Source organism: Pelophylax lessonae (genome assembly GCF_965119305.1).
Source record: "Pelophylax lessonae genome assembly, chromosome: 8".
Lineage (NCBI taxonomy): Eukaryota > Metazoa > Chordata > Amphibia > Anura > Ranidae > Pelophylax > Pelophylax lessonae.
This window is the reverse complement of record NC_138775.1, coordinates 61,943,134-62,013,883: the sequence shown is the minus strand read 5'-3', so window position 1 is coordinate 62,013,883 and position 70,750 is coordinate 61,943,134. Positions and strand designations below refer to the sequence as shown.

The 70,750-nt window shown below is 46.0% G+C and overlaps 2 protein-coding genes across 2 annotated transcripts in view; one reads left to right on the top strand and one right to left on the bottom strand.

The window, feature by feature from the left end:
• PDE12 (phosphodiesterase 12) overlaps positions 1-2,320 on the top strand; it is an 11,267-nt gene extending 8,947 nt beyond the window's left edge. The window contains exon 3 of the mRNA XM_082265956.1: positions 1,809-2,320. Within this exon, the coding sequence (XP_082122082.1) occupies positions 1,809-2,251 (443 nt within the window). The 3' untranslated portion in view covers positions 2,252-2,320. The remainder of the gene's footprint in view (positions 1-1,808) is intronic.
• Positions 2,321-31,346: 29,026 nt separating this feature from the next.
• ARF4 (ARF GTPase 4) lies at positions 31,347-70,186 on the bottom strand. The gene is made up of 6 exons (XM_082266154.1): positions 69,957-70,186; positions 41,158-41,238; positions 38,371-38,480; positions 37,445-37,516; positions 34,651-34,776; positions 31,347-31,513 (listed from the first exon to the last, which is right to left on the bottom strand). Exons 1-6 carry the CDS (start codon positions 70,021-70,023, stop codon positions 31,427-31,429), a joined length of 543 nt encoding a protein of 180 aa, XP_082122280.1. The 5' UTR covers positions 70,024-70,186; the 3' UTR covers positions 31,347-31,426.
• Positions 70,187-70,750: the final 564 nt, after the last annotated feature.

Genomic DNA, 70,750 nt, shown 5'->3' with positions numbered 1-70,750 from the left:
GGCTCTGGTGACTGCAGTGGCAGGCTTTGGTGACAAGCTTCATCTGGGGGTTGCGGTGGCAGGCACCAGTAACGAGCCTCATCTGGTGGTTGCTGCGGCAGGCTCCTACAGTAACGAGCCTCATCTGGTGGTTACTGCGGCAGGCTCCTCCAGTGACAAGCTTCATCTGGTGGTTGCGGCGGCAGGCTCCTCCAGTGACAAGCTTCATCTGGTGGTTGCGGCGGCAGGCTCCTCCAGTGACAAGCTTCATCTGGTGGTTGTGGCGACAGGCTCCTCCAGTGACAAGCTTCATCTGGTGGTTGCGGCGGCAGGCTCCTCCAGTGACAAGCTTCATCTGGTGGTTGCGGCGGCAGGCTCCTCCAGTGACAAGCTTCATCTGGTGCTTGCGGTGGCAGACTCCAGCGACAAGCTTTATCTGGTGGTTGCGGCAGCAGGCTCCTTCAGTGACCAGCTTCATCTGGTGGTTTGCGGTGGCAGGTTTCAGTGACAAGCTTCATCTGGTGGTTTGCGGCGGCAGGCTCCAGTGACAAGCTTAATCTGGTGGTTGCGGCGGCAGGTTCCAGTGACAAGCTTAATCTGGTGATTGCGGCGGCAGGTTCCAGTGACAAGCTTAATCTGGTGGTTTGCGGCGGCAGGCTCCAGTGACAAGCTTAATCTGGTGGTTGCGGCGGCAGGTTCCAGTGACAAGCTTAATCTGGTGGTTGCGGCGGCAGGTTCCAGTGACAAGCTTAATCTGGTGGTTGCGGCGGCAGGTTTCAGTGACAAGCTTCATCTGGTGGTTGCGGCGGCAGGCTGCTCCAGTGACAAGCTTCATCTGGTGGTTGCGGCGGCAGGCTGCTCCAGTGACAAGCTTCATCTGGTGGTTGTGGCGGCAGGCTGCTCCAGTGACGAGCTTCATCTGGTGGTTGTGGCGGCAGGCTGCTCCAGTTACGAGCTTCATCTGGTGGTTGCGGTGGCAGGCTTCAGCGACAAGCTATAGAAATAATGCGTTTTCACTCATCCTGACACCATATCAACCATGGGGTCGGGATGATTGAGGCACGAACACCTTCCCAACCGTGGCAACCACCTCCCTCTCGCTCTCCTCACTAGCCCTTTGCAAAGTTTTCTTCCATGACAGCAACCCCTGATGCCAATAGGATAAAAAGATAAGAATGTTGGGTTGATAACGCCACAAAGTTGCGGGTGTGTTGCAGTGTACTTATTGGTTTGGCGGTGTACATGTCCCCTGCTGCCATGTGCAATGATTGGAACACAGCATAGGGTTGACAGCCAATGATTATGTCTGTGGCCAATCGCAGCACAGAGTTCTGTATTGACAAACAGAGGTCAATCTGGCTGTTTATCCTCCCTGAAAAGCGGGGAGAGAAAGCAGCACACATCACTAAGCAACTTTATTGTCAGTTAGTGACCCTCCAAGCCAGTATCTGTTAGCACCAAATTGCCTGCCACACTATCACACTATGCGTTGCAGTGGTGTGAACCGTGCACATAGGAGACAAGGCATTGTGCCTTGTCCATGCAGTGTCACTGCACTGGAATAGCTGCCCATCGCATTCCCACCACATCTGGTGTGAACTAGCCCTCCATGCAAATGTTGTTCAATAACACCGTGACCTGGGGATTCATTTTGGCTTGGAATATCTATATGATAGATTATATCTTGGCAAAATCAAACACATTTTGCAGAGTATGTCTCTCATACAAGTTTGCAATATTGCAAGAAAGAACCATTTTGAAAAAGCATATCCAGCTGAAGCAAAAAAAAAAAAAAAACCTAACAATTTTATTTCTTTATCCCCTTTTAGGAGGCAACATTCGTCTGATACAAATAGCAGTGGCTCTAGCCCATGTTAGACATGTGGCCTATGAACTTTACCCCGGCATTCCTGTCATATTCTGTGGGGATTTTAATAGCACACCTTCTACCGGTATGTACAGCTACATGAAAGATGGGACCATCTCTGAAGATCACCCTGACTGGATGTCCAATGGGGAGGAGGAACGCTGTAACATGTCTCTTAGCCACCCTCTAAAACTGAAGAGTGCTTGTGGGGAGCCCGCTTACACCAATTACGTAGGGGGCTTTCATGGCTGTCTAGATTATATATTTATTGACTCGGACAGTTTAGAAGTAGAACAAATCATTCCAATGCCAAGTCATGAAGAGATCACCAGCCATCAGGCCTTACCCAGTGTTTCACACCCCTCTGATCATATAGCACTTGTATGTGATATCAAATGGAAATAGACCAGTTTGATAGAGGTAACATAGAATATTTTTATGCTGCATTAACGATCATAAAATATCTTCAGCACAGCTTGTTTCGTTTTTTTTTTTTTTTCTTCCATGCTATTGCATGCTTTACTTTCAAAGGAAAGAAGGAAAACACAGGTAAGACGGCAGAAGAAATGGAGTTTGATATTAAAGTGGAATGGTAGGCAAACCTCCCAAGGTTTTTATGGTTTGTCCTTATCCCTAATCAGAATATTTTCCTATGCCAGTGATTTTTTTATTTTTTTTTTTAATTTTTTTATAAAGCTAACTTTTTATAGTAAAAAAAATAGTGCTAATCACTAATGCAACTGCGCATAGGAAAAATGTTTTGACTTAAGTGTAAAGTGTGAACACAATAAATAAATAATTTATGCTTTCCTAACCTATAAAATAGGTGTGAAGTAAAAGTAAATAATTGTTGTGTATAAATTAGTGTTGATTAAATAATCGCATAGATAAATGAGACGCACATCAAAAAAAGCAATAAATCGCTCAGTGATAACAAAAAGGGGTTATAGACCGCGCTTATATGCATACATAATGCATAACAATAGTGATCAAATTAGTCCATAAACAATTTGTGAATCTCCTTCAGTGTCCAAAAACAAATCTTGACTAAAAAGTGAAATCAGCGTGAAAACTATGTATAAATAAAGTCCAGTTCATATGTAATGGGAAACGCTTCTGTTTCCCTTTGTGCTGAATCACCTGTGCTAGCGGAGATAGGTGTAGCCTTCATCAGAGTCCTTAGTACACACGCAACGATTATGGGCCGACAGATCGTCCATCTTTTGTCCAGAGTGGTGTTTTGTTGGTTGGAATGTGCCTAGACTGCACACGAATTTTCTCGCCCAACAAAATTCTACTTCAGAAGTGATGTCATGTGTTGGTTTGCTTTCTTTGTGTTCTTTCTTCACTGAGCATGCCCAGTCTTGCTCATTAGATTTTTCCATGTCGAAATCTGTACTGACTGCACGAAAATCAGCCGTGTTTTGACGGCAGACAAAAATTTCATAGCCTGCACACCAGATTTTTTTCGGCCGAAAAGTCAGAGTCGGTTGTCGGAAGCATCATACTAACAAGCCGAAAATCTGCAGATCGGTCGTCGGACGGAAATTCCCTGCTGATTTTCGACGCGTGTGTACGAGGCTTAACTGATTACCGGATGGATTTGACCCCCATTACAGGCAGTCAAATCAGGCACCGATTGAACAAAGATCGATTCCCCTCAGTAGGTCCATATAATTATGCCAGCATTCAGACAGTCATTAGCAGATGGGATAGTCAAAACAACTTCTCATGGTGTAGTATATCACAGTACCAATTTTATTATAGCATGTGTAGACTTACGGTTGAAGTTTTTCACATTCACCCGGTTACTAAACTGGAACAATATCCGAGCAGGGGACACCGTTCTGCATTCCAAGTACCGGAAATGACGTATGGCATTCCCTTTTCACGACGCGTTTTGTCAGCGCGTACCTGACGTCTTCAGATGGTGAAGGTTTCTGGCGGAGGGAAAGAGAAGTGTTTCCTATTTACATATGAACTGGACTTTATTTATACATAGTTTTCACGCTAATTTCACTTTTTGGTCAAGATTTGTTTTTGGTCACTGAAGGAGATTCTCAAATCGTTTATGGACTATTGTTATGCATTATGTATGAGCGCAGTCTATAGCCCCTTTTTTTGTTAATTCCACTGTTTGCAACATTATACACCTGTATTTAGGGTGTAACCTGTTGCCAAATAAACCCCATGAAAGCGTGAAAGGGTTATTTCAGTTGCTTTCACTTTTTAAAATGGCGGGACTGTGCAGGGCTTCCCCCACAGAGCTGCTCATTTATTCAGTGATCTGTGCATAATTGTACTACAAGCCGCAGCAGCTGGACTTGGAGTCCTCAATGGAATACAAGCACAGTGATCACTGTACCTGTAGTACATAGATCCCTTCTCCTGGTGAAGGGGGAGTCTACAGGAACCTGGCATTAGACCTGTAATCTACTGATCAAAGGTAGAAAGCTTTGCAATCTCCAGTAAAAAAAAAAATATTTTTTTCCCTACAAAAATGGGTGCACTTATTTATTAACGGTGAATTTATTCTTTAAAGTAGTATTAAAGTACAGTTAAAAAAAAAAAAAAAAAGCGCCTGGGTGGTTTTGGTCATAGTGTGCTGGAATACCCTGTATACTAGCACATTATGGCAGACTTGTCTGTCAAAGGAGGCTCTCCGCATTTCCATCTTCACCTGGTTTCCTGGTCTTCTTTCCAGATTCCATCTGTTCAGGTGCGTCAGTGCAGGGATGATGTCACATTACCACGGCACAGATGGGTGCCATTACATAAGTTGAGTAGCACAGTATAAATGACAGCAGTCTAATCCTTCATATAAACCCTGCCTGTTGGCAGTTTTTTTTTTTTAACAAGGTTTTAATATCAGTTTAAGTGAATCTAAACGCAAGAACAATAATGTAATACTTCAGCTCACCAGTCTTGAAATATGGTGGTTGCATTATTTTTTTTTTTTTTTTCCCCTTTGCAACGATACTGCCTGTAACACATTTACTGTCTTAGAACAATGTTTCTCAACTCCAGTCTTCAAGTACCCCCAACAGGTCATGTTTTAAGACTTTCCATTATTTTGCACAGGTGATTTGATCAGTTTCACTGCCTAAAGCCCCGTACACACGCTACGAATTTCCGCCGACCGGTCGTCCTTTTTTTGTGGCATGCTAGTCTTATGTGGAAAGTGAAGAGGTTTTTTTCATACGAATTTTCCCGTACGACAGAATTCTACTTCAGAAGTGATGTCATGTGTTGGATTGTTTCGTATGTGTTCTTTCGTCTCTGAGCATGCCTAGTCTTGCTCTTAAGATTTTTTTTCCGTCGACATCTGTACTAATGAGACGAAAATTGGACGTTGTATTACGACAAAAATGTTATAGCCTGCACATCAGGATTTTGTCAGCCAAAAAGTCGGAGTCAGCTGTCGAAAGCACCATACTAACAATCCGAAAATCGGCAGATCGGTCGTCGGATGAATTTTCCCTTCCGAATTTCTTATCGTGTGTACGGGCCTTTAGTATTCACAGCCGTTTCATCTGAGTGAAATCCTGAAAACTGGAGTTGAGAAACAGTCACATGTTGCATTGTAGGTAAATGCAGCATTGTTACCCTTGGGCAGAAAGTGATAAGCCTACTTAACAGCTCCTCACCATAACCTAGAGGGGAAGTGTTCTGGAGGATCACACTAATATCAAGCTGAAGTTGTGCAATTTTAAAGCCGCACCAGTGTCAACCAGGGCTGAATGTTCCGATGTGTAAAAATTCAACTGAACTAAATTCTGAAATTGACCCACAGGAAGGACACCAGAAATGGCCATCAATGTTTTGATTTTGGTAACAGCCTGGAGATTTCCCATAGTCCTCAGTAAGATATTGTATTGTGGGTCCTGTTTTTGACTAATTTAAAAAGACAGACATAAATCCAATTTCAGGCTGCTCATACATATAAAATGTGTACAGATGTTGCCATTGCATAACAATTTATTATGCCCTTTGTCATTAACAGATCAAACCTAAAAATATGTTGCGCTGAAATAGTCCATATAGTGAAATATGATTCAAGCAAACAGAAACATAGTGATAAATGTTTAGTCCCAAAAATGTGGTGTTGCAAAACTAGGGATGAAGTGTTAACAAGGGGCCACTGAAAATGTACCAATTTGTCAAAGAATTTTCATAAGTGGTTAAAGTGATGATCCATAAATGGTGACAACCACCAATGTACCAATATCCACCACCATAGATAGTGAGGGTACTCTTAGCATGTGTGGACCCAAGTACCATAAGTCACACAAGCAGGGGGTTATGCAAGGAACCAGGTATTCCATGTGTTCTCTATGGATGACTTACTCCAGTTCCCCAAGTTCTGGTATGCGTGGACTCCATTCACATTAGCTCTCTCTCTCGAATCGTGCAGGTATATGGAAACACAACAAACAATCATACGTAGTTTAAAACTATCATAAAATCAATTTATTAAAAAGTACAGAGCACTTACAAGAATAAGTAAATAGTGCTGTTTGTTTGAATAAAATTTTCTATATGGATCATTTCTGTGCAGCACCTTTTTTGTTTTATCTATTACACAATATTTGTCAATTGTGGTGCTAGCAGCTCTTTTATAGTTTATTAGCTTGGTAATACCTTTTTATATATCTTTGTCAGCAGTAGCCTTGTATTTTTTATTCACGCTCTGATGCCTCACTGTTCCCTCCCTCTTGGCCCAACATCGTGTTCAGCTGTTGCATATGATGCCTCCAGCACTTGACAGTGAAGGACAGGTTGAGTTTTAAGGGTATACTTTACAAAAAAAAAAAAGTGCATATATTTTGCTGGTTAAAAAAAAAAAAAAAATGGATTTTTGTCTTACAGTAAAATCCTTTTCTCTGAGGTTCACTGACAGACAGCTTAAATTCTTCAGACCATTGGGCTTTATGCTGTCCCTCTTCAGGAGTAGGACTAGGCAGAAACCTTTTTGGTTAGGTCCCAGAGGATATAATATCACTGTTGTAAGACTCCAGTTTGTACCAAGCAGTGTCAGAAGAACAAATAGTTATATAACCCAAGCGCTCACGCCATCGGGAATGGTAGGCGTACTGCTCTCCTCAGATGGGGAAACTCCAAAATTAAAAACACAAAAGATAGGAGGCGCTCTGAGGAAGGGAGTTTGCCTCCCGAAACATGTGAGTGGTCCTAAAACACAGGGACATGTCCTTCCACATGAGGTGGATTGGTTTTATGCGATTTAATCTTCAGGTTTGTGAGTATGTTTTTTGGCATTCAATAAATTAACAGAAGGTGTCAAAGTGTAATGCACTAGGTGCTTGCGCCTCCTTTCTTTTGTTTTAGAAGAACAAATAACTCAACCCCAATGGTGGGGCAGGTGCTGTGTTTGTCAGTGAACCACAGAGAAAAGGATTTTACGGTAAGACAAAAATCCAGTTTTCTTTTTCGTTTCGTTCACTGACAGACACAGCTTCAATTCTTCAGAACATTGGGATGTCCCAAAAGCAGTGTCAACATGAGGGGTAGGAAAAAACACAGCAAACACAGAAATTCCCAACAAGGCTAAACATAGCCAACTAGGAACAATTGTAGCTCACCACCAGAAAAAATATTCACCCTCAGAAAGCGGAAACCTCTGCAACCGCAGCCTGCAAAACTTTGCTACCAAACACCGCATCCGAAGATGCAAGTACACCCACCTTATAAAATTTTGTGAATGAGTGTACAGACGACCACGTAGCCACTTTGCACACCTGCACCTGATGCCCGATGACGGAAGGCCCAGGAGGCACTAAGCGCCCTCATAGAATGCGCTTTAACAGGGAAAGGAGGAACCTGACACCTAATGGAGTAGGCTTGCACCACCGCCTGCCTGATCCACTTGGAAATGGTCACAGCAGATGCGGCCTGCCCCTTACGAGGTCCATCAGTAAGAACAAAGAATCCAATTTTCTAATTGTTTCAGTCACCGTCAGGTACACCCGAATCGCCCTTACCACATCTAAGAAACGTAAGGCAATTTCCTTAGGATATTTCGGCTTAGGACATAGGGACGGAAACACAATGTCTTCATTCCAATTAAATCCCAAGACAACCTTAGGAAGAAACGCCTGACAGGGTCGCAACACCACTTTGTCCCTATGAATCACCAAGTAGGGTGACCGACAGGACAACGCAGCCAACTCCGACATGCCACATGTGGAAATAATAGCTACTAGGAAAGCCACCTTCTGCGAAAGAGTGAGCAGAGGAATTTCTCGATAGTCACGTGTTAAATGATGCAACGCGTCGGAAGTAGCCGGGTAACGCGACTTCCGTTCTACAGCCGAGACCGGAAGTTTTGACCGCATCGGCCGCACACTTATCCTTACCTTATTGTAAGTGTTACTATTTGTTTTTATCTAAACAAAACCCTTAAAATACTACACCATGAGATCCTGTTTATTTCGCTGATATGAAAGGGAGCCATCGGAGGAATATCTGGCCACCACTATAGAAAGTGGCGGCTGATTGTACCTATGATACTGGCTATAGTCCAGAAGAAGCAAGGGATATATTAGTGGCCCCACTAGAACCCCATCTGTGGAGGAAAATCCGATTGCCCTAATCTGGTGATTTATATCACAAAATGCCTTTAAAGGTGTTTTTGGAGGTGTGCGGCCATTACACCTATTTGTGGATTAGCTCACGCTGGTGACACTCCTGGAGATTCACGAGAGTCACTTTAATATTGTGAAGAGTCACGAGAGTCACTTTTTTGAAGCACCTTTTGCACCTTGTTTTGCACATGGACATTTTTATATTGATTATCATACTCACCCACATTTGAGTGCTGTCATTTATGTATTCATCTGCACGTATTTAAGCACTTTATTGCTTGTTTGGCATTATAGACGCATGAATTACCCATTTATTGTCTTTGATATTATTGTATATTTTTGATTTACTTCCCAGCACTCATCAATATTTGCACTTTATATTATCTATTCCACCTCTTGTCATTTAATATTTTGCACATTTCTAGAATATTGTTTTTATATATATGATGATGCTTTAAGAACCTGTCCACTTCATATTTACCAGTTTACCTTTGCCACCTTTCATTTATTTTGGGATATATATACCACACATCTACTATTCATTTTGGTATTTTATACAATTCCAACACATTGTAAACATATATACCTATTAGGTATTTTTTATATTGAGTCTTCACTCATTGAGAAAGTAGCGTTGACTTTTTATATTTAAAGAATGCATAGTTTATAACATTTAGTATTAGAAAAAGGGCACCTACGTCCGAAATAACGTAGAAAGAAACAAACAAGAGAATTCTACAGGGCAACCCTGGGAAACCATCAACATGCCAAATGGAGAATGGCGCATGAAAAACTCCTTAGCAAGTTGGGCTCACACAGGTGCTCTGCTGAATCTCCAAACATGGGGCAATTGGGACTTAATTGGTGCTATACTACTATGCATACCCAAATAGGAGAAATAGTATAGACACATATAATATTAAAAGGTAATTTTATTACAAAAGAGCAAACAATTTCCATCCATTGTATGTCCATGACATGTAAGCATGTACAACATCCACCAATTACAGTATCAATAATATCACACGGGCTACGGACTGGTAAGTAATACTCAAGAAGAGCTGCCTGACTGGATTCGTTTGCAGCTATAAAGGTGCATGATTTGCACCCATCCGTTACAACTTGACATGTTTCGCGGAAATATTCCGCTTCTTCAGAAGTGTGTGTGTTTATAATGTATACTGTAGTGGATAGAATATGAAATATAAATTATCTGAACAAACATTTTTAACAATTCTACGCCAGTGATCAAAATTCCCAGCTGTGATCTTCCCATGCAGTGCTACCACCACCAGATGGAAAATGAAGAGGGAAAGGATCCAGGCCACATAAAATTCCCCCCAGGTGGATGTGGTGTCATCTGAGAAGACAACCACCCGAACCAAAGGTAGAATAAACCAGAAAAAAAGATTAGAAAAACATAAAATAAGAAGACATCAAAAGTGTGTATTCCAACCTGTAACATTGATGTCTGGAGCAAACTCAGAAATAGAATAAAGCTCTTAACCAGTTAATCAATATAACCATGATAAAAAAAAAAAAAAGAGCTACACGTATCTGCTTCCTGGATCTACAAGGTTCAGCTCCTATGGTCAAAAATAGAGGATTATAACTGAATGTGTCACCATAGCCATATATCCCAATTCCTAATTCAAATAAATATTTCCTACCCTTGCAGAGTTCCAAAAATGGATAAATGATGCTGGCGGTCAGGTACGATACATAACCACACTATCCCAAAACCAAATTTTGTAGGGATGGGGCAATAAAGCGGTATCAGATCGATATACTGTTTAACAGGAGGATCCTCAAGCTGTATACCACTCACAGAGGGCAAAAATCCATAAATCCCATCATCTTCAAAGGACCCACCACAGGAAGGTTAGAGAAATAAATAGAACCAGTTAGCAAGGAAGAGAAGACCAAGCCCCCAAATTACAACCATGGATATCCCTCATTGTCTCCCGATGAGTATCGCCTTCATGACCGCCAATAGCTGGATCAGTATCAGTCTTAAGAGGCCTCACAATCCGGACAGCAACCAATTCCGACTCGCGGAAATGGCGTGCCATACCCGCTGTCAAACTGCGCATGCGCAATGCCCGCGCAGTGCCGATCATCCGGACTACGAAGGAACAAGTTCCCCACTCCAGAATTGACAAGCCAAGGGAGGCAGCGGAAAGGGAGCGGGTTACCCCGCTCCAACCATCCGGCACCACCCCTTGTTATACCTGAAGGGTTTCACATGTACTGTCACTTTAAGGCTGGCTCCACCCAGGAGTGATGACAAGGGTCAAGGGGCAGAGTGGCCATCTTTAGAGACATGTAGAGATGTATTGATATGCAGAGCTGTCCTGTAATGCTGTACAGTGAGTCCTGAATAAACAACCGTTGTTCCAGACCAGAGTCCTGTGTCTCTCACAACACGGAGAATATAACAGTGGCGACGAGGATGGGATTTTCAAGGTTACTATCCGTGTGAGAAAGGAAAGGAAGAAAAAAAAACTCTGGATTGTCAGGAATACAAAACCCACAGAGCCCAGCAGGAAAATGTCATTGATCGGGACATTAAGTGAATTTGATGGCGAACAGACAACGTGGATTTCTTGGATTGAAAGATTAGAACAATATTTCTGTGCAAATGCCATCCCAGGCGACAGGCAAGTAGCAGTGTTTCTGACAGTGGTTGGTGCTAGGACATATGACACTCTTAGGGATCTCCTTTTCCCTGAAAAACCAGCAACTAAGACTTTGGCAGAGCTCCTGACACTGTTAGGAAATCACTTCCAGCCTAAACCACTAGAGATTGCAGAAAGATTCCGGTTCTATCAGCGGCAGCAGCAGCCAGGTGAAGATATTAAGGCTTATGTGCTCGCCCTTCGCAGACTAGCCTCAACTTGTTCTTTTGGGGAGTATTTACCAACTGCACTGAGGGATAAGTTTGTCATGGGACTGAATAGTGAGTCTAGCCAAAAGAGACTGTTAACAGAGAAAGACCTTACCCTTACAAAGGCAATTGAGATAGCTTCAGTGATGGAAATGGCTGTGAAAGATACAGAGGCATTGAACCCCCAGAGCAGAAGGGGAGAGGTTAAAGAGGAAGTTTTCAGCATTCAGAACAGCAGTCAAGCAAACTGCAGCTAACTGTAAATATAGAACCTCACCAACCAGGACGTCAGCTTGCTACCGTTGTGGGAATACAGACCATGATCACAAAGTCTGCCGGTTTAAGGATCAGCTCTGTCATAATTGTGGAAAGGCAGGCCATCTGAAACGAGTCTGCCGTAGTAAGAAGGTGCGAAATAAACAACCTCTGAACCCCAGGACAAAGGCATATATGGTGGGAAGATATACATCGTCATCTGAATCAGAGGATGAGGAATTGCTCCACAGATTGGACATACATCATATGCATTCAGCACCCTCAGCAATGACTGTAGAGGTAACCGTGGAAGGAAAGAAACTCAAGATGGATGTAGACACAGGAGCAGCAGTTTCAGTTATCACCCAGAAACAATGGAGAAAACTTCTGATCCGAACAACTGTCCGTCCAACACCAATCAAACTGCAGACATATTCAAAGCAGATACTCCACCCACTGGGGTACGTGAAAGTACAGGTATCCTACAAGGGTCAGACAAAGAGAATGCCATTATATATCCTAGAACATGGGGGACCCCCTCTTTTTGGGAGAGACTGGATTGCTCACTTTGGCATGCCAGACATCGCCATTAACCCCTGCAACACCGTGACCATCCCATCAGGGGATGAAGAGGGATGGGTGAAGTCCCTGAAACAGCGATTCCCGCAAGTCTTTGATAACCATTTGGGAAAAATAAAGCATGACTGTGTGAGACTCAGGCTGAAACCCAATGCCCAGCCTAGGTTCTTCAAAGCTCGGACGGTACCTTTCGCACTCCGAGCAGGTGTGGAAGCTGAACTAAGCCGGCTGGAGGAACAAGGTGTCATCTCAAAGGTAGAGCACAGCGAGTGGGCATCACCAGTTGTACCAGTAAAGAAAGCGAATGGGGACTTACGCATTTGTGGCGATTTCCGCATGGCACTAAATTCTCAACTGGAGATAGACCAGTATCCCCTACCCAGAGTAGATGACATTTTTGCCTCTCTTGCAGGAGGTCAAAAGTTCATCAAGCTTGATCTCAGGCAAGCTTATTTACAGTTTGAGGTCCACCCTTCGTCCCGCAAGTTTCTAACAATCAACACTCACAAGGGACTGTATGAATACAATCGGATGGTGTTTGGGGTAGCCTCCGCCCCAGCCATTTGGCAACGCAAAATGGATGAGATTTTGGCGGACATTCCTTTCACACAGTGCCTGTTAGATGACATGCTCATCACGGGCCTGACGGACCAGGAACACAAGCGTAACGTGGAGCTTGTGTTGGCCAGACTCCAAGAGCAGGGTCTAAAAGTGAACTTAGCGAAATGCCAATTCATGGTACCTAAATTGGAGTTTTGTGGCCACCTTGTGGATGCAGAGGGTATACACACCACGGAAGCCAAAGTTGATGCTTTAGTAAAAGCTCCAGCCCCGACCAACGTCCAGCAGCTGCGATCATACCTGGGCTTGCTGAACTATTACCACAAATTCCTGCCGGATCTAGCACACACTTTGTTTCCATTAAACAAGCTTTTGGAGAAACACTCCAGATGGAACTGGTCGGCTGCATGCCAACGTGCTTTTGAAGTTTCTAAGCGAAAGCTGTTGGCGTCACGCATGCTCGTGCACTATGACCTCCAAAGGCCTCTCACCTTGGCTTGTGATGCCTCACCCTATGGTCTAGGGGCTGTACTATCTCACGTTTTACCAGATGGGTCAGAGAAACCTGTGGCATTCGCCTCCAGGTCCTTGACAAAAGCAGAAAGCAATTACTCTCACATTGACAAAGAGGCTCTGGCGCTCATATGGGCAATTAAGAAGTTTCATCTTTACCTGTATGGTAGGGAATTCACCATACTGACTGATCATAAACCACTCCTTCAGATCTTTAGCCCTGACAAAGGCATCTCCCAGACGACTGCAGCCCGTCTTCAACGCTATGCCCTATTCTTGGGAGCATATAGCTACAAAATCCAGTATCGCAGCCATGATGCCAACGCTAATGCAGACGCCATGTCCCGTCTGACAAGGACATTAACAGACTCTTCTCCACCTGTCAAGAGTTGTCGTTACACTAGCCTGTCCTTTCTGTCTTCCGGGGAAGTAGCAGCCCATACAGCCAAGGATACCTTCCTTAAGACAATACTCTCCTGGGTACGGTACGGTTGGCCTGCAACTGTCACACAGGATTATGAGCCTTACTTCCGTAGGCGTCTGGAATTAACTGTGTCTGGCAACTGTGTTTTATGGGGAGACCGAGTGATCGTTCCACAGACCCTCCGGAGACACATTCTGGAATTGCTACATACTGGTCATCCCGGGGGCACACGTATGAAACAAAAGGCCCGAGGCTATGTGTGGTGGCCAAACCTCGACTCCGATATCACGACATATGTGAATGCGTGTGCTGGATGTGCACAAACTGCGAGAGACCCTCCTCGAGGGTGCGTCCAGCCCTGGACTTGGCCCACGGTTCCCTGGTTTCGCCTACACTTGGACTTTGCAGGCCCGATCAGAGGACACACCTTTTTGATCATTATTGATGCCCATTCAAAGTGGCCTGAGGTCGTTCCTGTTACTCAGCCAACGACTAAGGCGACGATTTCCATACTGTTACATCTCGCTGCTACGTTTGGATACCCCAGAGAAATTGTCACAGACAACGGTGCACAATTCACAAGCCAGGAGTTTCAGGGTTTCCTGACTGCCCACAACATCAAACACAAGTTGACCGCACCTTACCACCCGGCTACAAATGGTCAAGCAGAAAGGTTTGTACAGACCTTCAAACGCTATTTCAAAGCTACTGTGGCTACAAGTAAACAACAGTCCCTGTCACCCCAGCAGCTGGACTCCTTCCTTTCTGCTTACAGAACCACACCACATGCAACCACTGGGAAAACTCCAGCTGAACTTCTTTTGGGTCGGCAGCCATGGACTGTTTTGGATATGCTCCGCCCTCAAACGGTCCAGGAACATGTACGGCAGTCCCAAGACAAGAGGGTCGAACACGACGAGATTCCCCGGTTTACAGCCCAGCAAAAGGTATGGGCCCGATCTTATGGCGCTTCCAACACTCGTTGGCTTCCTGCTATCGTCGCAGAGACTTTGGGACCCAAAATGTATAGGGTCTGCCTGGAAGATGGTTCCATTTGCAGAAGGCATGTGGACCAATTGCGTTCTCGTTCTCAGCTGCCCGAATCCCTGACATCGGCTGCACCTCCAGTGTCTCAAGGATCTGCTCCTACCGGATCAGGAGGCATTGAGACTGATGCTTGGGGAGACTCTGAACTTTTGAACTCAGCTCCAACAGAGCCCTCCAGCCCTGGTCCAGAGGTCTGCTCACCCTCTGAGCTAGGGAATCCCCTCTTGGCCCCGCCGGTGTCCATTCCGGCCAGCCCTGCTTCCTCCAGCCCCGAGTCGCTGGGTGCCCGTCCTCAACGACACTGTCGCCCTCCTGACCGGTTTCAAATGCAAGACCGGTTACGAGACTTTCGACGGGCCCGCCGAAAGTGATCCGCTGCCATTTTCCCCCCGGAGCTTCCCTGGAAGTTGTTCTCACATCCGGACGCGGAAGAAACCATGTAAATCTCCTGAGTTGGAGGACTGTATTGGACAATTATGAGTTACTGTTTTATGCCTGTTCTCGTTTTGTTGTTTTTTTTTTTTGTTTTTTGTTTTTTTTTTTTTTTTTAGGTATGGATGGAAGGTGTTATACCTGAAGGGTTTCACATGTACTGTCACTTTAAGGCTGGCTCCACCCAGGAGTGATGACAAGGGTCAAGGGGCAGAGTGGCCATCTTTAGAGACATGTAGAGATGTATTGATATGCAGAGCTGTCCTGTAATGCTGTACAGTGAGTCCTGAATAAACAACCGTTGTTCCAGACCAGAGTCCTGTGTCTCTCACAACACGGAGAATATAACACCCCTCCAGACAGCGCATGTGATATTATTGATACTGTAATTTTATGATGTTGTACATGCTTACATGTCATGGACATACAATGTATGGAAATTGCCATTTTAAATAAATTGTTTGCTCTTTTGTAATAAAATTACCTTTTAATATTATATGTGTCTATACTTTTTCTCCTATTTGGGTATGCATAGTCCTATGGCACCAATAAAGTCCAAATTGCCCCATGTTTGGAGATTCAGCAGAGCACCTGTGTGAGCCCAACTTGCTAAGGAGTTTTCTCTTACGTCCTCCGACAGTCGCCGCCTCTTCATATTCGTCACATATGGGGTATTAGACTTTGCTCCGAAGGAGTAGCTAGGCAACAGAATATGTTAACAATAAAGCTTTAACATATCCCACCCTCAAGGGGTGGTCCCCTCAGTCAATACCCTCCTACTTCCTGCAACCATATCTCAGTTTTAATGTCTAGCTTGTCAGGAGTGGCTGGCTCTCTCTGTGCTGGGACTTTTTGTCCCAGACTCTTTCTTCTTTTTGATATTTTGTTTGAGTTTTCTCTCTACCTTTACTTAGCTGTTATTTTTGTCAGCATTAGTTAGTTCTTCGGACGAAGAGGATCATGCGGACTGGGTCTCGGGCTGATCCCCCTGGTCGCAGGTCGTGGGTCAGTGGCTTCCCAGTCTGCCATCGAGCGTTCAGCCAGGTAACGCTCCTGGCACAGTGAACGACCCATCCCTGTTCGGTGCAGGGATGATTGGTGAGGTGGCTACCTCACCGGACGCTGTGCGGTTTCTGAACCGCCTTTGTGTGCGTCTTGAATTGCGACTCTCCCTGCCTCATGTGCAGCGGCTTGTTCGCCTGTGCGGGTTCCCCACGCCATGTGAGGTAAGTGTATCTATGTGGGGACCTGTCTGTCTGGGGGGGGTCTCAGTCTGGGACTGTGTAACCTGCCTTTAATCACACTGCTTGTCTCCCTATCTCTCGGCTGCATGCTGTGGGCTGCAAGGGGGGGGGGAGCTGTATGACACTGAGTATGTCAGGCTGGGCAGTGTGAGGAGCTGTGTGCTGTGGGGCATGTTTTTAATGGCATGTTGGGGCATATACAGCGATCGCTGCGGCGATCTAACATGTATCCATATAATGGGATAATATTGTGTGTGATTTTATGCACTGTGGAGCGGCGATTTCGGCGCCAAACGACGCCATTTTACCGGCGCCCGCTCCGGCCGCATGGTTTACATGCACGGCGGCCATTTTCTTGTAGCCTCCATAGGCTTACATAGAGCGCCCTGGCAGCATCACTTCCTCTCTCCTGGAAGCACCGATCGAGGCGGCAGCAGCAGCGGAGTCTCCTCAGGTTTTATCCTTCTATTCCTGTGTTCCATTGCCTGTATTCAGTCTGTATATTCCCTGTGGGGGTCTCATTGTGCCTGAGTGTGGTGCGGTGGGCTGCGCTTGCCGCGCTTGCTGTAAGGGGGCAGTTAACCCTTGGTTGTCTGGCATACAGGGGCAATGGATTCTCAGGAGGGCAAGTTTCCCACAGTATTGGTGGAAAGCCAGGGGACCGCTGTTTCCCCCCCAGGGGGGGATTTAGCCACTATTGTGGCTGGCCTTGCTGCACAGGTGCAAATGCTGGTGGCTGCTCAATCTACTAAACGGCCCAGAGTTGCTCTGTCCTCTGATTCTGAGGGTGAAGGTGATGGGGCTGTTCTGGCGGGGACCCCCCTATCGGGGTCCCGCTCCTCTCTTGATCTAGTGGGGTCTGAGGTAGAGGCTGAAGTTGAGGGGGTTGATAATTCTCCCCCTGGCTCGCCTGAAGAGCTTGCAATCATGGATGAGTTGATTGCTTCCATTAAGCAGACGCTACGTTTGCAGGACGAGGTGTGTCCCCCAGCTGCCTTGGCGGCTTATGGGACGCAGAGAAAACGCAGGACGCCGCAGGTTTTTCCCTGCAATGCTGATTTTCAGCGCGCTGTTAAGGACCAATGGCGCGATTTGCGCAAACCTTTTGCGGTACCAAGTAAATTTAAGCTGCGTTATCCTTTCTCGCCTGCCACTGATGAACGGTGGTGTGTGCCTCCGCCAGTGGATCATGCTATTGCGGTTTTGAACAAAGCCACTGCGATCCCTGCAGAGGGATCCCCTGTTTTCCGTGATGCCACGGATAGGAGACTGGAGTCTCTTGCCCGTCATACTTATTCTGTTACGGGTTCTATGCTTAAGGCTCTGTTTGCTTCTCTCATGGCGGCCCAGGCGATCGCAAGTTGGACGCAGATGCTTAGGCGCGTCCTAGTGGCCGATTCGGCCTCGGCGGCGACCCTGGATATGGTGGATCAGATCCACCAGGGTGTCATGTATCTGTGTGATGCGGACCTGGACCTGATTCCATTGGCTGCGCGTGTGCACAGCGTGGCGGTGTTGTCTCGCCGCCTGGTTTGGTTGAAATGTTGGTCGGTGGACCAATCTTCACGTAAAACCTTAGCCAATCTGCCTTATGATGGGTCTCGCCTTTTTGGGGAGTCCCTGGATGTGTTGATTAAGGGGATTACCGGGGGTAAGAGCACTCTCTTGCCCCATTTCCCCAAGGCTAAGGGGGCTTCTGGGAAGAAGCATGCTCATTTTCGGCCCCCTCAGGGGTCCTTTCGTGCCTTTCGGCCGCACTACAAGGGCAAACCGTTCAAGGGCCAAGGCTCTCAGAAGAAGCCCTGGTCTGGGAAACGGAAGTCCGGTCAATCCGGACCTGCGGCCCATAACAGTTCGGCCTGAAGGGGCGCCCTCACCCAGTTTTGGGGTGGGGGGACGCTTGCTCGGTTTTCTTCAGCCCTGGTTGGCCCGTGTGAGGGACAGATGGGTTCTGGAAATCGTTCGATCTGGTTACAAGATCGAGTTTCTCTCTCGGCCGGAGAGCAGATTTTTTCCCTCAAATCTTCAACTGTCTCCAGAGCGCCTGCGGGATCTGCACCTGGCGGTGCGGGACCTGAGGGCTCAGGGAGTGGTGGTTCCGGTGCCTCATCGGGACAGATTTCGGGGGTTTTATTCCAATCTGTTCACTGTGCCCAGGAAGGAGGGCAAGGTTCGTCCGATTCTGGACTTGAAAGCTCTGAACCGCTCTGTGCGGGTTCGCAAGTTCCGCATGGAATCCCTGCGCTCGGTGGTGGCTACCCTGGTTCCGGGGGAATTCATGGCCTCCATCGATTTGAAGGATGCGTACCTTCACATCCCCATATTCGAGGGTCATCAGAAGTACCTTCGATTTGCCATTGCGGAGGATCACTACCAGTTTGTGGCGTTGCCCTTTGGGCTCGCCTCGGCTCCGCGGGTCTTCACCAAGGTGCTTGCACCGGTTCTGGCATTATTGAGAGCCCAGGGCATTTCTGTCCTGGGGTATCTGGACGACATTCTGATTCGGTCTGCGACCAGACAGGGTCTGGAGAAGGACCTGTCTGTCACTTCCCTTCCGATCAACATTCTGGAATTGCGTGCGATGAGGCTCTGTCTTCATCGCTGGACGGACCGGCTGCAGGGCTGCCCGGTTCGGGTGCAGACGGACAATGCCACGGCGGTGGCCTACATCAACCACCAAGGGGGCACCAGGAGTGCCCGAGCGGCTCGAGAAGTGGCCGACATTCTGTCTTGGGCCGAGACTCATGTCCCGGCGATAACGGCGGTTCACATTCCGGGAGTGGAGAACTGGCAGGCGGACTATCTGAGTCGCCAGACCCTGGATCAGGGGGAATGGTCTCTCCACCCGGCTGTCTTCCAGATGTTGTGCGCGAAGTGGGGTCTTCCAGATGTGGACCTGTTCGCGTCTCGCCTCAACTACAAGGTGAAGAGGTTCGTGGCAAGGGCGCGCGACCCTCGGGCAGACGCGTCGGACGCGTTAGTGGCCCCGTGGCATCAGTACAGGCTGATGTACGCGTTTCCACCGATTCAGTTGCTGTCCAGGTTCCTTCGCAGGTTGCACTCGGAACGCAGCACGGTGATTCTTGTGGCACCGGACTGGCCTCGCCGGTCCTGGTACGCAGACCTCGTGAATCTGGCGGTCGACGCTCCTTGGCGTCTGCCTCTTCGAGACGATCTACTGTCTCAAGGACCGATTTACCATCCTGCTTTACAGTCGCTGGCTTTGACGGCCTGGCTGTTGAGACCGAGGTCCTGAAGGAGAAGGGTCTCTCTCCAGAGGTCGTTCATACTTTGATCAACGCGAGGAAGTCTTCCTCGGGGAAGGTTTATTACCGTACTTGGAAGGCCTATTTTGCCTGGTGTGAGTCCAGGGGGTTTTCACCCCGCACGTACTCGGTTTCCCGTGTGCTGTCTTTCCTTCAGACGGGTGTCGATCAGCGTTTGGCGCTGGCTACGATTAAGGGTCAGGTGTCGGCGCTGGCCGTTCTGTTTCAACGTCCCGTGGCTTCCAACTCCTTGGTTGGCACTTTTATTCAGGGTGTGCGGCATCTGGTTCCTCCTAGGAGGGATCCTTTGCCCCCTTGGGACTTGAATCTCGTTCTATCTGTGTTACAACGTGCTCCTTTTGAACAGATCAGGGAGATCTCGTTGTCTATGTTGTCCAAAAAGGTCGCCTTTTTGGTGGCGATCACTTCGGCTCGCAGAGTGTCGGAACTGGCGGCTTTGTCCTGCAAGTCTCCGTACCTGGTTGTTCATTTGGATAAGGTGGTCTTGCGACCTAATCCTTCTTTTCTACCGAAACGAGTTTCGGAATTCCATCTTAACGAGGATATTGTTTTGCCTTCGTTGTGCACGAAGCCTAAACATCCGAAGGAGGTGAGATTGCACTCTCTGGATGTTGTTCGGGCGATAAGGGTTTACCTTAAATCGACTGAGTCTTTTCGTAAGACTGACTCCTTGTTTGTTCTTCCAGAGGGTCCTCGGAAGGGCATGGCGGCTTCCGCCTCTACCATTGCCAAATGGATCAGGCAGACCATTGAACAGGCCTATGCCTTGCAGGGGAAGGTTCCCCCTGTGCCTGTGAAGGCGCACTCTACTAGATCACTGAGTACGTCTTGGGCCTGCCGTCATGGGGCTTCTGTAGCCCAGGTGTGTAAGGCGGCGACTTGGTCGACCGTACACACTTTCACAAAATTCTACAAAGTAGATGTTCAGGCATCGGCGGATGCTTCCTTTGGCCGCAAGGTTCTTAGTGCGGCTGTTCCATAGGGTCCCTTGTTGGGGACTCCTGGCTGTTGGGATAGTTTTTTTGTATCCCCTGGTTTTTTTTGTCTTTTCCTGGGTTGTTGCTCCTGTTGAGCACTTATTTTTGCTGTTGCCCAGCTGGTTTCCTTCCTTTGGTAAGGCTCCTTTCTTTGATGTGGAGACTGCGTTGCCTTTCGGCGCGGATGCGTTTCCCACCCCTCATGTTTGCACTGCTTTGGGACGTCCCCATATGTGACGAATATGAAGAGGCGGCGACTGTCGGAGGACGTAAGAGAAAACTGAATTTTTGTAAAATCTTACCTGTAAAATTCCTTTCTCTGAGTCCTCCGACAGTCGCCGCCCCCGCCCCTCTTTTGGGGTTTGAATGTATACTCTACTGCTATTCCACTAAAACTGAAATATGGTTGCAGGAAGTAGGAGGGTATTGACTGAGGGGACCACCCCTTGAGGGTGGGATATGTTAAAGCTTTATTGTTAACATATTCTGTTGCCTAGCTACTCCTTCGGAGCAAAGTCTAATACCCCATATGTGACGAATATGAAGAGGCGGCGACTGTCGGAGGACTCAGAGAAAGGAATTTTACAGGTAAGATTTTACAAAAATTCCGTTTTTTCATGCGCCATTTGGCATGTTGATGGTTTCCCAGGATTGCCCTGTAGAATTCTCTTGTTTGTTTCCTGACTTTTTATATTTGACTATTCTTATTGACACTTTTTTATTGATACTACATTACTCTGCTCATCGGGAAATTAGCGCAGATTCTTTATTTATTACATTTAGTATGTGGTGACACTACAAAATTGGCTGCTTATTTCGGTGTTTCATTTATATACATTTGTTTTAAAGAAAATATATATACACATCCATTATTTCCCCATACTTCTCATGCCCCATCGGTAGCGCATTGGCCTTCCTTTCATCAACAGGACCAAATTGAATTCCCACAGAGGTACCCTGCACAAATGTGTTAACCAAGGACTTCGCCGCCAACAGCCTTTGGAAAATCTGGAGCTTGATCGTGTCCAGAGCCAAACGTTGATCTACACCTAGTTGCAGAAACTCCAACAAGCGAGAGACAGAAAAGGAGCAGGGAGAAACCCCCCACGACTCACCAAGTAATGTATGCTTTCCAAACACGATGATAAACCTTCCTGGAAGTAGCTTTCCTAGCTTTCAACAGCGTAGGAATCACCGACTGACAGCCCTCTCTCCATCAACACCTGGCATTCAATAGCCAGGCCGTTAAAGCCAGCGACCGTAAAGCAGGATGGAAGATTGGTCCCGAGACAGAAAATCTTCCTTAAGAGGAAGTTTCCAACCGACGTATGCTACCAGCCTTACCAGGCCTGCATTCCAAGACCGGCAAGGCCAATCTGGTGCCACCAGAATGACTGGAATTCCTTCTACCTCAATTCTGCGTAGCAGTCTCGACAGAAGTTGTATTGGAGGAAAGGCGTAAATCAGACGATACTGAACCCCAAGGGGCCACCAGAGCGTCTGCGGCATCGGCCAGAGGATCCCGAGACCTTGACACAAACCTCTGCATCTTCCTGTTGAGATGGGAAGCCAGCAGGTCCACAGCGGGGGTCCCCCACTGAAGACAGTTAATGAAACACCTCTGGGTGAATAGATCACTCTCCCGGATCCAACGTCTGCCGACTGAGATAGTCCGCTTGCAAATTCTTTACCCCCGGAATGTGCACAGCAGAGAGGGCCGGAACATATCGTTCTGCCCACCTCAAGAAGCCAGCCACTTAACGGGCACTGTGTCCCCTTGATGATTGACATATGCCACAGCCGTAGCATTGTCTGATTGTATCTGCACAGGGCGTCCCTGCAGACGATCCATCCATTGAGACAGACAGTCTGATCGCCCGGATTTGCCGGGATGTTGATCGACAACCTCTACTCCTCCCGAGTTCAGAAACCTTGGGCCGAACACACTCCCAAGACACCTCCCCATCCGGACAGACTGGCATCTGTGGTGATTTCAGTCCAATACAGGGGAAGAAAAGATTTTCCCAGATGTAGGCCCGGGGAGCAGACCCACCATAGGAGAGACTGCCTCGAGCCCCGACTCAACAGGATCAGATTGTCCAATGACATTGGATACGTGTTCCATTTGAACTGTCTCCCTTTGCAAGGGTCTTTAGTGGAACTGCGCAAACGGAACTGCCTCGAAGGTGGAGACCATCAGACCCAGCAGTTGCATGCAAGTCCTGAGTGATGACCGATGGTTGGACAACAGGAGCCGAACGGCATCCTGTAGCTTCAGAAGTTTTATCTGAGGAAGAAACACCCGGGCTGACGTTGAGTCCAGCATCAGACCCAAGTAGTTCAGCTTTGTGGACGAAGACAGTGCCGATTTCTGAAAATTCAGTGTCCCCCCCCCCCAAACTCCTGCAAAGTTCGCCCTGTAACGTCCAAGTCGGCTTCTAGAGCCAAGGAAGACACTGCACTCAGAAGCAGGTAACCTAGTACTGCAATCCCCTTCTGCCGTAACAGGGCCAGCACAGGGGCCAAAACCTTTGTGAACACCTGAGGAGCTGAGGCCGGACCAAAAAGTAACGCCACAAATTGAAATTGCTCCTCGCCCACGGCAAAACAAAGAAACCACTGATGCCCGACTTATTTTGGAATATGAAGGTAAGCGTCATTGAGATCGATAGAAGCCAGCAGATCTCCTTGATGAAAGATACTACTGTGTGGATGGAATCCATCCGAAATTCCTGAACACGCACAAAGTGGTTCAGAGCCTTGCCTTACTTCCTGGGAACTGTGAACAGATTTGAATAAAAACCTAGTAAACGTTCCGACTCTGGAACCCGCACAATAACTCCTTGTGCTAACAGGTCCTGCACTGCTACGTAAAAGCCCTGAAGCCGCTCTGGAGACAGGCATAAGTTGGAAGGAAAGAACCGTGCCAGAGGCAAGGACCGCAACTCTTTTAACCGAACCAGTTGTGGACCCATTTGTCCTGAATGAGCAAGGTCCACGGATCCGGAAAGAAGCAAAGACGTCCCCCCACCCCAGACGCGAGTGAGGGAGCCCCTTCAGGCTGGGGAGGGCTTGTCTGCAGAACCAGAAGTGCCCGCTTTGGACTTACCATTCCAGGGTCTCTTGGAGCCTCTCGCAAAGTTAAGGGTGGATCTCGAGCCCTTTTCCTGCGATCCAGACGAAAGGGCCGCTTGTGAGCCGAAAAGGGACCCCGCTCACGGCGCGGTTCCTTGCTCTTAGCAACCTGCAGAAGCAATGTACTCTTGCCTCCCATAAGGCCCTTAATGATCTCTTCCCTAGAGGCACTGAACAGACGGTCACCTACAAAAGGAAGATCAGTCAGCACCTTTTTAGAAGCCTGGTCAGCTGATCAGTACTTCAACCAGATCATGCAACGAGGGATCACCGCCGTCACCCAAACGCTGCCGGCCAAAGGGGCTGCATCCAGGGATGCATCACAAATGTATTGTAACCCTTGGATCAACTGATCAGCCAGGTCCGCCAGCTCAGAAGGGTGTCGACTCCCCTCCAGATCCTGGCGCAAAATGTTAGCCCATTCTGTTAAAGTCTGGGATACCAAGATGACAGCAAACACCAGTCTCAAAATTTAACCAGTCTTTGTGAAGAGATACCAGACCAGAGCCTCAGCACTTTTGTCCACGGTGGTCCTTAAAAGACGGGGATCTGCCACCAGTAAAAGTGTGGTCTTATTTAGCCTGGAAACCTGAGAATCCACCGACGGTGGAATCGTTCGTTTCTTCAGAAGAGACTCCTAAAAAGGGATATCTCCTAGCAAAACGCTTAGGTATTCCAACCATGCATTTCGGGGAACCCCACTGACTAGTGGAAACACCTTGGAAGATTTGCAAGTGCCAAACTGCACCAGCGGCACCAACTCAGCTGTAGCTGAGCCCTCCCAACTTTAAAGTTTCCCGCACTGACAATGCCTCCACCAGCACTTTTTCATACGCGGGTGCAGAGGAGGGGGGCTTATCCTCACAATTAAAGTACTCAGGGTGCGTGGACGCAGACCCAGAGGGCTGACTCATCCGCGGCGGCCAAATCTACCTCAGAATCGGAGAAAGCAGAGGATACAGGTGAAGGCAGGGGGAGCTTTTTGCCAGGCCTCCTCTGCAGGGCCATATCTTCTTTGGCTACTAGCGACTTCAGGGCTGCCATCATGGCCACTAGAGCAGACAGACCTAGAGGGTCCCACAGCTTCCAGGAGTGGATCGAGTGGTAAAAAGCCCTCCATAGGCTCCATGACCATAAAGGGATAAACAGAACCGCGCTGCTCAGTGAAGAAATATTTTCTTTTTTGTTTTAAAACGGGAGGCCCCTCCCCCCTGTGCACCGCTGGGGCAACACAAGAATCGGCGTACCGGCGGCTGATGGAAAGAGGAAACGCTGACCTGATACTAGAGGCCCCCGCAGCCTCAGCACTGCATCAGGCGAGAGGAAAATGGCCACCATCTAAACTCTATGGGGAAACCAAAAACATGGCCGCTGGACTACACAAACATGACCGCCGAAGCCAGGAAAACAGAATCCACGGCAAAATGGCAGCACCACACGGGATCCTGGACCCCCCAGCAATTCCGTAGGAAAGGAGGGGGGGGGGGGGGGGACACTACTCACATACCACTGTCACCAGGCGGGCGCCACTCCCAGCAGTCCACCGCACCATCTTGGAATGGGGGTGCAGCAGCCTGAGGTACGCTGCGACTCTGGTCGTGACTACTGTCTTGACCAGGGTTATGCGACCTTGCAAGGTGTTTCACTTGCCAGTCAACCCCTGTCCAGTGGGGCTATTTCACGACCAACCTAGCACGGAGATAATAGTTGGATCGTGCTCGCAGGCCAGACTGGGAAGACCATAAGGCTCTAGAATATCCAGTGCGTCGCCCAGTCCGGCTGTTGATTGTAGTTCACACAGGAACAAAAAGAAAAGTAAAAAATTTCATTTAAGGAAAAAAATGCCAGGACCGCAGATCCCAGCAGAGAGCAAGGTCCTTACTTCTGACTAGGCAGAAAAAACTGCAGTCCTATAGCAGGAAGTGATGGTATAACCTCTGGGACTGCCCCAGGGGTGTAACCAAAAAGGTTTCCGCCTAGTCCTACTCCTAAAGAGAGACAGCATAAAGCCCAATGGTCTGAAGAATTGAAGCTGTGTCTGTCAGGGAACAAAAGAGAAAAGTGCGTTTATTTATTTTACATTGCAGCCTGTATAAGCATTGCACTCACGATCAGACTGCAGGTACAATGCCAGGATCCAGCAGACTGCTGTCTGCCTGTGCCTCCCGTGAAACCTAAAGAGCCGAAGAATCCCTGAATGATGAGAGCACTCACCTGCACCCTCACAGCTCATAACTACAAGCTGGTCTGGCCGACAGTACCTGTGGTTCGTTCACAGGAAACTGAAGGAATATTGTATCTGTGTGGGTGGATCCCCAGTTTTCATAAAGTGACAGCGGGTACAGGGAGAAGATCCCCTGCCTGCTATCAGGGAACGCTGGCAGTAGGAGGTGGGTGTATAGGAGCATGTTACACCCTAAAATATGGGTAAGACTGCTAATGCATGCACAGCCACTCTCCCACATACAGCTTCAGGTGTTGCACCAGGACCAGCACTACAGAAAGCATACATTAGCATAAATGAGTGCCTTGTTTATGCAACTGGAGTTAGGTGCAGGCAGCCTACTATTCTCTATGGGGACGCAGTCATTCATCCTCTTGTGATAAGTGTTTAAGGGCAGTAAGTGCCCTCAAATGGGGTCAGGCCTGCTCACCCACCCCTGCATGCCTGTCACATTAGGACGAGGGGCTGTGTACATACAGACACTACATCCCTAAATAGGCTGCCTGCACGCAGCTCCAACCGCATAAACAAAGTACTAATTTACCCTGTACAGGGGCACGTCTGTGAGAATCAAGCCTATGATTGTCAGAGGGTGAAGGATACTGCAGGGCTTTTGCATACATAATGAATTGTTATAACAAGGTAGAATACTGTAATGTTTTAGGTGCCAATTTCAAATATTTTATATATGAGCAGTTTACAGGGCCTGTGGGTGGCTCGCTGGTACAGTGCCTGTGGGTGGCTGGCTGGCACCGGGCTGCTGTGGGTGGGTGTGTGGGTGTATGGCTGTGATACACTCCTTCAAGACTAATCCCGACTCCAGAGGAGGCTGTCCAAGGCGAGGGAGGCGACCTAAGAATGCATAATGATGTCACAAAAATAATCTGCAATATCGGCCAGTTCCGGGGCCGATAACGATATATCGGGGAAGGTGCATATCAGCCTTGCCAATAAATCGGTCTATCCCCAATATACACTACTGAAAAAAACCAAAGGAACACTTTTTAATCACAGTATAGCATCAAGTCAATTAAACGCCTGGGCTATTGATCTGGTCAGTTAAGTAGTAGAGGGGGTTGTTATTCAGTTTCAGCTGCTTTGGTGGTAATGAAACAGGTGCACTAGATGGGAAACAATGAGACAACCTCCAAAACATGAATGGTTTTACAGGTGGAGGCCACTGACTTTTTTCCCCTACTCTTTTCGGTTTTTCACAAGTTTTGCATTTGGCTAGGGTATGTCACTACTGGTTGCATGAAGAAATACCTGAACCCTATATAGAGGTTGCACGGGCAGCCCAACTCTTCCAGGATGGCACACCAGTATGTGCCATTGCCAGGTTTGCGGTGTCTCAAGAGCATGGAGGTGATTCCAGGAGGCAGGCAGTTACTTTAGGAGAGCTGGACAGGACCATAGAAGGTCCTTTACCCATCAGCAGGACCAGGATCTGCTCCTTTGTGCAAGGAGAACAGGATGAGCACTGCCAGAGCCCTAAGAAATCACCTCCAACAAGCCACTGGTGTCTTTGACCAAACCATAAGAAACAGACTTCATGAGGATGGCCTGAAGGCCCAGCATCCTCTAGTGGGCCCTGTGCTCACTGCCAGGCACCACGGAGCTCAAGTGGCATTTGCCATTAAACACCAGAATAGGCAGTTCCACCACTGGCGCCCTGTGCTTTTCACAGATGAGCGCAGGTTCACCCTGAGCATGTGACAGATGTGAAAGGGTCTGGAGAAGCCGTGGAGAACATTATGCTGCCTGTAAAATCATCCAGCATGACCGATTTGCTGGTGGGTCAGGGATGGTCTGGGGAGGCATAGTCACAGGAGGGACACAGACCTCTACAGGCTGAACAATGGCACCCTGACTTCCATTAGGTATCGGGATGAAATCCTTTGACTCATTGTCAGAAGCTACGCTGGTGCAGTGGGTCTTTGATTCCCATGGCGCACAAAAATGCCCGGCCTCATGCGGAGAGTATACAGTTAGTTCCTGGAGGATGACGGAATTAACATTGAGTGACTCCCACGTGCGCTTGACCTAAATCCAATAGAACACCTCTGGGACATTTGTTTTGGTTCATCCACCGCCAGATTGCACCTCAGTCTGTTCAGGAGCTCAGTGATGCCGTAGTCCAAATCTGGGAGGAAAAACCCTAGCACACTATCGCTCGTCTCTTAAGAGCATGCCCCAACATTGTTGTCCGGTATGCATAAAAGCACCTGGGGGCTATAAAAACTACAATTTTGAGTGGCTGCAAGGAAATTTCAGCAAAATGGACTAGCCTTCTCCATCTTTTTTTCACTTTGATATTCAGGGTGTCTTTGAATTCAGCCCTCTGCAGGTTGAGAATTTTCATTTCCATTAAACGATGTGGCATCCTTTAGTTCCCAACATTACCCAATCCATATCAGCATAGATATCCGAGCATGATATCTTCCCCTCCCCCCTCCCCCCCCCCCATTAAGATCTCGTGTGTTTTCAAAGTATTCCTGAAATTGTTTTGAGCAGTGTATGTAATGTGAATTTGCTGGGAATTCAAAGTCCTGTGTGTTTTCTGAGCAATTGGGGGGGGGGGGGGGGAATTCATATGCAAATTCCAGACTCCTTGCCTTCTATGGGAACACAAATTCAATCTGAAATCCGGTATGGGGGGGGGAAGACACCAATTTTGCTGATGTTCCCATTTTAAAAGAAGAGGTTTGGTCAGACTCTGCTCATACTGCCACTTAGCCACTGTCCCTTTACAGCAAATTTTCAAACATTTAAATCAGTTTTTGCTAGAATATAACATTTTCTAAATGTAGAGGCCCTGTATAATTAAATGGTGGTGGTTTGTGTCCAAAATGTCAAGCCTTAGACTGCATGAGCCCACAAAATGGCAAAAGGAGCACTGTGTTATGGGATGAGGCCTGACTGTAGGGCAGCACACCTCCAGCACCATTAGGTGTCCATGTCACTATAACTGGCTTTACTGTAAAAGTGATCCGATTGGCTGGCTGTAAAGAAAGCAGGTACAAGCTCATGGCTGCTGCAGTAGCTTGTTTTAAATGTTTCAGACTCCGGGAGTACTACACACGTCCAGAGATCTCCGGTAGAGAGAATATATAGGATCTCACAAAAGTGAGTACACCCCGCACATATTTGTAAATATATTATATCTTTACATTGTAGCAAAGTCATTTCAGTGTCACATGAAAAGTAGTGAGTATACAGCTTGTATAACAGTGTAAATTTGCTGTTCCCTCAAAATAACCGTCTAAACCGCTGGCAACAAAAGTGAGTACACCCCTAAGTGATAATGTCCAAACTGGGCCCAAAGTGTCAATATTTTGTGTGGCCACCATTATTTTTCAGCACTGTCTTAACCCTCTTGGGCATGGAGTTCACCAGAGCTTCGTGTTGCCACTGGAATCTTCTTCCATTTCTGGTGGAGCTGGTGGGTGTTCGAGACCTTGCACTCCACCTTACGTTTGAAGATGCCCTACAGATGCTCAATAGGGTTTAGGATGGAGATATGCTTGGCCAGTCCATCACCTTTACCCTCAGCTTCTTTAGCAAGACAGTGGTCATCTTGAGTGTGTTTGGGGTCAATATGTTGGAATACTGCCCTGCGGCCCAGTCTCCGAAGGTATGGCATCATGCTCTGGTTCAGTATGTCACAGTACATGTTGGCATTCATGGTTCCCTCAATGAACTGTAGCTCCCCAGTTCCGGCAGCACTCAAGCAGCCCCAGACTGACACTCCCACCACCATGCTTGACTGTAGGGAAGACACACTTGTCTTTGTACTCCTCACCTGGTTGCACGCTCAACACCATCTGAACACAAACAGTGGGGGGGTGGTGGAGGAGAAGGGGAAGCCCAGGAACAAGACCCGTCAAAGTCACATGGCTGGCTCACCTCCAACCTCAGCTGTAATAAGCAACGATAATGCACTAAACTATTGCAGGTACCACTGATGATGCATGACAGTGTATAGCAGTATCTGCGGTCTCTTTAAACCCTTATGAACACAATGTGGATGGGAGAGGGGGGGCAGGAACTTCTGCAATGCAGACATCAAGGTTAAGCCCCACCTACTGGCTCCGCCCACAACAGGTTACAAAATCAGTGATAAACGACAGTCATATGCACATGGCTCACAGGTGGAGTGCACATTAGCAGAGGAAAAATGCATAAACATGGCGCTTCAGCTTGATGTTCAGCACGATTATGTAGTGTACCCTTCAAGCAGGTTGATACCAAACGATAGGCCACACATGCCTGACCATCTGAGCGCAATCTATACCTACTTGAACAGTTATCACTTCATATTGCATCTAATTACAGTAATGTCATAATAAACAAATACAAGTGACAAAGGAGCTTTTTTTGTTATTTTATTAGGAATATTTCTTAGTGGGGTATGAAGAAAAACAACAATTTGTTCAGATCGAGGAATTTAAAAAAAAAAAAAAAAAATTGCATCATGAAGATATGTTCACCAATAAACAATAAAATATTCGCAGAACTATGATACAATGGGCAAAAACAGTAAAGCTGAAAAAGCAACATAAAAAATATCCTAAAGTGAGACAATCTGCTGATATATAAAACAAGCGGAGGCCCTTTGCTGCAAGGAGTGGCCTATGGCTAAGTCATGCTGCCAGCAAAGGAGTTATTGCATGCATGCTTAGACCAGCGACGGTCAATATTCCCCTCCCACCAAAACTCATTCCAAAAGGGGGAGGAAAAAGGAGCCTGGCTTTCCGACTTGGTTACAAGACATGAGAATTGGTGTAGGTAGTTTGATAGTGTTTTTGTGTTCCCCGCTGGCATCAGCAAAATTATATATTTAAAAGAAATAACAAAAACCTCCTTTTTGTGTAGATGAGAAATAAATAGTTATGGAATGCTACGTTTTAGTTCAGCAGAAAGTCTTCGGAATGACACACAGGAGTCAAACTAGCAGTTCAGGGACTCTTTTTCAAAACATGGTTTAAGCAAGCGTCCGCAAAGTGTGCAATAAGTAACAGCTCTACTTGACACAGGAGAACTGCGACTGACTTGCAAATTACATTTTATATGTTTGTTTCAAGGGAAAAGAAGATTACCAAAAAAGCATTCATTTCTATAGCATCACAATAATTATGTCCAGGCATGGGGTGGGGGTTGGGAGGGGGGGAGAGAAGTAAAACCAGAAACCACTTTCACATAAGGGGGTATTTATTATTTTCTGCTTTAAGTCTAGCCACATTGCTCTGAAAGCAACATGAAAACTCAGTAAATAAATGGCAACAAAAGAAATCTGGAAACTTTAGAGATTGCTGCCCATTCCATTTCTTTAAACCATTTTAGGAACTAGTTTGGATGTTACGAGCCTAGACAACTCCTATACACTGTGTCCTCGTTGGAAGGCAAGTCCTCGTTAACGCTTGGAAAGCTCATTAGATAGCCAGTCCAGTCCTTCATACAGACCTGTGCCCTGAGTTGCACATGTTGCTTGCACGTACCACTGGAAAATAAAAGGCAATCTGTTATAAAGGCCTCCTAATAAAGAAATATATCAAACAGGCAGCATCACAGCACATTTGTTTAACCACTTGCCTACCGGGCACTTTCAACCCCTTCCTGCCCAGACCAATTTTCAGATGTGCTGTTCCACTTTGAATGACAATTGCGTGGTCATGCAACACTGTACACGGTTTTCACACAAATAGACCTTTTTGGTGGCATTTACACACCGCTTGGTTTATTTTTATTTTTTTCAGCAGAAATGGAAAAAAGACCAAATATCTTGGGGAAAAAAAAGTTTTAGTTTGTTATAAAATTTAGCAAAAAGGATTTCTCAGGCACTGATGAGGCTGCACTGATGATCAGGACAAGGATAAGTGGCCCGATTGTTAGTGTAGACATCTTTCACACTTGCCAGTTACTGGCTGTGACAGCGTGAGGAAAGGAATGACGATAACTGGCAAATGCAGTTGCAGGGCAGATGTGTTTTTGGGATAAATGTCAGACACCCTCCAAGGACTTGACAATCGCGCTGTAGCCATCATTATCCAAAAAAAAAAAAAAAAAAAAAAAAAAAGACCCCCATAGGCCTCTGTTCACTTTAGGACTAACACTGATGCACTTTTGATGTGGATTGTTATTTAAAAAAAAAAAAAACATGTTCTACTTACCTCCTCTGTGCAGTTGGTTTTGCACAGAGCAGGCCGGATACTCCTCTTCTCAGGTCCCTCCGTTCCTGGCCGTTCCCTCCTATCGAGTGCCCCCACAGTAAGCAGCTTGCTATGGGGGCACCAGAGCCAACCTGCAGCTCCATGTGCCCATTCAGACATGGAACTACTGTTAGGCCCCGCCCCTTCTCTCCTTATGGGCTCACTGACAGCAGCCATGGGAGCCAATTGAGCAATGGCTGCATCTCAGCCAATCAGGAGGGAGTGTCCTTTGACAGCCAAGGGACTCGTGGACATCGCTGGACAGAGGAGGCACAGGTAAGTATTGGGGCTGCTACACACAGAAGGCTTTTTATCTTAATGCATAGAATACATCAAGCTAAAAAAAAACCTTCCTGACTTTACAACTTTTAAGGGCTCATGCACACTGCAGCTAAAAAAAAAAAAAAAAAAAAAAAAAAAAAAGAAGATTATTTTACAGGCATTTGAGCTTTTATTTCAGCTTGCAGAGCTTGTGCTTTTTTTGCACGTTATTTAGCTTCGATTTGAGCATTTTTTGCAAACCCTCCCCTCAGCTAATTTCCTTTTTTGCTTGCGTTTGAGCTTTTTCATGCTCTTTTGAGCGTTTTTGGGCACTTAGGTATCTTTATTGCTCGAAAGCTCCTCTCAAAAACAAGAGTTTGGTTTTGGGGGGGGGGGGGGGGGGCTTTCATTTCCAAGCAGAAAAAAAAAAAAAAAGCTCAAAAGCCTGTAAGAACTGCTTCTTTGAGCTGCAGTGTGGATGAGCCCTAAGGGTTCTTTCACACTGATGCACTTATGCATTCCCATTGACTTAAAGTGTCTTTAGGGCACTTATGAAAAACTGCACCAAAAGATGAGGCATGCAGGACTTTTCAAAGCACAGTACACCTGCACTGTGAACAATTACAATGGATGTAAAAAGGAATCGTTTTTCATGTGTCTTAGTTGCCCTGGAAAAGCACAAGAAAAGCACTCTAGTGTGAAAGGGGCCTTAAGGTGGGAGAGCGCCATCCTTTTTTATTCCAGAATCAAACCAAAAGCTTCCAGTCAACATCTTTACCCAAACATAAAAGTATAAGTTCACCTTTAAAAAAAAAAAAAATACACCTCTTAGCAGGTAAAAAATATGCCTTTATCATTTTTAAATGGATTTAAACAGATGTTATCACTCTAATATTGAAAGAGCCTAAAAGATAGGAAGAGCATGCACCCAGAGGGTTTCAGGCTGTGTTCAAAAGAGTGCTTTTGCAGAGACACCATGGTTAGGTATCTATCTGCACAGGTGAGATATCCTACCAATGTACCTTACCAGCAGCATTGCCCTTGCACATGCCCTCTCCTGAAAACAGCCTTAGCAAGGTTGGATGTTTTATTAAGAGGTTGACCAAGTTTGGGAGCTGCTGTCAGAACCTGTTACCATAGGAGAATAGTAGCCACCAGTAGAGCTTGTATTACCTTAAAGGAAAAGTTGACCTTTAAGAAAAAAAAAAATGCACATCTTTTTGCAGGTTAAAAAAAGGTGCATTTTTAGGCACCCGAGATTAGCAGATCACAGGTGCAATCTCAGGCTCCTGCAGACTGTCAGTGTAGCTCTGAGATCTCCATGCTACGGCCCTCCAGCTGTTGCTGAACATGTCCCTTGAGGCATTGTAAAACTGACATTCAGACATAACTAGGCATGATGGGAATTATAGTTCCTGAACAACTGGAGGGCCATAGTTTAGAGACCCCTGGGTAGAGGTCTGCCCAAACCATGAACGGTCAGGCGGTTACTAAATGACAGGAAGAATCAATGAATTACCTAGAGTACTCACCAGCACCCTGGTAGCTCATTGAACACTACAAGCTGTGGGCCAAAATGGCTGGTCGGTAATAGTTTCCACATTCACAGAAGCCTGAATGAATAATGCAGCTGGGTGGGCATAGCCCTGCAAAGCAGAGTTATTATAAATTGTGACGGCAGGTACAGAGAGAAGATCCCCAGGCAGTTGTCACAACAGGGACTGGGTTGTGACTAGGATTGGAGAGGTTAGCGGGGCTGCTGCATCAGTAACATGTTAGACGCTGAATACAGGTGCATCATGTTATAGAAGGTGAACGTATCCTTTAACCAAGCAGTCACCTGCCTTTGACTTGTCAGCGTCTGTCCTCAGAGTGTTGGAAAAGGCAAACATTTAAATTGTTCTATTTAGCCTCCTCCCTGTATACCCGATAACTGTATATAGTATGAAAAAGCTGCATATGAAGTCCGTATGACACAAAATCCCTCCTGACTACAAAGGGTGGTCGTTTGCAGCATTCTCTGTTGAGTTGGGCATGTAACCTGCCTGCAACACCCACTCCAAATGAACATTTAGCAAGTTGCTTCTCTGAGCAGAATATACAGCGCTTTAAATACAAGTACATTTTATGAATGAGGAAGGAACATGCGTGGGGGAGCAATACTCACAGTCCTGTTGCGGAGGGTCTGAAGTGTCAGCTTGTCAGTCATCTCACTGATGGCCATGGCGTTGGGCAAATCTTGTTTGTTTGCAAATACCAACAATACTGCATCTCTCAGCTCATCTTCCTGAAGCTAAAATGAACCAAAAGTAACGGGGTTATTATCAAGAACTTTAAACTGCATATTTATAGAACCTGTTTCATTAGATTCAGTATTTGGAATAGTCAGAAAGAATAAAAGTTTTCTTGGCATTGTGAGAATAAGGGGAAAATATTTTCTTTTAGACACACCTGTGGAATACTCAAGTCAATGCGTTTGGAAGGTAAGCAAGACAACCCGGGTGCCAGTCTAATCTCAAAGTAAAGATTGATTGAAAGAGAAAAAAAACACAAAAAACGCTGCCAAGTGTCTGGCACCAGCCATAAACAAATTGGTCTGGCAATTTTGCTTCTGTGGGTACCTTTAGGTCTTGTTCTCACAAATGTAGGCCCTAAGATTGCTGGATCACTTTTCAGAGGACTAGACAGGCAATGTGGCAAAATATTGCTTCCTCACCACCTGTTTTGACCCTAAGGCTCCGTTCACATGTAGGCGTTGGCGTTTTTCAGGCGTTTTACAGGCGTTTTTATAGGCATTTTTTTGGGCGTTTTTAACAGGTGTTTTTGGTGACCAATGGAAAAGCAGTGTTTTTTTTACAACATTTGCAAAGGAACCTCCCAGGGACCTCCTCCTCTGCATTGGACCTCCCAGGGACCTCCTCTTCTGCATGATTTTTTTTTTATGGTTCTGGACATGCTACAGAGCTGAAACTTCACAGGTACACTTTTTAGACCCCCCAGACACTAAAATTAAAACTAAATCCAAAGAAATGTTTTTTTATTTTTTTCAATAATTGGCTCTCTATCAAAAACGACAATTTTTAAGAACTTTTTTTTGCCTGATTCATAGTCCCTGGGGCATGATCCAGAACCCTAGGCACTTTTTAGGGGCATTTATTGGGTTTTAGGGCTTCAAAAGGGTGTTTTTTGATTCCATATATATATATATATCTACATTACGGTCACCTTGGCACAGCAGAGTCAATTTACCCTAAACTTCGTTACGGTCACCTTGGCATGGAAGAGTTTGGTCACCTTGGCTCAGCAGAGTCAATTTACCCTAAACTTCGTTACGGTCACCTTGGCATGGAAGAGTTTGGTCACCTTGGCACAGCAGAGTCAGTTCACCTAAACTTCGTTACGGTCACCTTGGCATGGAAGAGTTTGGTCAGCCTGGCACAGCAGAGTCAGTTCACCTAAACTTCGTTACGGTCACCTTGGCATGGAAGAGTTTGGTCAGCCTGGCACAGCAGAGTCAGTTCACCTAAACTTCGTTACGGTCACCTTGGCATGGAAGAGTTTGGTCAGCCTGGCACAGCAGAGTCAGTTCACCTAAACTTCGTTACGGTCACCTTGGCATGGAAGAGTTTGGTCAGCCTGGCACAGCAGAGTCAGTTCACCTAAACTTCGTTACGGTCACCTTGGTATGGCAGGGTCTGGTCACCTAAACTGCCTAACTGCTGTTCTCCATGTTTCAGGAAAATGCTCACAGCAGAGGCATGCCAAGGGGGAGGAGACCTGGGTGGAGACCTGTGCTGTTTGAGCTGATCAGGAGCAACTAAACGCTTGTAAAACGCCTGTGAAACGCCAAATATCACTTTACATTGAGGTCTATGGGACAAAACGCCTGTGATCTGCCCAAAAAGAAGCTCAAGTACTTTTTTGAGCGTTGGGCGTTTTCCTTAGGGCATCAAAACGCTCAGATGTGAACAGGGGTCATTGCAATGAATGGGATTTGTCTTGTTGGGCGTTTTGAGAGCTGATTAGTGAGCAGAAAAAAGCTCCAAAATCGCCCACATGTGAACGGAGCCTAAAAAGGCTGAACCAATGTAAACAACCGTGTTTACATGGCAGTCCCACAAATTTAAAGAGGTAGTAAACTGCAAAAACTAAAAATTCCCCCCCTGCAAACATGAAAAACTTACCTGATAAAGCCCTCCAAGCAACATGCCATCACTGCTGACAGGGCTTTCTTTTTCACCCTGTCTTCCTTGCGGGTTTGGGGGCTGTGGCCATTTGACTGGCCAAGCCGGGGTATCACCTTAACGGGAGTCATAGCCACGGCAAGGCTCTCTAAGGATGGCACTCAGTGTACATGCATCAGTGACATCACTGGTGCTGCTAAAATAATTTCCTTAACGGTGCACGTTTAGGAGATACTTCCTATACCTACAAGTCACTATTATAGGCTTACTTGTAGGTATTTTAAAACAAAAAATAAATAAATTGTCTATATTACCACTTTGCAAAATGAAGTTTAATTTTTGTGTACAGATCTGAACAGGTGCATGCTGCTTTTTTTGTAAAACTGCATTTCGTGTACCTGCTTTTTCCATCCATTAGCTGCCCATGTGAAAAAGCCATTAGGCAATTGAGAGAAGGAAAGGAGAGTGCCATACATGCTACTATATCCAAGTACCAGGTTCAGGTATTTACAGACAATACCGACATGGGCGATTGGTATTCAGTATAACTTCAATTCATAAAAAACGAGCCAGAATCGGTTACAAAAAAAAAAAAAAAACTCTTCCAGCTAAGCACAATAGAAAAATGAAACTTCATTTCAATATCTTTTCCACTGACAGATAATTATGTTGCAAGTGGCTGAGCACACTTTATTTTAGTAGTTTCGGGTCTCAATAGAGGATGTTATTTTACTATAGAACACAGAAAACACACACTGCTTCAAAGATATAGCTTACCATTTTCTGTAACTCTTCTGCTGCCTCCTGGATTCGCTCTCTGTCGTTACTATCTACAACAAAAATGAGGCCCTAGAAAGAAAACACATTTCTGATAAGCTGTAATCCTAAGAGGATATTGCCCAACATTCCAATAATACCAAGTGGCCCACATAATGCTGGAAGCACAGAATGTAATCGCAGCAAGCGCCGCTTGTCATAAGCAGATTTTATGTGGGCTGAATAAGTCATGACAATGGGATTGGGATACAGGTATCTTTCAAATTTCTGGAAAGTCCTATCTACTTTTACCTGGCAAAATTAAGTAATCATTTTAGGGTGAGCATGTCAAACAGGTTGACTGAAGATAACCCTTTCTTGTGGCTCTCTTTACATGTTGTGCAAACGCCCAATTTGTTATTAATGGCGAATATATATATATATATATATATATATATATATATATATATATACACACACACACACACACACACACACACACACACACTATATATATATATATATATATATATATATATATATATATATATATATACATACACACACACACACACACACACACACACACACACATACATACGCCTTATGTACAATTTGCAGATTGGTAAAGGTTTACTTGCACAAGGCTTCGTCTACAATTAATCTTTTACGGTATAGCCCAGTTCTATTCATATTTTGGCCTGCACATATACTACATTATCCCCCGGATGCAGTAATCTTATTTAATGCGATGCCTCAATGCAGAAAATGATGGTGGTGGGCGGGGGTGGTGGATTAGATGGTTTAAGAAAGTCTAGTTTGACTTCGCTGTACCAGTTTGTACCTGTCAAGCGTATCTTTAGGTAAATGGAGAGCTGCACGGCATTTACAGAAGATGGGTTAGATAAACATCTACATCTGTTTTGTAGCTTTGAAAAAAAAGATACCTGTGTATTCTGGAAGTAATGCCTCCAGAGGGGTCGGATTTTATCCTGGCCACCAACATCCCAGACGGTGAAACAGATATTTTTGTATTCTACAGTTTCCACATTGAAACCTAAAAAGAGAAAAAGATTTAAAAGTGTATATTAGAAAGTCAGGCCTACAAAACATGTTGAAGGGAATATACCAAAACTAGAGCAGCATCTTTCAATTTCAACACTTAACTGAACAAGCGAAAGGTAAAAGCTGACTGGTTGCCATGAACAGCTGCTCTTAATTGTCCCCCATTAAAAAAAAAAAAAAAAAAAAAAAAAAAAAAAAAAGGAACAAAATTCTTTTCATAACAGGTAAGCAAGTTTCCAGAAAGACATACATATACACATACAACATGCTTTACATTGTTTATTGGTACACTATAGAGGTCTTATGTTTTGAAGGATAAGTTCACCTTTCCAGAAAAAATGCACATTTCTGCAGAAAAATTAAATACATTTAAAACATTTTTTTTTTTTTTTTTTTTAAAGGGGGAACTGGCAGAAGGAGCTGGAACATGTTACATGCTTCAAAAAGGTGAACGTAACCTTTAAATGTGGTGTCAGTGATTCACAGGTATTCATTGTGTTTTGTGAGATTTTATTTAGACCATTAGAATATGCTTAAGGAAGACATGTAGAGAGCACCTGTGAACAGGGTGGTTTAACAGCTTTTTCAACTTCCATTATGTTGTTGGACAATCCTATTCCATCCAGGGCTCGACAAACCCCAGGTCGCATTGGCGAATAGAATTAGCAGTCTGGCACCTGGGCTACACTGCGTCAGGCGTTTTGTCCCAGACATCCCAAGACTCCCGCACGCAAGGTGCAGGAGGGTCCCACATGCGGGCTGCGGCGCTGACAACCGCATGTACTGCACGATACCCCGGCTGTGTGTCAGCAATCAGAACGGAGGCGATGCTTTCTGTACAGTTCCGGCTCTATCCTGTCACAGTGAGTGATATCAAATGCACTCCGCCTGTGAGGAGACCAAGTGATACAGGAAGCATCGGCTCTGCATGCTTCCTCCAGTGCCGCTCCACACACACTCCCCCCCCCCCCCCAGCAGTACATCACATGTGCTTGGGGTGCTACTAGCCCCCGGCACACAATTGTAAATATCCTATGTGCAGTGTTTCTGACTCCTAACACCATCACCACTTCAAATCACTGAAGTGGTCTTGGTGGTTAGTGTGTTCCTTTAATATCTCTCAGTAGTAGTAAACCTCTGTATACTGATTGGATTTCATTTGATCATCCTCCAGTTGTGTTAAATTGGTGGGGGTGTGAAGTTCCACCTCTCTGAAATGGGTTTTTGCAGGTTGGGATGTCTGTTGTCCCAATGCAGCCCCAGTCCATGGGTGTGCGGACGAAGATGCCGCGGCTTTGCGGCCTGCTGTAGGGAGATGCTTACATTAGGGAACTGGCGCCCTCTTGTGGTGGCTGGGGCAGCAACAAGCAGTCACTGGCAGCGCTGAGGGTTTCCCCTGCCTGTTCTCATTGCTCAAGAGGTTGAAGATGCTGATCTGGGAGCTGGTCAGAACAGCCTCAGTTCCATTTAAAACCCCACAAAGATGGAAACTGTTTTTTTTTTTTTTTTTCTATTTAAATTTTTTTCCATTAAAATTCATTTTTTATTCTCTCCCTGTCATGCCACACAGCCGAAGGCCCCTTTTACCCAGGTTGTCTGATCAGGTCCGCCTGTCAGTTTTTCAGGAGGACCTGATCGGACCCTCCAGTCTCCTCAATGGAGTGGTGTATGTCCGCTGACAACCGCAGAGGAGAGCAGTCCATGTTCGCTCTGCATAGCAGAGAGGACAAGACCTGTCATCAACCTGCTCAGCAGGGATAAGCTGAGAAATCCCTGATCAAGTGGGTTCCACGAAGCAGAGATGCATGTGTTAAAGGGGCCTAAGGTGGCATGAGTTACTGGATCACTCAAGCTCCAATCGCCTCCAACTTACTGTCCTTCCCTAGCAAGCCACTGCCCATCACACCATCAAGCCAAGTACACACTTGTCGAATGCTGGGCAACATTAGCCGGTTCATTAAAAACTGTCCACCATTCGGCCGTGTGCATGGCAGCTGGTCCGACAGAAGCTGGCCATTCGGCGTGCGTGGAAAAAACTGGCTCCTAGATTTCAAGCAAGTTTGTCAAGCCTTGATTATACCTATACACATTTTATAGAGCCTGAAGAGCAGCTTCCAGCCATTTGGTGTTTGCAGTGCAGCCCGCAGATCCCAGCAGTCATTAGTTGGAGAACTAATTTGTAAAGGGGGTTTTTACCAACTATGCACTAGCACCACCATGTCCCTAGTCTGACTTTCATGCACAATATGGCTTCTGTCTCCTATCACTTCTAGAGGAAATGGCCAGAGACTGCGTTACAGAAGTCAATAGGAGTCTTCTGTAGCCTTGACATAACATTACTGGCGGTCCCTCTGCAGATATCAGTTGCTGAATTTGAGGCTACTTAGATCTTATAAATTACACAGCCATTGCTATAGAGACTGGGTTACAGTGACCAAGTAACATAAGAATATAGATACTTGGGTATGTGCCCGAAACTCAGCTGAAGCAGTTTAGAGATGCTCAAAACATCCTCATTACAGAACAGAACAAGTCCTGTTGAATGTGATAACTACTAATCCTACATGTTGTGAGGTCACTGAGCAACAAGTAGCAATGAACCCAATATGGCTTTGATCTGCTACATAAAAGCTGTTATCCATAGAAAGCAGTCAGTAAAATGTACTCACCAATCGTTGGGATGGTTGTGACAATTTCTCCAAGCTTCAGCTTATACAAAATAGTTGTTTTTCCAGCAGCATCAAGACCGACTGTAAAGAGAAGAAATTGCCATTAGGTATCGTCCTTGGGACACAACAATCAAACATTGCAGTTTTAACCTAAAGCAACAGCTATGTTTTAATTAGATTTTATCCTGAAGAAACTGGAGGAGTCATTACCGGGGCCAATTCAATTCTGATGTAATAAAGCGATAGCCAACCCTATGTGCAAACACCATATATTTTGCTTTCTTCCATATTCCGCAAACTCCAGGGGGTAAAGTACCTTTTAACAAAACGTTCATAGGTACCACAGCAAAAATCTTAACAGAAAGTCTTGCAGACAGAGATCACATCATACAATTACTGTGTGCCATGGGCTCCTAATACAGGAGATTACAGCAACATTCTGCTCCACTTGGACGTTCTTACTTTCCCCAAAACAATCAATTTTTGCCTAGGCGAGAATTATGCTAACCTGAACCAACGCCGCAGCCTCCTGGGACACACCACAGGTCCCAGGGGACTGTGGGACCAATGTGAAAGCACAACACAAACTCTCGCATAAAGTGGGAAGCCCACTGTGAAACAGGAAGTTGCAACTGGCTCCCACAGCTAAGATCGCAGTGCCAGGGATCTGAATCCTGGTGAAGGATCAGCGCCAGTGAAGACAGCGATCAAGTCAGTATCTGTAGTTTAATATATATATATATATATATATATATATATATATATATATATATATATATATATATATATATATATATATATATATATATATATATATATATATATATATATATATATATATATATATATATATATATACACACACATATACACACACACACAAAACTGAAGTTCCTCCTTATGCCATCCCTCAAAAAAAAAAAAAAATCAGCTTCATTGAAGATCAAAGTTCTGCAGAATAATATTCAGCATTTGACACTTCTGGGAGTGTCCAATGGCACTTCCATTGTGCTCTTTCCTCCACAGCATTATGTCACTGAAGGACAGTAGTGGTGTGGTGGTCTGAGGGGACCACAATGAACAAAGGAGCAAGTGTATAATACACCTAAATTTACATAAAAAAATAAAATCTTTCTGCAAGCTTAGACCACCAAAGAAGCAGACTTCAGTAGCCCAGTCTGCAGGACTGATGAATTCAGTGCTTTCTCTGCACGGATGGAGATTATATATCCCCATCTATTTTTTTTTTTAATAGCACTTTAAAAGAAGAATCTATAACAAAGAGAAAACGTATTAAAATAGATTAGCTTTATTTTCTTTTTACAGCAATGCACAAAAAAAAAAAAAAAAAATGTGATTACATTCATAACCTTTTCTACGTACTTGCACTGCATGTACTGATTTGAAGGTGAATAAAAGGGAATCTTAGAAAAGTATCAGAGGTGTGTAAAATAAGTTACATGTCAGCGTTCCCAGAACCGGTTGGGCCAGTTACTCTATAGTAGCTAGTTTACAGTCAACAATATTTAATTTAAAATGTGTCCAACTGACATACTGGAGACTGAAATCAACACTGGCTAGGATCTCTTCTTTCATTACACCAGGATGTATGAGACCTGAAGGAACTTTGAGGCTCTATGCACATTAGCCTTTTATTAAGCTCCTAGACGCTATTAGCATTTTTTTCTGCTCTAAGCTAAAAAGTGTTATCCCATGTGTCCATACACACTACTTTAGTCTATTCGTTTTTGAGCTGCATCTTCTAGGAGAAGGGGGAGGAAAAAAAAAAAAAAAAAAAAGGCTGACCTCTCCTAAACGCAACTACAAGCTGGCACAAAAACTCTCGCTATTTTTCATCCAGTGTTTTTTCCTAGCTTTTTTTGAGCAAAAAAAAAGGTGCTAGTAAAAAATGCTAGTGTGCATGTATTGCATGGAGCTGAAATGTGAGCACACCCATTTACAAAGAAGAAATCTTGCAGGTTTTGTTGGTACACACCTATTATATACACTGAGATTTAAAGCAATGCATACCACTGTGTGCTGCCATTCATTCCAAACAGAACCCCAATTCACAAGTACTGTAGGTGCCAACTGATGCACTGGCAGCCCAACTGAAAAAGGTTGCCCAAAAGCAATGTTAAATCCCAATACTAAAAAGGTGATAGAAATGACATGACGTGGTGACAAATCTTCTGCGCCCTGAGCTACAATCAGCTGGAGTAATAACGCATGCCTCTGCAACATGCAGCCAAAATTGACAATACAAAAATACAAACTTATTTTTTGTTACAGTGCACAGGAGTTGTCTGAGCAATAACATACTAAGGCTGTCCACATACAATGTGGTCATTTCCAAACTAGCCAGGGGGCTAAGAAAAAATTAAAGATAAAAATTCACAGAAAATTGCCCAAGCCACACAAGCAAAAAGGTTGGAGGAGCCTGCCTGATGGGACATTGTATTCTGACAGCAGGGATTCTTTGCTATCAGAATACACAGATTGAATAAAAGTTCTCTAGCATTTCCATTTAACTTCTGTTGAGTGGGAATGGCCATAGATGGGTTGAGATTTGTCTGGTCTCTGCTAAAAATGTGAAATTTTAAACTATGGCTGTCTATCATTTACATACAGCAGCTTAGCACAAAGTATGACATGAAAAGGTCAAGAGAGATGCAAACAAAATTATGGATCAAGGGCACTTGGCTACCTGGCTGGATTACAAAGACATCCTCAATCATAAAAGTAAATATCAGCAACCTTTAGTATCTCACCACTGCTTAAATCAATTACCTATAATTTATAAAGGAGTTGAAAAGTCAGAAGTGTTTTTTTTTTATCTTCATGCACTCTATGCATTAAGATAAACCGTCTGGGTGTAGCAACCCACCCAGCACCAATACTTACTTGTGCCCTCTGTCTAGCGATGTCCACGAGTCCCTCAGCCATCCAGGACTCTCCCTCCTTATTGGCCAAGACAAAGCCGCCATGCCACTGGCGCCCATGGCTGTCAAAGTCAGTAAGCCAATCAGGAGAGGGGGCGGGGCCAAACAGCAGCTGCGTATCTGAATGGACACACGGAGCTGCAGCTCGGCTGCCCCCATAGCAAGTTGCTTGCTGTTGGGGCACTTGACAGGAAGGAGGGGCCAGGAGCAGCAAGGAGGGACCCAATAGGAGGATTCGGCCTGCCCTGTGCAAAACCAACTGCACAGAGGAGGCAAGTATAACCGGTTTGTTTTTTGAAAACGAGGCTTTACAATCACTTCCGAATGCAAAGAAATGATGAAAAAAAAGTCACCATATACTATGGGAGATTTGTATTAGTTTGCATTAACCACTTCCCGCAAACAGACTTACCCTGTACATCAGTGAAGTGGTTCTACCAGGGTGATGCCTGCAGCTAGAGGAATCATCCCTGTACTGCTTTTTAGAGCCAGCGGTCGGCTTTCTGGTGATAACCGATGTGGCTCAGCAGCCACATCGTCATCACAGGGAGGAGCCACATCGTCATCACAGGGAGCGGAAGGGGACGCCCCCCCACCGGCACGTCCGCTGGCAGGTCAGAGGTCCTGAACGAAACCAGATTCAGCTTCATCGGGTCTCCCATGAAGTAACCAGGAAGGTACACCACTTCCGGTTTACTCAGCTGCCAATGGTGCCGATTTTAAAGAAAGTTCACGCAAAGAAAAAAAGGCATACGTAAGTCGCGCCCGCAAATGTAAAAAACTGTGTTCAAATCACAAGTGAGGCATCACCGCAATCGTCAGAGTAATAATTCTTCAAAAAGACCTCTTGTGTAACTCAACTGGTAAACGATACATTTTTAAACCATCGCCCATGGAGATTTTTTTTAAGTACCGTAGCTTGTCGCCATTCCACGAGTGTGCGAAATATTAAACATGTTTGCTATCTATTTACTCGGCGTGACATCTTTCCCAAAAAAAAAAAAAAAAAAACAAACTGGGCTAACTTTACAGTTTCGTTTTTTTTTTTTAATTCAGTAAAGTGTATTTTTTTCTAAAAAATTGCATTTGAAAAACTGCTGCACAAATATCGTATGACATAAAAAAGTGCAACGACAACTATTTGATTCTCCAGAGTCTTTGCTAAAAAAAAACCTAAAATGCTTGGGGGTTCCAATTAATTTTCTAGCAAAATACTGATTTTTAACTTGTAAAAAACAAGTGTCAGAAATAGACTTGGTCCCCAAGTGGTTAATTCTGTCCTAAAAGCAAAGTTCAACCAGTTTTTGTTGTTTATTAAAAGTCAGCAGCTACAAAAAGTTTAAGACTAACACACACGACCCAGGATCCAGCGATGCGGCCGGTGGGAGCCTCAGTTCTCTCTCCCTCTTCTCCCCACAGCGCCATCACCACAAGTGTGGGGAATCCGGCTGTGACAGCTTGCGGATTCACAACCGGGTGCGCACTGCGCATGCACAAGTCGCGCTGTGCTTCCTTAGTGGCCGGGCAATCTTCAGGGACCTGTGACGTGTCCCAGAAGATTGGAGGGAGGGGGAGAGGAGAACTTCCACTCAAGGCACATAGGTGGCCCGAGCACAAATGGAAGCGGGTACCTGTCAAATCTAGGCACCCCCACCACCCCAAAAAAAAAAAAACACAACATGCCAAATGTGGCATGTCAGAGGGTCAGGAGCACTTAAAGCTGAAGTTTCACTTTTGGGTGGAATTCAACATATTCATGGTAAAATTATAATAACTACCACCTTCATAAAAAGTTACTTCTCTTTTACAGTACATTTATTAGCATCTTCAATAAACGCACTGAGTGGAAATGATCAGCAATGGAGCAGACGGAATCCGATGCAGATGTGCATGGTAACCAATTCGTTTCTAGGTTTCCTTTTCAACGTTTAACTGAACAAGAATACAGAAGCTGTTGCCATACACAGCTGCTCCGGATTCGGTCTCTTCCAATTTTGACAATGCCCCACCATTAAAGTGCAATTATTTAACATAAAATGTTTAACGTACCTTTCATAAATTCCTGGGGCAAAGCCTACACTAACTTCCATTCTGGAGATGTGCGCAATCCCTGAAGGTCAGGATTATTACCACTGTAATCCTAGCACGTTATAATGCACACGTGCGCTCATGTATGGAATGACTGCCTGCTGGTCTCATTTTAACACAAAAAGCGGGCCAGCAGAAAGGTTTATATACAGCAATTTTTGTTGTGCGTTTTTCAATAAAGCTTATTGCCCATATATTTACAAAGTTATAACACAACTTGCAATTGGTGACAGCATGAAATATCCAAGTCATATCCTCTAGCCTCTGTGCTGCCTACACATGAGCGCACAACGTTTGGGTTGCTACGAGGAAGCTCCTTCGAAACACCACTAGTCACAACAAACTAGTATGGGTAATAAACAAATTTGGTGATAAAAACCATATACAGGACTGAAAAAAGGTGCGGCTACATGGCAATACCATTAAGCACTTGAGTATAACCGTAAGAAAACTAAGCGGTCTCATTAGGACCTGGACATGTTGATGCCTGAATCTACAGCCAGAAGGTAATTTATGGGTGAGGATCCAGAAACTAAGCACAGCCTGTCAGTATAAAGATCGGGGTGTAAACCAAGAAAAGCTGTGCCAACACAGCTTTTAAATTTTACTCAACCTTTAGGACAGCGCACTTATAGGTTGTGATGAATACAACTCTGAAGTAATTAATACTTTTCCTGTCCTTACATCACCTGCGTGTTCCCATGCCCAAGCACACAAGACAAAGCACCTAGCACAAGCTGGACTAAAATATGCATGCCAATAGGATTAGGATGATGTCAAAGTGTGTTCACATGCACACAAATAGAAAACCTCAATTAAAGGCTTAGTTCACCTTTACAAAAAACAAAAAAAGTGACCCAACACCGACTCCCTCCTCACTACTTGCCACCAGTGATCCTTCCTTGTCAAGGCACAAGCAGCCACTCCACAGGTCCGGGCTTGGATATTCCTGCTGCTCTTCCTGTGCGTGAGGATGAACCAGATGAATTCTGATTAGTCAGTGCCATTAAATGGACAGCAATGCCCAATAAGATTCAATCTAGTCTGTACTGGCAGTGCAGGACAGACAACAGAGCAGCAAGGGTATCAAATCCCCTGACCTGTGGAGTGGCTGCAGGTGCAACGACAGCTGACAATGGTAGCAAATACAGCTTGGATAGGTGGGTGGGGGAGCAGGTCTGGTGTTGGGTCACCTTTAGAGTTTTTTTTTGTAAAGGTAAATTTAAGGTTATCAGTAGTGCATTTTTTGTGTAGACTTTACACCTATGGATTGTGGTAACAGGTGAACTACCTTCATGCACAATATATTTTAACATGCACTTGAGTGCCACTGAAAACAAATGACACTACAATACATCTGTATTTCAGGGAAATGCTAAGCATTAAAACATTACAAAAAAAAAAAACAGATAGTGCATATCTGATTTTGTAAGTTATAGTGTTTGCATCCCATTCAAATAAGTGGGCTGACTTCAAACAAGGCCATTAACATGTGACAGAACCTTAAATTGCCATAATGGATCAGCTTAGTGTGAACGGGCCCTGCCTCTGATCATCTACCAAACAACTTAAGCGGCTGTAAACCCAAAAAAAAAAACCTGCAAGACAAAAGGCATAATGAGCTAGTATGCATCGCATACTAGCCCATTATGTGTAACTTACCTTAGAACGAAGCCCTGACACGGACCCCCGGACATCGCTGCGGGCGCTGCCATGATCCCTCGCCGTCTCTTCCGGGTTCGGCGGCTCCGGCGCGGTGATTGGCTGGAAGAGACGGCTCCGGCGCGATGATTGGCCGGAGCTGCGATGACGTCACTCCCGCGCATGTGCGCGGGAGTGATTTTTTGGCAAGCTCCCGGCAAATAGATTGAAGGTCCCCCTGGACCTTCAGAGCGCATGCGCAGCTCGCGCAAGCGGCTGCATGCACTGTAAATATCTCCTAAACCATGCCGGTTTAGGAGATATTATTTGTACCTACAGGTAAGCCTTATTATAGGCTTACCTGTAGGTAAAAGTGTCAAAAAGCGGGATACTACCGCTTTAAACAAGCACTTGCATTGCAGGAGTTCGGAAACTCAAAATTAAGAAGTGTTCCAGGTAAATAACTCCTAAAATCAAGCAAAGAAACATTACTGAGCCCCGGTTCACACTTCTGCGAGTGCCGGGTTCGCATGTAATGTCGGAGCGCACTGCTCCGACATTACATGCGATCAGCTGTGCGGTGCGAGTTTAGCCAGTTTGTATGGCTAAATTCGCATCGCACCCGGAGCAAACTCGCACAGGAGGCATTTTTGCAGCCGCATCAGGATCGGATCGCACAGCGATATGCGAACTGGGGGTGTCGTTAAGATTACATTGACACCCCCAGCGTATCGCATATGGCAGTGTGAACTGCCGGGGGTGCGTGTGCGATGCGCGAACAGGCTGCGAATTCGAAGGCGAAGGCAATGCAGTCCACTGCCCCCTGACAATTTTTTTTTTGCTGGGGAGGAAGGAAGTTGGTTCGGGGGCACGGCCACAGCAGCTTCCAACTAACGGTAGGCAAAGGCTGAAGTGGTCATGGTGGTTAGAGTGTTCCTTTAATATCTCTCAGAAGAAGTAAACCTCTATATACTGATTCCATTTCATTTGATCATCCTCTAGTTGTGTTAAATTAGTGCGGGGTGGGGGGGTGCGCCGGCATTTTATTACTTATATACCTTAACTATAGTATATATTTTATATGCGGCCCAAGAAAATCTCTACACTCAATGTGGCCCAGAGAAGCCAAAGGGTTGGACACCCATGATGTACACGATACAGCTGCTCCTGTGTTCCATGTAATGTGCTGATGTTTACAACCCCTGTGAGGTTGCAAGTCACATGGGGTGTTTCGGGAACTTGTGAACAGCACTATGATCTCGCAGAATCTCAGAGCAGTGCCGCAGAGAGGAGATGCATTTAGATGAATAGAATGAGCGTGCCGTGAATCAGGCAAAATATGTGAATGCGCCGGTGACGTCATGAAAATGAAGAGTGCAGATTACAGGTGAAATGAGCAGGTTAGATTTGATAGATACACAGCAATTTCTACAGTGTGTTTTCCAGATTTAAATGGGGAAAATTAATCTGGGAGAGAGTTTACAACCACTTTAAATCCTAAGTGCAGCCAAAAACACAACAGAGGATTTTTACTAACAAAGGAGGAATCAGCACAAGGGAGACATCCTACTGCCCAATGTCCCTTGTGCAGATTTTGCTGTCTGTGGTTTAGGCTACACTTAGACTTTAAACACACAAGTCAGTAATAGTAGCCCTCAGGTTTCTATTTGAACACATTCCCTTTATCAAATAGTAGTTTACTTCCCTCTGCAATAAATCCAACCACCCCACAAACATACAGTATCTCACAAGAGTACACCCCTCACATTTCTGTAAAAATTGTATTATATCTTTTCATGTGACAACACTGAAGAAATTACACTTTGCTACAATGTAAAGTAGTGAGTGTACAGCTTGTATAACCGTGTAAATTTGCTCTCCCCTCAAAATAACGCCATAAAAATCTAAATCGCTGTCAACGTGAGTACACCCCTAAGTGAAAATGTCCAAATTGGGCCCAATAAGCCATTTTCCCTCCCTGGTGTCATGCAACTTATTAGTGTTACAAGGTCTCAGGTAGGGCCAAAACTGTTAATCGATCAACTAATCTATTATTAAAAGTTGTCACTATTTTCATATTCGATTAGTTGGCCTGCAAAACAATGCATTTATTTACATATCAGAAAATACAGCGAAGCACACCATCCACATATGTCAGTAAGTGCCTGAGAACTTGTGGATGTATGAGAAGCAATACCTCATGGGACATGTAGCCCTGGGCAGGAAGTGAGTGGTTCTAAAGACCGAAATTTTTTTTACCTTGCTATAGGGGCACTCTATACTATACATTGCAGCTGGCTATTGGCACACTATGAAGGCAGGAGGAACCAGAAGGGACGGTGGGAAAATCCAGAAGAGGAGAACCAGGGCTGCTCTGTGCTTAACTATTACACAGAGCAGGCAAGTATAACATGTTTGTTGTTTTTAAAAAAATTTCACTTTAAGAGCCGGTTCACATTCATGCGGCTGCGGCGTTCGCATGTAATGTCGGAGCGCACTGCTCCTTCATTACATGCGATCGGCTGTGCGGTGCGAGTTTAGCCATACACTTTGTATGGCTAAATTCGCACTGCACCCGCAGCAAACACGCACAGGACCCTTTTTTGCAGCCGCATCAGGATCGGATCGCACAGCGGTTCACACTTGTGCGATCCGATCCTGTGCGAACTGCAAGATCGCACTGCGATATGCGATCAAACTGGGGGTGTCGTTAAGATTACATTGACACCCCCAGCGTATCGCATATGGCAGTGTGAACTGCCGGGGGTGCGTTTGCGATGCGGGAACAGGCTGCAAATTTGCAGCCTTCCCGCATCGCATAAGTGTGAACCGGGGCTAAAGACTGTGCAGGGAAGATCAGCATCTGAACCCAGAGAAGGTGGAGGCAATATAGGGCATTACAATTACATTTAACCACTTAAGCCCCGGAAGATTTTACCCCCTTCCTGACCAGGGCCTATTTTGCGATTCGGCACTGCGTGATTTTAAACCGACAATTGCGCGGTCGTGCGACGCTGTACCCAAATGAAAATTGACGTCCTTTTTTTCCCACAGAGCTTTCTTTTGGTGGTATTTGATCACCTGTGCAATTTTTTTAATCATGCGCTATAAAAAAAAAAAAAGCGACAATTTTGCAAAAACAACAATATTTTTCACATTTTTTTATATGAAATTCCCCCCCAAAAAAAGTAGAAATCAAAATTTAACATTTTAGGCTAATTTGTTTTCTACTACATATGTTTGGTTAAAAAAAAAAAAAAAAAAAAAAAGCGTATTTTGATTGGTTTGCGCAAAAGTTATTGCGTTTACTAAGGGAAAGATTTTTGTAATCTATTTTTTTTTTTTAACGAGTAATGGTAGTGATCTGCGATTTTTTTTTGCGACCCTGCGGCGGACAGATCGGACCCTTGACTGACATTTGACACTTTTGGGGGTACCAGTGACGTTACTACAGTAATCAGTGCTATACATATGCACTGTTACTGTAAAAATGACACTGGGACGGAAGGGGTTAACTTTATTGGAGAGGGAGGGGTTAAGTGTGTCCCTAGGGGTGTGTTTCTTACTGTGATTGGATGTGGCTTTGTGTGTAACAGCACAGATCAACGGTCCTACATAGCAGGACCGAGTGATCAGTGCTTTTACACAGGGGAGAATGACAGGCGGCTTTGTTTACATTAGCCGCCTGCCTTTCTCCCTCTCCATCCAACGATCGCGAGTGACCGGCGGACATGGGGTGCGCCGGCTTCTTCTGGTACGAGCGGGGGCGCGCCTCCGGCCGCGCGCGCCCGCTATTCGCTCCCAGGCTAGTGACGTACCGGTACATCACTTTGCCTGGGAAGGGCTGACCGCCGCCGTATATGGTCGGGCGGCGGTCGGCAAGTGGTTAAAGTGAACTTTTACCAGTATTGTGCATTGTATTTAAAATTATATCCATGAAGAAGAAAAAAAAAAAAAAGTCTCAGCTTTTAGTACAATATAAAAGATTTTATCTTCCTTCCTCACCCTTCATATAGCTTCAGGTCGGACTCCTAGTTAAAATGCCCATTCAGATGGTGTCAAGCGTGTGTCGCGGTACCAGGTAAGGAGTACAAAGACAAGTGTCTTGCCTACAGTTCATTGAGGGAACCATGAATGCCAACACGTACCGTGACATACTAAAGCAGAGCATGATCCCCTCTATTCAGAGACTGAGCCGTATTTCAACATAATGACCCCAAACACACTTCCAAGTCTACCACTGCCTTGCTAAAGAAGCAGCTGAGGGTTAAGGTGGACTACCCAGACATGTCCCAGACCTAAACCATATTGAGCATCTGTGGGGAATCCTCAAATTGGAAGGTTTAACATCCACCAGCTCTGTGATGTCGTCATAGAGGAGTGAAAGAGAACTCCAGTCGCAACCTGTGACACTCCGGTGAACTCCATGCCCAAGAGGGTTGAGGCAGTGCTAGAAAATGGTGGCCATACAAAATATTGACCTTTTGGACCAATTTGGACATTTTCCTTTAGGGGTGTACAAACTTTTGTTGCCAGCAGTTTAGACATCAATTACTAATATTTTGAGTTCTACAAGCTGTACACTCACTACTTTACATTGTAGCAAAGTGTCATTTCTTCAGTGTTGTCACATGAAGACAATCATTTTCCAAAAATGTGAGGGGTGTACTCACTTTTGTGAGATACTGTACATTCTGTCTCTTACGTTCCCTTGAAAAACCATCTCATTATAAAAAACAATTATTTTGCATTCTGTAATTGAAACATGGTTCAGGGATTGATTTTCATTCTTGATCTTTGCAACCAGGATATTTAACTCGTTCTAAATCCTGTTTAAACACAGTTTAATTGGTGCAGGATCCTGTCCTGCGTATAGGAATCCTGACAAGGTTATTTAAGGTTGTTCACACTAGTATAACCTACCTATTTCAAGTTTGATTTAGACCCCGTTCACACTGGGGCGACCTGTCAGGTCGCCTGCCATAGAGAAGCTGTGGACCCGTTCTAATAGGAGCGACACAAGTCGCTCCGACTTAGAAAAAGGGTCCGGAGCTTCTTTGGGGCGACCGGGAGCGACCTGCATTGACTTCAATGTTATGAAGTCCGTGCCGGCCGCTCCGAGGTCGCGGTGCGAGCCGCGACCTGTGAGGTCGCCCCGGTAAGTGGGATCGCCCCAGTGTGAACGGGGTCTTAGTTTATTTTCCTTTTTTTGACTATTGGGAAAACAAATTAGGATTTTCACAATCTCATGTACACAGCCACATCTGAAAAACGCCTCTACAGAAGGAGAGCCAGATAAAATTGTTGATGTACGATCCAGAGCACATCTCCCATATGAAACCGGTGAGCTGTTTAGCCAGGTCTGCTCTCACACACCTATACCCCCCACCCCTCCAAGGAGCATCACAAATTCTCTATGTCTGCTATGAGTTTATTGGTCAATACTCAAAACAACTTTTTTTTTTCTTTTTATTAAGACAACCTTTTCAAGCAAGCCCAATGTAAAGAGACCTTTCCTTTATGCCAGACCAGTCCTTGAACCACTTGCCCCCTGATTCTGTTTACCGGGCCGGTAAACATGATCTTGCGTAGCTGGCTGCAAAGGAGACAGCCAACCACATTCCTTCTTCTAGTCAGATACAGACTGACAGTTTATACAGACTGTTTAAACAGGAGATAGACCTGCCTCTGTCAGTTCCCCCCCCCCCCCAAACAATTTTGGCTCCCGCTGCTGTCAATCACAGCCAGAGAGGGAGGGGCAGGGGGTGGAGTCGAACCAAGCTGTGTGTCTCAATGGACAGGGGAGCTGATTTACAATACAAAAAAATTAAGAAAATGTAATATAATCTAATATATAGAGACAGATATATGTAGCACCCTCCTAGGTTGGTGCTAGGAAAAGTATATAGTTGCCCTGTCTGCTTATCAGGGGGGCCTGATTCAGTTAGTGAGGCTGTCATGCGTTTCCAGGTGTGGTCTGTTGAGTCTGGGGAGTCTCCCCACTGTATCCAATGAGGGCTCTTATTGGACAGTGGAGGAAACCTGGCCAATAGCGCACCAGGGCTTATAGCTGTCTCAGTGGGCAGAGTTTGCCGCAATGCACCCTGGGATCAGATATAAGCCTGAGGGGAGCATGTGACAGGGGGTCTTTGGCGGGAAGCAGAGTCTCAGGAGGAGGCCGACGGCTGTCTCTCCTCATGTCAGTGCAAGCGAGGGTGTCCTGGTCGGCCTAGAGGACCGGAGGCTGAGCTGGGCTACAGGAAGTATCCAGGGTGCTGTGGACCGAGTAGAGCTGCTGGGCAGAAGTTTCCTGGAAAAACAGTGTTGTGAGTATATGAAATACTGCCCAGGAGTTTGCCTGAGAGAGGGGACTACTCCAGAAGGTCAGAGGGATCCGTGAGCCAGCTAGCCAGTAGTGGTGGCTTAGAAAGGGGGTGCCAGTATCCAAGCCCTGAAGATTAGAGATAAGAGAAAGGGACCGCCGGTGCGGACCCTGAAGTGTTCAGCAGTGCAGCAGTGTATTCAAGTAGCTACCTCAGCTGGAGTGCTTAGTGGAGCTAGAAGAGGACTTCTTTAGTCAGAAAAACAGTCCCAAGTCAATTCAGCGTTAACAGGCATCCGGCCAGCGTTAACCAGCATCAAGTCAATGTTGATAGACATTCAGCCAGCGTCAAACATTGATATTCAAGTGTCTCCGCCAAATGTGCCTAGTTTAGTTCTAGGGAGTATCCCACTCATCCCTTCTCCCATTCAAGTTAAATACAAAAAACCCAAAGATACTGGACTGGTCATTGTCTCAGTGCTCACATTTGGAGAACATGCTTAAATGTGCCGTTGCTAGTGGTAACCCAGGGGGACCCAAATCCAGCAAAACGGCTGGGAATTGTGCTACATATCTATGATATATATGCGAGTCTGCTCTTAATAGGAGATTGTCCAAGTACCACAGTACCGTAATCCCTCGTAGTCGCAGTAATGACAACACTGGAGCCAACACTTTGGTGAAGACCCTGGGGGCGGAGGAGAGAATAAAGGATAACGCCAAAAATGGATAATGCTCTTCTACAACAAAGCCAAGAAAACGCTGGTGTCCAGTGTAAATAGGGATGTGTAAATATGCATACTTGATATCTACGGAGGCCAAAAAGTCTCCTTGGTGTAGAGGCGCCACTACCGTGCAAATGCACTCCATTCAAAACTTCTGTACCCGCACAAAGCGGTTCAGAGCCTTGAGGTCCGGATTGGACGAAAGGGCCGCCTATGAGCAGTAAATTAAAGCCCCCGTCTATTATGCGGCGCCTTGCTCTTGGTGGAATGGAGTAGAAGAGTACTCTAACCCACAAGGCCTTTGATCAACTCATCCAGGGAGGATCCATAAAGGGAAGGTCAGAAAGCCTTTTTGGAAGCCTGGTCCCCAGACCAGCTTTTCAGCCATACCATGGGTCTAATAGCAATCCCCACCGCAGACACTATGGCTACCAGTGGAGCTGCATCCAGCGACAAATCACATATATACAGAAGGGCTTGAACTATTTGGTCCATTAGCTCCATCAGGCCTGGTGAGAGCTGCTCCATTTCAAAGTCGACCTTTAAGCAACTTCGCCTATCCTGTAATGGTCTGTGACACCAAAGTTATCACAAAGACCGGTTTTAGTATGGAGCCCGCTAACACATGAAAATGGCAGGACAGAGACTCCGGTCTATCCACTGGGTCTGTAAATACCGGAGGCTCTTCCACTGGGACCACAGTAGACTTGTTTAGTCTGGAAACTGGATGGTCAACCTAGTGGAAACCGCATCCGCAAAGGGGTACCACCATTTTAAAGCGCTTAGGCACCACTAACATTTGTTTGATGCGCCCCCACTGTTCATTGATAACGTAGTCAAAGAGTCAAAAAGTTCCAGACAGGGAAAAACCTTGCCCGACTTCTGGGATTTGTGGGTGCCAAAAGATACTTGCGTCCAAGACACTGTAGACTCATCCGCCATTTTTAGGGTTTCCCGCACCGACTAAGTGCCTCCATCAGCGCGCTTTCCCGTGCGACAGCTGATGAGGAAATGTCGTCCTCCTGCTCGTCAGAATACGAAGACACAGGATCCACCAGGATGATATGCATCCGCGGCAGCCACATCTACCTCAGAATCTGAGGATACTACAGAGGGAGGTTAATGCAAAGGGCGCATTCGGCTAGTGGCATTTTTTTTAAAACGAAATCCACTTTTGAGACCAGGCTTTCCAAAACTCCAGTAAAAGCAGACAAGGGCTGTGACCCCAGAGGGTCTCGCAAACGCACCGTGGGAGTCTGTAGGAGAGATTTGGTCCTGGGACTCCATTAGCACGGAGTAAAAAAAAAAAAAAAAAAAAAAAAAAAAAAAAAAAAAAAAGGCAGCGTCACTGAGAAAAATTGCAAAAACACGATCGGCACCGCTGCACCAGCGGTAGCACAAGTCCCAGCCCTAACAGCCTGCAGCAGGGTGAGTGAGTAATACCTAGAAGGGACCCCAGGAACATACCACCAAACCAGTCTAGAGGCTTCAGGAATGTTCTGTGCAGAGAATAGAAACGATCTGACACAGGAAACAGAATAGCACCTGGGTCATGCCTAGAGCCCCTAGCTTCTCCCTTGCTGTCCAGCAATCGTGGACTTCAATAAAATGGCTGCTCCATGCATTCCTAGGGGGGGGGGGGGGGGGGAACTACCAAAACATGGATGCCCATGCATTTCAATGAGAACGATTTACATTGATGCAGAGCAGAAAGCCTACAGCAAAATGGTGGCTCCAACAGCACACCATGTGGTCTACAGGACCCTCATGAGGATCAGACAGAAGGTATCGGGGTCCCCACCAGGACAGATTACCCCCCCCCCCCCGCAGAACCGCAGCAGCAATACATCCGTCCCCCAAGGGTAGGAACCTGCTTGTGGGGGGGGGGGGGGAGGGGACAGCTGAGGGGGGCATGGTATCACCGAGAAGCCAGGGGAAACGAGGGATATCTGAGGGTCAGACTTTCTAAGGGAGGGGGTCCAAGTCCACCATGAGTCGCCAGAGAACTTGGGTCAAAAACTTACAAAAAAGGTTCCCAAAATCAAACAGCTAAGGACGAAGTCCCAGCAGAAAACTAGGGCCTACTCCTAAACTAGGAAGAAAAACTGAGGGCTATAGCAGAGTTTGGGGTGTATGCCTTTTGGGAATGCAGCATTGGCGTGGTAAAGTTTTTTCCTGCCTAGAGTCCTACTCCTGTAGGGGGGCGGCATTACCCAATGGTCAAGAAGATATGGAGCTGTGTCTGTCGATGAACGATAGAAAAAGTAAGTTTTTAATAAAAGTTGAGGAGAGCTCCAAAACTGCCAACAGTGTCAGGTTCACAAGCCAGTAATCTGTTTACCTGCATGAAACAATCTTCAATAAAGCAAAATGTTCCTTCAGTGGGAGGTAAAACATTCTTCATGGGGCTTGTATCATGCAGCAGCCCTCCACATTCTTGGAATGCCAGTGTCACTTGGCTGGTAGGAGAGCTAGATGCAAACACAGTATGAGTGCATTACAGAAGGAGTGAACCTAGAAAACCAGATCTGTTTGAAGATCCGGAAAAATTCAAACAGACACTACTTCGTATACTGAGATTTACATCATAAAGATATTCTCCTGCTGCTCAGCAAATCGTCACAAGACAGGAAGGATCTTCTAGGTTAAAGAGAGGAGCTCCAGGATTCGTCAGAAAAAAAAAAAAATGAAGTCAGCATCTACAAATCCTGTAGCTGCTGATTTATTAGGACACTTACCTACCAATTTTTCTATCGCCTCCCGGGTGCTGCCAACGCCCTTGCTTGTAAGGTAAACCAGCAGGGAAGCTTTGTAGCTTCACAGCTGGCTCCCTACTGCGCATGCTAGAAGTGCACTGTGCTTTGTGAATGGCGCAGCAGCGGGGGAAGGAGTGGCACCAAAGGGGGGAGGAGGCAGATAAGCAGGGCTTCCCCTTTTAAGGACTTCCTTGAAAGCAACATTGTAAGAAAAAAGAATTTGGATTTTTTGCAACAATTCTAGGCCAAAACAAGAAAGCCAGGTCTGATGTAGGCTAAGTTTAGAGTAGACCCTCAGTTGGGAGGGCAGTAAAAACACTGTCGAGTCACATTTTCACTGCCTCTTTAATTGCTCCCCCTAAGCTGCAAATGCAAGCCATAGGGCCCTTTCACGCAGGCTTTCCGATCAGGTCCTCCTGAAAAACTGACATGCACAAAATTGCTCCATGCATCCCTATAGGGCAGTGGATGTCAATGGTGACATGTCCGCTGACACCCGCTGCTATCCGATCCGGTCTGTGAAATCCTGACTAATGTAAACCCCATTTTCCATCCATTTTTATCCGATCTCCCATAGAAGAGAACGGGGATGTCAGGTCCGTCTCAGCACAGAGCGGAGACAGACGTGTCATGTGCCTGCTCTGCATTTGGCTGGCAGTATCTTCTGAACACAAACCATTCAGAAGAAATGGCCCCCCTGTCTAACCACAATGCATAAGGTGGCACAGGCTTTTAGGGATTAAAGGAGAAGGTGAGGAGGCAACATATTAGCACCCCGCCCAATCAAAGAATGCTTTTCTTTCAAAAGATTCAAGTCATTCTATGAATGGTGCCTAAGCTGAGCAACTGACCTCCTGTGCTCATAACGCATTAGGCTAGCAGCTCAGCACAAGAACCAGGATGCTCAGCTCCTGATCACACCCAATATGCTGCTATCAATGATTACTGCACAGCCCACCCATGTGGTTTATTTTCCCCAGGTTTTAAGATCAAAAGGTTGGGTCAAAGGTCAGTATTTTAGACAGGATAAAAAAAAATTTGAATTATGCCTGTGTGTTTTAAGGAAAAAACAAAAAAGGCACTTCAGTGTTTCTGGGCGCCAACTACGTTACAAAGGAAGATACATATATGTGGTGTCACTGCAATCGTCAAAAAAAAATTTGGGGTTGTTTTTTGGCAGTAAGGTTTGCAAGAAACAGAGCAACATTTAAAAAAAATGGATTTTTGTAAAATCTTACCGTAAAATCCTTTTCTCTTAGCTCATTGACAGACGTAGTCCTCGGTGATACACCACCTTCGGGTTATGTTGCCTCCACAGGAGCAGGACTAGACAGGAAATTAAAAAGCTCTGGCCACACCCTAGGGGCAGTCCCAGAGGGTATATCCTCTCTCTCTCTGCCTCAGCAAATCAGTTATGTGAAAAAGCAGTCTTTAGAGATTTTAACCAAACCCAACTCAAAAACAGAGGGGCGGGGACTACGTCTGTCAATGAGCTAAGAGAAAAGGATTTTACGGTAAGATTTTACAAAAATCCATTTTTCTCTAGCGCTCATTGACAGACGTAGTCCTCGGTGATACACCACCTTCGGGACGTCCCAGAGCAGTATCACAAATGAGGGGTGGGAAAATGGAAATCAAATCCCAATCTAGAAGGCCCAACCGGTGCCAACTAGAAGTTTACAATGCTCATCCTTAATGATGAGACTCAACAAAAAAGAAAAAAATATATTTTTTTTTTTTTCAAACAGAAAAAACCCTCGAGGTAGACCACCGGTCTCCTCAAATTGCGGCCTGCAAAACCTTGCGGCCAAATGAGGCATCCGCCGATGCCGTCACATCAATTTTATAGAATTTTGTAAAGGTATGTACCGACGACCAGGTGGCCACCTTACATACCTGGACCACTGACGCCTGATGGCGAAAGGCCCAGGAAGTACTGAGCGCTCGAGTGGAGTGCGCCCTAACAGGGAACGGAGGACTCTGACCCTTAATAGAATAAGCCTGTACCACCGTTTGTCTAATCCATTTGGCAATGGTCGCGGCAGATGCAGGCAAACCCTTTCTGGGGCCATCCGTGATCACAAAAAAGTGAATCCGTCTTACGGAATGATTCCGTAGCTTTCAGGTATACTCTGATTGCCCGAACCACATCTAAGGAATGCAACGCAGGTTCCCAATGATGCTTGGGCTGAGGACACAAGGTAGTACAATATCTTCATTCAGATGAAAATCTGAAACCACCTTAGGAAGAAAAGATGGCTTAGGATGAAGTACTACCTTATCCCTATGAATCACTAGGTATGGGGACTGGCATGATAATGCAGCCAGTTCTGACACCCTGCGAGCAGAAGTAATAGCCACCAAGAAGGCCACCTTCTGGGATAAAGTAAGCAAGGGAATCTCCCTGATGTTTTCAAAGGGAGGTTTCTGTAGAACCGACAAAACCAAATTAAGATCCCAGGGCGGTAAGGGCGCGCGGACTGGAGGAGCCAGGTGCCGCACCCCCTGGATGAAATTCCGCACCAAGGACTTGGTAGCTAAAGGTTTCTGAAAGAAGATTGCTAATGCTGAAACTTGACCCTTGATGGTGCTCAAGGCTAGCTTCTGCTCAACCCCTTGTTGCAAAAAGGCCAATATTCGAGTCACCGAATAGGTACGTGGAGGAAATCCTAAAGATTCGCACCACGCAATATAAGTCTTCCATGTGTGATAATAGACCTTGCTGGAAGTCGCTTTCCTTGCTTTAATAAGGGTAGGAATGACTGAAGTAGACAAACCTCTGTCCTTCAGTACTTGGGTCTCAATGGCCAGGCCATTAAACCCAGCGACTGTAAAGCATGATGGTAAATTGGTCCTTGAGACCACAGACACTCCCTGAGACGAAGTTCCCACGGAACGTCTGCGACTAGCATGTCCAAGTCGGCCAGGCCGGCTTGAGGAGGCCAGCCTAGAATTTCTAGGACCACTGGCGCTGATAGAATCTGAACCAGGCGTCCCTAGAGGTATCTGGCCCCGACCATCCGAGAAAGTCTGGTCGTTTTCTGTTCCCACACATTTATCAGATACCTGATTGTTATCAGGAAGGGTGATCTTTTCTGGTTGAACCTCAGGGACCGAAGTCACCCGACTAGAGGCTACTTGGCCTATCTGGTCAACCAGATCCGATTCCTGTGAGGTATAGGGACTAATCTTAGGAAAAGGTAAAGGAAAAGATCTATTCAGGGAACGGTAACTACCGCTTCCTGTAGTACTTAAATGTTGGAAGGGAAGAATCGCACCGGTAGTAGTGGTTGAAGCTCGATCTAATGTCCTGAATACCGGTGAAAACGTCCCCCCACCCTGAAACCGGGTGGGGGCGCACCTTCAGGCTGTGTACTCCTTTGCTTCGGGTTTGGCTGGGTTGGTCCTCTGCTTGTCCGACCAGCCCTTCTTGAACCCTCCTGGAGGAGTCTTGCCTTTCCCGCTAGTACCAGCCGGGCGCCCTTTATGGGCGGTAAAGAAAGGTCCTCGCTTGTTGCGAGGTCCCTTAGCTTTAGCAGCCTGTGGCAAAAAAGTGCTCTTGCCCCCAGTGGCATCCTTGATGATTTCATCTAGGTTGGCCCCAAATAGACAATTCCCCTGAAAGGGGAGATTTGTCAAGGTCTTTTTGGAACCTAGGTCAGCTGACCAGCATTTTAACCACAGCACACGTCTGAGGATCACCGCTGACATAGATGCATGCCCTAATAAGGGAGTAGTGTCCAAGGCTGCGTCACAGATAAACTGTAGCCCTTGTATAATCTGTTCCATCAAATCAGGTGTCTCCTGGGGAATATCTTTTCCCCTAAGGTCTTGGCGTACCATTTTCGCCCATTCCGTAAGTGTCTGGGAAACTAGACCAATAACAATTACTGGTCTAAATGCTGACCCTATCAGAGAGAAGATGGTGCGGGACTCTGCTTCCATCTTTCGATCCACCGGATCCTTAAAGGATGAAGTGTCCTCCACTGGGATAACCGTGGCTTTATTCAGCCTGGAAATAGGTGGATCCACCACTGGTGGTACCGTCCATTTCTTAATGATGGATTCCTCAAACGGATAGCGTCTAGCAATACGCTTGGAAATAGTAAAGGTACGTTTAGAATGCTCCCATTCTCCTTTAATCTGATAACCGAAACATTTGGGTACAGGAAAAACCTTCACCGTTTTGATGGGCTTATTAGTACCAAAAGGAATCTCTGTTTCAGTTGCCTCTGCCGGTAAAGCCTCAAGTTTTAAGGTTTCTTGCACTGCCACAACTAGTGCGTCCACCAATGCTTCTTCCTGAATTATAGCAGGAGAAGAAGCGTCCTCCTCACTGTCTGAGGGGGCTTTACCTGGGATAACAGCCTTTGCAGAGGAACCTGCAACTGCAGTGACCATCTCTGAATCAGAGTCAGAGGTGTCAGATAGTATAGGGGTAGGCGGGGGTCGCTTCCTTGACCCCCGTCCCTGACAGGCCGCCTCCACCCGAGCCACCATAGACTCCAAAATTGCTGTAAATGACTCTACACTCTGTGCACCGGCGGGTCCCGTGGCCCCCTCGAGGGAAACAGGTGGGGGAATATGTGTGGCAGGGTCCATGATAATTCCAGTCACTTCCTGGATAATATAATTCAAAAATAAAAAACTTTTTTTCTTTTTTTTTTTTCAGACCCCCAGCGCCACAAAAAGCCCCTTAGTGTTACCTGCTAGGGATCCCTATCGATCGAGAGAGAGAGAGAGATAGACCCCCAGGCTCGCCACTTGATGCTCAGAGTTTAACTGCAACAGGTTACAGCGCTGTCTTGACAAACAGGAAGTCTTTTGGCTGGCTGCCCAGGAAGAAAGGAGGCGGCTCCGTCCCTCTGCACGCCTTCCGGCGCCTCCCCTAGCTCCACGAGGTGTTTGGATCACCTCAAACATGGCCGCCCCCATGCTGGAGACACGAGGCTACGCCAAAATGGCGGCTCGTGCGATCCAGCAAAAAAAAAAAAATGGCGGCGGCCTGTACTGAATAGCGGTGTGCTGCAGGGCACACAACACTCTCTCTGCATGGGGATTTGGCGTGGTTGGCGGTACCGGCCCTGGCAGACCGCATGGCCATTCGGGAGGCCTGCTAATAGCTGGAGATCTGATTAGGAAGGCAGTCTACATGTCCGTGGCTTCTGACTGGTAGGTAGCTTATTCTTATCACCGTAAGATTCCCAGAATGCCACAGATTATAATCTTTTTAACATGTATACAATTAGATTGTTAGCTCCCAAACCAAGCCTCCTGGCTTTTTGCACATAAAATCACACTCAAAGTAGGAGGATCTGTGTCATTTATAGGATAGAGAGGGACTCTCTTACCATACAGAGAGGGGCCCGCGTTCACCACAAGACCCGTCAGGGGAAAAGGGGGAACATACTACTCACCATACCGGAACCAGGCGGGCACCAACTCCTGACAGTACCCCTCTCCACCGGGGCGGGAGGGCTGTCGACCGATATGGACGCCGTGACTCATGGTCTTTGGCGTTTCAGCGAGACGTTTAACTTGCGGGGTCAGTCCTTTAATGGGACTTTGTCGCGGCCGACCCAGCGCGGAGCTATGGCCTGCACGCACTCGTAGGCTGAACTGGGGTGACCACCGGATCTCAACATCCAGCCCGTCGCCCAGTTCAGCTTTCTTGCTTGAAGATCTCACAGGAACACTGGAGTAAAAAAGCTGTCTAAAAAATCCTTTAAGAAAAAAATCTTGCCAGGACCTAAGATCCCAGCAAGGTATCTAGGTCCTTACTCCTAACTAGACAGAAAATAACTGATTTGCTGAGGCAGAGAGAGAGAGGATATACCCTCTGGGACTGCCCCTAGGGTGTGGCCAGAGCTTTTTAATTTCCTGTCTAGTCCTGCTCCTGTGGAGGCAACATAACCCGAAGGTGGTGTATCACCGAGGACTATGTCTGTCAATGAGCGCTAGAGAAATGATTGTTCTATTTAAGGCTTCTAAGCAAAAAAAAAAAAAAGAAGGAGATAGCCACTACCACTTATCACCAAATGAAAATCCCAACCTGTCCTGAGAAGACCAACACACACAACTTGTTGTATCAGGCTTTATGAACATCAAATTCATAGGAAAGGCTGCTGAATTTATCGTGGACACAAGCTGTAATGCTAACAATTACAGGGAAAAGATCACAGGACCATGGTCTATGAGCATCACCAGGCAGAACATGGAGCCTGCAGGGTCTATGTCCTCTTAACAAACACATCCCCTCCTTCTCCACTGCTTGACACCATATGCAGCGATGTCCTTCTGAAATATATGACATTCCTGTGTTCACTGCGAAGAATTCCATAACAGGTAAGGGGGCTCCATCAGAAGCATTGTGAAGTCCTGTGTCACCTGGAGGACTAGGAGAACCAATTTCAGCATGATCAGCAGCGCACCTGCCGTCTTCTTAGCTATAGATCAGGGGTCTTCAAACGTTCTACACTAAGGGCCAGCTTACCATGCTTCGGGGGGGGGGGGGGGGGGGTCAGATGGTGACCAGTGCCCAAACTGGACAGTGGGAGGATCAGTGCCTCAAGCGCCAAAGACAAGCAAGGGGCCACAGTTTGGAGAACACTGATATAGATGAAAATACACACTCCACCACAAAAAAAGAAAAAAGGGAAGCGCAGAGGTAGCTCTACTCCTCTCAATATTAAGACCATTTGAAAGGACTATGCTTTTGGTATAGGTTACAAATTGCAAATATAAAATGTTCCAAATCATTTAAAAAAAAAAATCAAAAGCAAAAAGTTAACGAGCATTAAAGGGTAATGCAGCACACTATTAGACAAAATAATGAAAGCCTTACTTTATAAAAAAAGTAAGGCTTTCATCCAGGACACACCAATGGAAAGTAAATATAAGATCCTGTTGCAAAGGCAGTACAAGCCTGTCTCTGGATTCTGTACATAATTAACCAAAGTCTTCAAAAAAATAACTAGAACCTAAATCTATACTTGACATTTTCTAGCTCCCAGGACAACTGAATAAAATTTTAACAAGTCATTGAGAACCATTACCAGTGGGACAGAAGCTGGGATTATCATAAGAAAAAAGTCAGCACTGCGCTGGTTGGTAAATTGACAGCACTATATAAATTAGCTGCTATGTCCCAACATAGTGCCCAGTTTACCCAAAGATATCCCCAACAATCAGCGTCCATGTCGCCATCGTAAATAGTTGTTTTTGCACATTGTGCAAAACCCCACATCCAAATGCTTCCTCCCCCTTCTCAAACTAACAATTGGTAGCTCAAGACCATGACTTGAAAGAAGTGGGCACATATCACAATGCAGGCAATGGCTCCCTTTACTGTCTTAGCCAATGAGAAGGAAAGGGACCCAGAAAAGCCACTGGTCTCATGCACATCACTGGATCAAGACGGGGCTCAGGTAAGTATTAGGGAGGCTGCTGCAGGTTTTTTTTTTTTTTTTTTTTTTCTTTAAAAACATGTTATACTTGCCTCTCCTGTGCAGTTGGCTTTGCACAGAGTAGCCCGTTTCCTTCTCCGGTCCCTCATTTCTGCTCCTGGCCCCTCCCTTCTATTGAGTTCCCCCAAAGCAAGCAGCTTGCTATGCGGGCACCCAAGCCAAGCTGCAGCTCCATGTGTCCATTCAGACAGAGCTGCTGTTCAGCCCCACCTCCCCTCTCTCCTGATTGGCTCACTGACTGAAAGCCATGGGAGCCAATGGCAATGCGGCTGTATCTCAGCCAATCAGGAGGGAGAGTCCCAGGACGGCTGGGGGACTTTTGGACATCGCTTAACAGTGGGGGCACGGCGCTGCTACACACAGGCAGATTTTTATCTTAATGTATAGAATACATTAACATAAAAACCTTCCTAACTTTACAACTCATTTAGGCTAATCTATAGTCACATAGTGATGGCTCCTACTTCTGGGTGCGATTCCTCCAGGCCCGCCCCGTAAAGCCAGCTTTAGACTACATAATAGCTACAGTGGACCTAATTAATGGATTAATAGAACAGGATATAGGTCCTATATTAGAAGATAACCGTTAGGCTTGGTTCACACTGGGGCGACCTGTCAGGTGACTTAGTCCCCTGACAAGTCACGCCTAATTCAGTGCGATAGAACCATTCTAAAATGGCTGACTAAATGGAGTGACTCAAGTTGCTCAGACTTCGAAAAAGGTTCCTGCACTACTTTGGGGCAACTTCAGAACAACTTGCATTGACTTCTGTCTTCTGGTAAAGAAGTAGTTTGCAAGTAGCGATAAAGCCGCGCTAGTGTGAACCTAGACTTAGATTTTTTATTTTATCATATTTCTTTCGCAATCCCAAACACTCCCAACTGAAAGTAATCCAAGTTCCTGCTGTAAGGATGATTCAAGCTGTTCTCCTGTACATATTAACCAGCAGAAGTAGAGACAATACAACCCTCAGCAGTCATACCATATGACTGCAAATATCCTGCTTCCCGTCATTACATAGACTTTTTATATAAACATGACCAAATGCTGCCAAAATGTGAACATTCCATGATTTTACACTGTACATCACATCTGTACTGTAAAAGAAAAATGGTTAAAAAGCTTTGAGATCAATGGCTTCCCTCCTTCCACATCACAAAGGAATCCCGGAACAGGAAGATGATCACACAAGGTTGCCTGAATGAACACACATTGAGGAAGCACAGAAGACTGGATGGTCCCGTTCTCACAGTCTGGCACGCTGGATGTCTGATGTGTCACATTCCTGTATAACAAAGGGGCGGATGAGCTGGGAACCTGCAGCTCAGCCTGGAAGTGATGTGGATATCCAAGAGGGCGTAGGCAAGGTACACAAGGCAACATAAGGAGTAAATCCTAGAGTGTCCAATCAGCTGACACACAGGCAGAGAACACCTGAACCCAACAATTCTCCAAGCCTCGCAGAACTATGACAACGTGGAAGCTGCATCACCGATCAGCCAAGCTAACATAATCAGCATAAGGCTAGCCATACACATTAAAGGAGAAGTCCACCTTTTGAAAAAAAAAAAAAAAAAAATTAATTTTTACAAGGAGCCTGCAGAGCATTGCACTCATGCCAGGCGCTTGCAGACTCTCAGGATAGCTGTCTGCCCATACCGCCTATACAAGCAAGCTCTTTAGAACAAGATCCATGAACTACAGGAAGGGTCACAATCACCCCCACCCCCCCCCCTTCTTCGATTAGTACATGCCCTCAGTCGCAATGGCTGACGGTACTTGTAATCTGTTCATTCACAGGAAACTGTCAACGAATGAATGATGTGGCCATACCGGCAAAGCACTTGACAGCTGAGCTGTTTTCAAATTGTGACAGGGGGTGCGGGGAGATGATTCCCCACCTGCTCTCACAGGGAGGGATCCGGGATGCATGGGGGAACATGTTACATCCTAAATACAAGTGTAAAAACGTTCAGAAAGGAGAATTTCCCCTTTAACATTTCTCTAGACCAACCTTTGGACTGAGTGAGCGAAATATAGTAAAAGCCAGTTGGCTATTGGATTCTGACAGTCAGTACCTATGGCTGTCCGAAAACCTGAATGGTGACTTTATCTGACTGTGTGAAAGGTTTCCACCCAGCTCCTTTAGTATAAATCGATTGGAATACTGACTTGAGCTGGGTGGTGCCAACAGGGACATCAACTCAAAACCTGAGCCACCTATGACAACTCTAAAACAGGACTTAAAGTGAAGACCCACTGGTTAGCACCCCGCCGTCAAAAGAAAAAAAATTGGTCGCTACAGATTTAAAAAAAAAATGGAGCTCCTCTTTAACACGTCGCTGCTGGCAGATAAATGCATGCAATGCAGAGAGGCTTCCACATGATAAATCTGGGTTCTCATATAAAGACAATATCAATACTTCACTGAAAACTGAACTGCCATTGCAGCCACCTTTCAACTTCAGAGTTGTTCACACTTCCCGCATGCAAGCAAGCTGTCAATATGAAACTACAGTGAGCCACCATGAGGGGGCAGTGTGTTGTGCATTTCAGCCCATCACATTGGTTTACTGTTTTTTCTAACTCTATATGAAGTACACAAAGTGGTAGTTCACTCATAACTCCGAACAGCAGCATAATGCATTGCAGTACAAAACTACACCTGCATTTTAGCGCAGTATAATGCAATGCAATATATATCCAAGCTGTGTTACAGTGTGAATAGGGCACATAGGGAACAACTTATCTACATGCCCTAGCGGTGGCTGCAATGCAGTGTTACACAATACCAATGTATAGGAACATATGGTGGATAAATCACCTGGCACTGGGGTAATTGCACCAACATTGTCACAAAGATATGACATTATATCATCACCTTTACTGAATCCAGTAAAAAGGGGAAAAAAAGCCTTTATCGCAGCCTCTGTTTGATGGCGCCACTGAGCAAACTGATCTATTCACCGCCTTTATTCTAATGAGCATAGTGGGATGCCGGCCCCTTACTGTGGAGTGGAAAACACACATTGTCCTCATCTTATAAACACTAGTACAAACACCTATGAGGGCCATCTACAGACACCACGAAAGTCCCACCCATCACATGTCCTTTACAGGTCTCAGATAATTTAACAAACAATCCGGTCACAGAAGGCAAATCGGCTCCTCTGTAGCTTTCATTGGTAAGCTTTGAGTATTTTACAATCCAAAAAAACAAAAAGGAGTGCCTCAGCCTAGTGCAAAAGCTTTAATAAAACTTTATTTAGAAGGGTGCAGTCAGGAGCCATCTGTCACACTACAATAGGCAGAGGTGGGAGATTCCCGGTTTGTGTTAATGGGGATATAATATAGAAAACTTTGGCCCCCTATATGTGTGTGCATAGTGCTAACAGTACAAGGGTGATTCCCTCATCAGAGATCTCATGTTTTATGCACTTTTTTGCCAAGCACCTGCAAAGATACTTTTTTAAATAAAGTTTTGTTGAAGATTGTGCACAAGGCCAGGTCTTCTCACTCAGATTTGAGGATGGATAGGAGAACCTCTAAAATGGTATGCCAGTCTTCACACATCACAAGGTGCATCCTCCTCACAGATATATGGAAGCTAAAAGAGGAGGTCCCCCCCCCCCCCCCCTCTGATGATGTATCCAGAGGAGAGGATGTCACCTAAAGGACAACTAAGAATCTAACCCAGAAAAACACCAGGATAAAGATCAGAATCTACATAATACTCACTGATAACTCAGGGCACTGAGATCTATAGAGGTCCCCCACAAAGAAATAAGGATCCTTATATGAATAGAGTCCAATGTCTGCCCTCTAGATTTATCGCCAATGATAAGGAGTGTGACCAATCCACATTGAAATAATATAACTGAGGCTCCCTGCCCCCCTCCATGTACATGTTATGTAGATGCTCCCCCCCCTTCCTATGTAGAAGTGTGTGGTGTCCCCCCCCCCTTCCTATGTAGAAGTGTGTGGTGTCCCCCCCCCCCTTCCTATGTAGAAGTGTGTGGTGTCCCCCCCCCCCTTCCTATGTAGAAGTGTGTGGTGTCCCCCCCCCCTTCCTATGTAGAAGTGTGTGGTGTCCCCCCCCCCTTCCTATGTAGAAGTGTGTGGTGTCCCCCCCCCCTTCCTATGTAGAAGTGTGTGGTGTCCCCCCCCCCTTCCTATGTAGAAGTGTGTGGTGTCCCCCCCCCCTTCCTATGTAGAAGTGTGTGGTGTCCCCCCCCCCTTCCTATGTAGAAGTGTGTGGTGTCCCCCCCCCCTTCCTATGTAGAAGTGTGTGGTGTCCCCCCCCCTCTATGTAGAAGTGTGTGGTGTTCCCCCCTCCATGTAGAAGTGTGTGGTGTCCCCCCCCCCTCTATGTAGAAGTGTGTGGTGTCCCCCCCCCTCTATGTAGAAGTGTGTGGTCCCCCCCCCCCCCTCTATGTAGAAGTGTGTGGTGTCCCCCCCCCCTCTATGTAGAAGTGTGTGGTGTCCCCCCCCCCTCTATGTAGAAGTGTGTGGTGTCCCCCCCCCCCCTCTATGTAGAAGTGTGTGGTGTCCCCCCCCCTCTATGTAGAAGTGTGTGGTGTCCCCCCCCCCCCTCTATGTAGAAGTGTGTGGTGTCCCCCCCTCCATGTAGAAGTGTGTGGTGTTCCCCCCTCCATGTAGAAGTGTGTGGTGTTCCCCCCTCCATGTAGAAGTGTGTGGTGTTCCCCCCTCTATGTAGAAGTGTGTGGTGTCCCCCCCCTCCATGTAGAAGTGTGTGGTGTTCCCCCCTCCATGTAGAAGTGTGTGGTGTCCCCACCTCAGTCTTAGCCCCCCTTAGTGTCCCTGAGCTGGATGTCAGTCGCAGGCCCCGGCCACTCACCCATCAGAATCCGCATCTGTTTCTTGCCGAAAAGCCGGGAGAAGAGGGAGGAGATGGTGAGGCCCATGGTGGCGGCTCGCTGCTCTCAGTCCGCTCTGTGCTGTGCTCTGAGCCCGGCGGATACTCGTCTCTCTGCCACGTCACGCTCAGCCCGGCAGCGCTTCCAACGCGGACCAAATGACGTCACGAGCGCCACATCCCGAGCTGCACCGGAAGTGGGGGAAGGGAGGGGCGCGGTCAACTCCACGTGACGCCGGTGACCCCGTAGGCGTTGCAAATAGATTTGGGCGCGCTACGGCGCGGTACGAATAAGGCGGGGCGTTTGGAGCGTAAGGTTACCACGCCCAGTCCAGATGGGCAAACCAGCTGACCGAGGAGGAGTGTCATTGCGCGTGCATCCGTTTATACCTGTAGCCGCTTGAGCTGTGAGAATGGGAGCATGAGCCGTGCAGGCATGAGTAATACACTTCACTGACACCCTGTCACCTCATAATACTCTCTGCTATATTATTATTATACAGGATTTATATAGCGCCAACACTTTGTGCAGCGCTTTACAATATGAAATAAACAAGGAAAGACTCATTAAAATAGAAACAAGTTCAAAGCACCAAGATTGCAGCTCTGTAACTATTCACACATCATGTAGGTCACATTCACACCTGCTATCCTGGCCCATCGTGAGCAGAAGGGAGAAAATCAGCAGGGGTCCCATTGATTGGTTACAGGAGGAAGCCCCACTGAAAGCATATCATAATACATTCTAATTAAAACAAATATGCATCTCAAAAAAT

What these genes read in the sequence shown, in the direction of transcription:
- ARF4 (XM_082266154.1), bottom strand. Translation starts at nt 70,023, where the DNA reads ATGGGCCTCACCATCTCCTCCCTCTTCTCCCGGCTTTTCGGCAAGAAA. An exon ending in ACAGATGCGGATTCTGATGG is followed by an intron (nt 41,239 to 69,956) that starts GTGAGTGGCCGG and finishes TTCTCTTTACAG; the next exon opens with TCGGTCTTGATGCTGCTGGA. An exon ending in CAGAAGAGTTACAGAAAATG is followed by an intron (nt 34,777 to 37,444) that starts GTAAGCTATATC and finishes GGTTCATTTTAG; the next exon opens with CTTCAGGAAGATGAGCTGAG.